General features: G+C 34.2%; 3 protein-coding genes across 7 annotated transcripts; 2 read left to right on the top strand and 1 right to left on the bottom strand.

Moving 5' to 3' along the window:
* Positions 1-14837: 14837 nt before the first annotated feature.
* Positions 14838-22350, top strand: LOC113697061 (peptidyl-prolyl cis-trans isomerase FKBP16-3, chloroplastic-like). Of its 5 annotated transcripts, none has more exons than XM_072055644.1 (9): positions 14838-15104; positions 16445-16526; positions 16786-16859; positions 17566-17846; positions 19619-19702; positions 20080-20129; positions 20551-20599; positions 21266-21340; positions 22014-22350. In XM_072055644.1, exons 3-9 carry the CDS (start codon positions 16829-16831, stop codon positions 22131-22133), a joined length of 690 nt encoding a protein of 229 aa, XP_071911745.1. In that variant the 5' UTR covers positions 14838-15104; positions 16445-16526; positions 16786-16828; the 3' UTR covers positions 22134-22350. The 5 variants fall into 5 exon arrangements, with proteins under 5 accessions (XP_071911745.1, XP_027072296.1, XP_027072299.1 ...); XM_027216495.2 differs by having other exon boundaries at positions 16439-16526; XM_027216496.2 differs by having other exon boundaries at positions 14839-15104; positions 16486-16526.
* Positions 22351-24170: 1820 nt separating this feature from the next.
* LOC113695167 (psbP domain-containing protein 6, chloroplastic) lies at positions 24171-29939 on the top strand. Its single transcript, XM_027214167.2, has 3 exons — positions 24171-24560; positions 28192-28508; positions 29463-29939. Exons 1-3 carry the CDS (start codon positions 24257-24259, stop codon positions 29631-29633), a joined length of 792 nt encoding a protein of 263 aa, XP_027069968.1. The 5' UTR covers positions 24171-24256; the 3' UTR covers positions 29634-29939.
* A 907-nt stretch (positions 29940-30846) lies between these two features.
* Positions 30847-34289, bottom strand: LOC113696051 (bZIP transcription factor 17). The gene is made up of 2 exons (XM_027215375.2): positions 32238-34289; positions 30847-31496 (listed from the first exon to the last, which is right to left on the bottom strand). The coding sequence occupies exons 1-2, from the start codon at positions 34138-34140 to the stop codon at positions 31048-31050; spliced, it is 2352 nt and encodes a 783-aa protein (XP_027071176.1). The 5' UTR covers positions 34141-34289; the 3' UTR covers positions 30847-31047.
* Between the last annotated feature and the right edge of the window lie 37800 nt (positions 34290-72089).

Below are 72089 nucleotides of genomic sequence, written 5' to 3'. Positions count from 1 at the left end.
ACTTAGTCTATGGCGCCACCTGTAGACTGAGTGATACACAATTTGCCACATCATCACATTTTTTCTAAAAGTAGAAATTGCTTACTCGGTCTTCTTCTAACTCATTAGTCGCCAGCTTCTACTCACACATGATTGCCTACCATCGCTAGCATTCCATTGGGACTGGCTTCCCAACCAATTCTCCCATTCTTCTACAGTTAACATTCTTACATTTCTCTACTAGATGAAACCTTGATAGCATTTTAACCACATCTCTCCTCTTCTCCTCCTCCACTACTACCACTATCACCATCATTTTATTCATATGGAAGTGATGATCACCAGACGTCCATCGTGGTCACCACCGCCTTCATTTTCTTCCATGTCTTCCTCCCATTTTTTCCCCTTTTCTCTTACAAAACCCAAAGCTAGGGTTTGAATTTTTTGTAAAGCTATGTAAGTTTTGCAAACCCAAAAGTATTCCCAAATATATAGAAGAAATATAGCTAGAAATTAAAGACAAAGAAAAAAATCAAGGTTTGAAGGAATGCTTGGATATCATTTTTTCTCCCTTTAATTAGTTTTGCAATATTCAAACTTGGCTAACAAAATAAAGTAGAAATTTTAGGCTTTAGGGTTTAGGCTTGAGCATTCAAGGTCAATGGGTAAGGCTTATATTCAACTCACAGAGATATTAGAGTTTTAAGCCTAATCCAGATTTAACCCAAATTCCAATTAATCCATAACTTTATATAATACGCATATAATATCTATTGAATTTTACCCTTAGATATAAATTATAAATCATGCACATTATAATACATACTATTGTTAAATAATATACATCATTATATATAAAAAAAGAATACATACTCATATACTTAGTATCGAGTCAAGTTTTGATCGAGTTGAACTTCATTAAGTCCAAGTTCGACTAACAATTAATCAGCCTCATTTCGAGGGCCAAGCTCAATCCAACCCAATGATGTATGATGCTCGACCCTAATGTTTTTCCTGTTGAGCTTAGGCTGGCTCAACACCATTGATAGTTTTAATGAGAATCAGTTGATTGGAATGATTAACCCATTTAATGAGTTTGTTATTTCCCTATTTTTCGTAACCATAATTAGTAAAAAGATTAATCTTTCCTATACTGATAGTGTATGCATTATCAGCATTGGATGATTGACACAATTATATAAAATTTGAATTTGAAATTTAACTTTTGTACATACGTTATGGATCCAATAGTAATAGTATATATACTGTCAGTAAATATATGATTTACTAGGGGTGTAAACGATCCAAGTATCGAGCACGATTACCTTTTACAATTACAAGTTTTGATTGGCTCTTCCCACTTTGATAATTTTAATACCCTATTATTTATTAGAGTTTGTGTTTTACAAAAGACTTTCTTATATTATTTTTATTTTTCTTGGTAGTTTTTAACTAATTTTCTTGTCTTTTCTTAAAATTTGTTTCCTAAATTACTTGTTGACTAAAGTTCCTCTCCTATGATCTTGGTTAGCTAATTAATGTATTACAATCCAACAAAAAGTAGGGCAATTCCTACCCAAGTAAAGATTTTCTCAATCACTACTTTTGTTAATACTATTATAGCTGAATTATTTCTTAATTCTTTATTGGCATGTTCAAATTTTTAAAGTCTCTTTTTCCCCAATTTATCTCAGGTATAGATACTTTTGGACATAAGATTGACTCAAAGGCCTTTAAGAATTAATTTGTAATTTCAATGTAAAAGTATTTAAACACAAGTAGAAGAAATTTTAGACAAATTTTTGATGTTGCATTATAACAAATTAATGCAACATAAAATTATAGATATCAAGATAAGGTAAAATATTTTATTGACGAAGAAAAATGAAGGAACAAGAAAAAAATTTCTACTTAACTATCCAAAAGTGGTGGATTATTACCTGAAATTTGTTCTTGCAATTGCTGTCTTTAGAGTGGATGCTTGAGTTTGGAGACAGATGTGAGTTTTTCTTTCTCTCCAAAACTGGTTTTTCTTTCGATGAAAGTTCTTTAAAGCTATTGGTGCAACGGCTTGATATGACATCTTATCTTGTAAAACAGGTTACAATCAAACATGCAAAATGGTTCAGGATGACTCAACCCACAACTAAAAATATCGAATACCTATCAAGATGAGTCAGAGAACAATTAGCAGCTTTGATGCCCATCAAGAAAACGCTGTAATAGCAATAATTTAACAAAGGAATAGGAGTCCTAACAACTATAAAAGAAGGAATCTGCAGCAGAGATGAACAATTCTTGGAGAGAAAGAAAACTCACATCTGTTTCTAAACTCAAGCATCCACTCTGAAGACGGCAATTGCAAGGACAAATTTCAGGCAATAATCCAAACCACTTTTGGATTATTAACTAGATAATTATTTTCTTGTTCCTTCTTTTTGTTTTATATTAGAACCATTGATTAGCATTTTAAGGTTTCAACATGTGTACCAGGTGTAAGGCCCAAAGACAACCTAAGAGGGGGGGTGAATTAGGTTGATTAAAATCTTAATCAAATTTATGCAATTTTTTGCTTAATAAAAATTTACTTTCTTTTCTAGTAATGATCAATCAAGTAGATTAGAAGAAGAGAGCAATATTGATTCGAAAAACAAGTATAGATAAGCAATGAGAATTTTATTAAACAAAAAAGAATAAGATAGAATATCAAACCAATTGTCTACCAAGCTTTCCTCAAACTTGAAGACCAATCACTAGGTTGAGCAACTTCTCTTTGATGAAAGATGATCAACTAGATGTACAATGGAGGGAGCACTTCCTCCTTGCCCTAAGCCTCACTTAGACAAGTTAAGAAGTTTTACAATCACTCAGATAACCCTCAACAAAGCTACACTAAAGAAACTTTCAATCACAAAAGAAATGCTCACAAGAAATTCACACCACTTGGAGAACAAATCTAGCTTTGGAGACTATTTTCAAGCTAAAATATCTATTGAGATCTTGTAGACAAAGTGTGCAAAAGTTCTGCTCAGATTCAGAATCGTTTGTATTTAAAGGTAACCAAGAATGGGCTTCATTAATGCTTCCAACGGATAGAAGGCAGATGAAGAGTCAGCTAGCCGTTGGGGCTGTCGGACGTCCGACAGATTAGTCATCGTCCGATCCCATCGTCCGAAAAACAGTCAAGTTGTTGTTCGGACGTCCGATGGGATTTTATCGTCCGAGCTTCTGTGTCCAAACGTCGTCCAGAGAGTTATCAAAGCTTCGTGGAATTTTTAGGACGTCCGATGCGATCGATGTGCGTCCGAGGAGTGCGTCCGATCCATCCGGACGTCCGATGCTTCCTCACGAGCGTCCGACAGAATCTTCTTCTTAATGATCTTCATCCTTTCGGACGTCCGACAGATTCCTTCGGACGTCCGACATGAGTGTCCTGTTTTTGCTTTTTCTTTTGGTTGATTTTCATTTCTTGACATATTTGTACCTGATTCTTTGATAGGCAAAAAATACTTGTATTTTGAAGAGAGTTAGATAAACATTTCAAAGTACTTTGTGATCATCAAAACCAAGAATAACATTCTCCCCCTTTTTGATGATGACAAAACAATGGTTTGAAATGAGATTTGATGATTGCAATATAAGCTCCCCCTTTCTCAATTGACAAAAACTCCCCCTTACTTAGTGAATCATAGAGCAAAAATTTGAAAAACTCCCCCTCACTTGGCTACCTTATCGAATTAATCAATTATCCAAAAAATATTACAATTAAGCAGCCAACATAATACCATCCAACATTTTACCAATTCAATCCAACAATCCATCAAGCCAATTCAATTAAATCATCAATCCAATCCAGTCCTCTCCCCCTTTTTGTCATCACAAAAGGCCAATCAATCACATATATCACAGAGAACCAATAACAAAAACATTCATCACATCCACACATTCATCATTTAAAATATTTAAACATCCATCCAGATATCCATAACCATTACAGCCATAATCATCCATTAAAAAGTACTAAACGAACACAACATTAACAAAAGCATTACATCTACATATTCATTGTTGAACACCACAAACACTAGAAACATATGAAATAGCCAAACAAGATGCAAATGACCCTATGTGATCCTAAATGGTGAACTAGGTGGATCCAGGTGTCCTTCGAGAAAGCTGATATTGGGAGAGGTCTTCCTCTTCAGTTTCTTCATCATCTGCAGCAGCTTCTTCAATAGGTGCCTTGCCTTTTTTCTGATGTGGAAGGGTCATGAGGAGTCACTGGAGTTGACGAGCTCGGGTCTGAAATTGATGAACTTGGATCAGTGGGGCGTGGCTCTTTGCCATGGAAAACTTCCTCAACCACAGGGAGGGAAAAAGAAGGTTCTTTTTGCCTAGGTAGGCTGTTTGTTGCTCAGAGGACATGGTGAGCATTAGACCATGTTCCAGAAGAAGAACATACTGTTTGAGTTCACGAAGGAGCTCAATCACTTCATCATTGGAGGAGGAAGATGCCTTAGTGACAGACTTCCTAGGATGAATGGGAGTGAGTGCAACAGATGAAGGATCATGTGCAGCCTTAGACCTATGTTCACTAGATGATGCCCCCTTATAAGCCCATAGATTATCCTTAAAGACAAGATTTTTCCTTTCAAAATATCCTTTGGTAAAGGTATAAGAAGATGCTTCTTTGGGACAAATACCTAGAATTGGTACTTTGTAAAACTCAAAAATCTTTTGAAGAAATTTTCCATAAGATAATTTTCTGCGAGAATCAGTGGCATAGCGAAGTAAAAACTTGCACATGACAAAACCAAAATCAATGCGAATCTTTTCTCGAAAACAGTAAAAGAGATACAACTCCATTTTGTTTGCATCTGTTCTATGGCCATCAGTAGGCACAAGCAGGTTTGAAATGATTGAAAAGGCAATTAGATTCACAGGGGCAAGATCATTCAGTTTAGCATCAGCAGGGGAAGAAAAGCTTCTTTTAAAATAAGTCAGCATCTTAGCCCCATCAAAATGATTATCAGCAGTAGGGTGCTCTTCATATGAAAAGAAATTTACAAATTTACTCTTGCATCCACGTTCAATAGTGGTATTTAAGATGGCATTCACAGTTTCAGGATCAAGAACTAAGTCTACCCCATTTACCCTGGACATGATTTCAGTGTGATCAGTGCCTTTCCTAAGATTTGCAAAGAATTGATACAGCAATTCAGGGTAATAAACATTGGGCATAGAAATGAGATGTGACCATTTCTGGAAAGAAAACAGACTCAGAATGGATTCTAAACCTATTTGGCGAAATTCAGAAGAATTGACAGTGCGTTGAGGGATGACACCTTTCTGGGATATCCAGGAGTGTTTGTCTTTTGCAGCATCATCAAAGAATGTAGGGACTGTGGTTGATTTTGGAGGTGGTTGAGATGAGGTTCCCTGTCCAGATTCAGGCTGAGGAGTGGGTTGTGGTGTAGGCCGTGACATTTGACCCTTTACAGCTCCCCTCTTGAAGCGTTTGGATGATCGTTTGACCGTAGGAAGATCATCATCCTCATCCCTGAGTGGATGCTTGCGTCCGACAGTGACCTTCCCTCCTCTTAGATTCACCATTGTACGAAATGTGTGGAATGAAGGATGAAAATGATGCACGCAGTAGTATGGAAGTGAATCACACAGAAATTTTGGGACAAAAAGGCTTTGAAGAAGATTTGACAGAGCGGTTATGAGAAAGTAGGGTTTTGAGGGAAATTTGGGAATTTGCGAAATGTTATGCGATTCGGTGAAATGATCAGGAGAAACGAGTCGCAATCGATCAGGAAAAGTTTTGGTTGAGTCAATTTGGGAATGAGAGCTTCAGAATGGTATGAATTTGAGAGTGAGAGACGAGAGAGTTTTCGTCCGAGAAGAAATAGAAGAAGAAGAGTTTGAAGCAAATGAGGAAGAAAGTTATTTTAAAAAGTGTACCGTTGCACTGTCGGATGGCCGAACAAAGTCGTGCGTCCGACATCTTCGTCCGAACAGGTGTTTTCTGGAAAAAATAGCTGAAGAACATTATCGGTCGTCCGTTCATCTTCTTTCGGACGTCCGAAGGCTTTGAAAAATTTTAAGATGATTTTTCGATTATCCCTAATTTTGATCTTAGATGAATGAACTGATCTAATGGCAAAGCTTTTGTAAAAATATCAGCAAATTGATCTTTAGAACAAACATAATTTACACATACTTCACCTTTTTGAACAAGATCGCGAATAAAGTGATGTTTTATATCTATATGCTTTGTCCTAGAATGTTGAATTGGATTTTTGGTCAAATTGATAGCACTTGTATTATCACAGAATATAGGCATGCAGTCATATGATAATCCAAAATCATTCAAGGTATGCTTCATCCATAAAAGTTGAGCACAACATGCACTAGCGGCAATATATTCCGCTTCGGTTGTAGACAGAGATATTGCATTTTGCTTTTTCCTAAACCAAGAAACTAAGCAATTACCAAGAAAGTGACAACTTCCACTAGTACTTTTTCTGTCCACACGACAACCACCAAAATCCGCATCCAAATATCCATATAAAGCAAATTTACAAGATCTAGCATACCAAAGACCATAGTCTAATGTACCTTTCAAATACCTAAAAATTCTTTTAACAGCATTTAAATGTGATTCTTTTGGACAAGATTGAAATCTAGCACACAAGCAAACAGCAAACATAATATCAGGTCTACTTGCGGTTAAATAGAGTAAGCTTCCGATCATACCTCTATAGTGCTTTTCATCCACATGATTACCTTCTTCATCTTTGTCAAGTTTTGTAGAAGTGCACATTGGAGTTCCAACTTGCTTTGAGTCCTCCATGCCAAACTTTTTCAGCAATTCCTTGGTATATTTTGCTTGATTTATAAAAATTCCCTCAAGGGCTTGATGTATTTGAAGTCCAAGGAAGAAATTTAATTCTCCCATCATACTCATTTCAAATTTACTTTGCATAGTGGTGGAAAAATCCTTGCATAGATACTCATTAGTAGCACCAAAAATAATATCATCAACATATATTTGCACAATAAGAAGGTCATTTAACACTTGCTTAGTAAAAAGTGTGGTGTCCACAATACCTCTTTTGAAACCATTTTCAATCAAGAAACCACTTAATCTTTCATACCAAGCTCTTGGAGCCTGTTTTAAACCATATAATGCTTTAGATAGTTTAAACACATGACATGGAAATTTTGTATTTTCAAAACCGGGGGGTTGATCCACATATACTTTTTGATCAATAAAACCATTTAAAAAGGCACTTTTAACATCCATTTGAAACAATTTGAAACCTTTGAAACAAGCAAAAGCAAGAAGCATTCTAATAGATTCTAATCTCGCTACGGGAGCAAATGTTTCATCAAAATCAATTCCTTCTTCTTGTGCATATCCTTTAGCAACTAATCTGGCTTTATTTCTTACAACAACACCTTTATCATCCAATTTATTTCTAAATATCCACTTTGTGCCAATGATAGGTTGATTTTGAGGTCTATCAACAAGTGTCCAAACCTTATTTCTCTCAAATTGATTAAGTTCCTCTTGCATAGCCAAAATCCAGTTATCATCCTTTAAAGCATCATTGATATTTTTGGGTTCAAAAAGAGAAACTAAAGCAAAATTGTCTATCAATTTTCTAGATGAAGAACGAGTCTTTACCTTTTCGGATGGATCACCAATTATAAGCTCTCTTGGATGATTTTGGCTGAATTTCCAAGCATTGGGAAGGTCTTTGACTGAATCATCATTCTCATCTTCATCACCCTTTTCTTGATCATTATGAGCTTTATCCATCATTTCCATTGCTGCTGGTTTAGAAATTCCTTCATCACCAATTTTCAGCTTTTCCATTCCTTCACGAACACCTACATCATCATCCTCACACGACCTTTTGGAATTATCATCATTAGTTTCATCAAATGTTATGTGAATGGCTTCTTCTATCACAAGAGTCCTTCTATTAAAGACTCTATATCCTCTTTTGTTCTCACAATAACCCAAAAATATTCCTTCATCAGATTTTTTCTCAAACTTACCAAGATGTTCCTTTAGATTTAAAATAAAACATTTACAACCAAAGACTTTGAAATATCCGACCGTAGGTTTCTTATAAAAAATCAGTTCATAAGATGTTTTATTCAAAATGGGTCTCAAAAGGATTCTATTCATCACATAACATGCAGTGTTTACAGCTTCAACCCAAAGGTATTTTGGCAAACTACATTCACTTAACATAGTTCTAGCAGCCTCTTGTAGTGTCCTATTTTTCCTTTCTACAACACCATTTTGTTGTGGAGTTCTTGCAATTGAAAACTCATGTGTTATGCCATTATGATCACAGAAATCTGGAAAACCACAATACTTGAATTCCGTTCCATTATCACTTCTAATCCTAACAATTTTTAAGCCAAGCAGATTTTGCATTTTAGCAAACAATGAAGTGAAATTCTTGAAGGCATCATCCTTATGAGCAAGAAATATCACCCAAGTATATCTAGAATAATCATCCACAATCACAAAGCAGTATTTCTTACCTCCCAAGCTAGTGATTTGAGTAGGACCAAATAAGTCAAGATGCAAGAGTTCTAAAGGTTTAGAAGTTGAAACACACTTCTTTGGTTTAAAAAAAACTTTTGTTTGCTTTCCAAATTGACATGCATCACAAATTTTATCCTTTTCAAAACAGATTTTTGGCAAGCCTCTAACCAGCTCCTTTTTCGAAATTTTCTTTAGTAAATCCATGTTAAAATGACAAAGTCTCCTATGCCACAACCAAGGATCTTCATTTGAAGCTTTAAGATATTTGAAGCTAGAAGAATCAATTTTATCAAGAACCACAATATATATGTCGTTAAACCTCTTACCTTTGAACACAACATTATATTTGGAGTCAAGCACAATGCATTCATACTTTTTAAACAATACATTCAAGTCTTTATCACACAATTGACTAACACTAAGCAAGTTATAACCTAAATTATCAACTAAGAGCACATTATGAACAAAAGTTTCACCATCCTTACCAACATCACCTATTCCAATTGTCTTAGCTTTCACATCATCACCAAATGTCACCTTTTCACTTGATTTTGATTTTAGCTTTATGAACAAAGAGGGATCACCGGTCATATGCCTTGAGCAGCCACTATCAATAAACCATTTGGACTTGTTTGAGCCTTTTTCCTGAAAAGAGAAAGTGTTTGGTACCCTTTTTAATTTTTGGGTCCACAATAGTTAGCATTGTGTCTAACTAACCACATGCATCTCATCCCTTTGTTCAGATTTCTTTTCACATAGCAATCTCCTTTCAAATGCCCTTTTTGACAACAAAAAACCACACATAATGGAAGAGTCCTTAACATGTAATGGTTTGACATATCTCAATCCACTTCTTCTATATGTTGTGAAACCATGTGCATTTTTGTTGTGTGCTAATGTTCTTTGATGAGTAATAAGAAAGGTAGATGACATGTTCTTTTTGAGAAAATCTTGCTTTCTTGCTTTCAAAGTCTTATCCAAGTTGTCCATTCTTTTCTTCAAATCACCATGTCTTTCCTTCAGCATTTCACAAATACTTGTCTTTCTATCAAGCTCATTTTGAACATCAAATCCAGCTCTTACAAGACATTCATTGTCAGTCTTTAGTTGTTTATTTTGTTGAAGAAGACTTGCATTTTCATGAATGAGAAAAGCAATTTTCTGTTTTAGCTGCTTGTTTTTATCATAAGATTCCTTCAAGGCATTATGCAGTTTTTCAACAAATGATTCAAGATCATCATCTTCTTCATCATCACTTTCAGATTGAGAGTGTATGGAAGTTACCTCATTATCTCCAATAGCCATGAAGGCCATTTGAGCTGATTCTTCCTCTTCTTCAACTTCCCCTTCGGAGTTGCATTCATTCCAAGTAATCTGGAAGTTGTTGAATCTTGGTTTTCGATCAGCTTTCCCATCTTTCATTTTCTTCATGGGGCATTCGTTTGCATAGTGTCCAGGTTGTCCACATTCATAGCATTTGTCCACTTGCTTCTTGTTGAATTCTTGTTTTCCTTTGTTCCTTGCATTTGATGAATAATTTTGGAATTGATTGCTAGGTCCTCCCCTTCTAAATTTCCTTTTATTCAAGATTCTCTTGAAGCCCCTTGTGATAAGAGCAAGATCATTATCATCACCATCCGAGTCTTCATCATCCAAGTGAGTTGGATCATCTTCACCTTGAGTAGTCTTTAGAGCAATGTTTCTCTTTGCTCTAGCATCCTCTTCCTCCTGCAATTTAGATTTCAACTTCAACTCATAAGAGGTTAGTGAGTTAATGAGAGATTCAATAGGCACAGAATTTAAATCTTTAGCCTCCTCTATTGCAGTCACTTTATTTTCCCATTCTTTGTCCAATGCATTGAGAATTTTCCTGTTCTTCTCTCTCAAGGTGTACTCTTTGCCCAACACCTCGAGATCTTTGATCAAGTCATTGAACCTGCAATACATTTTGTCAATATCCTCAAGAGGTTCAATTTTAAATGATTCATACTTTGTGACCAAGATAGTCTTTTTCTGTTCTCTCACGTTGTCACCACCCTCATGGATCTCTCTTAGCTTATCCCACATTTCTTTGGCCGATTTACAGCCTTTTACTCTAATTGATTCATTTGAATCTAAGGCACTATAAAGAACATTCATGGCTTTGGCATTCAATGTGAGATTAGTCCTATCTTGAGCATTCATTTCAGCTCTTGTTTTTGGCCGAAGCAACCCTGTATCTGCATCAAGAAAGTTAGCTTCATGCGGTCCTTCACTCACAATAAATCATAGCTCAATATCAATAGATTACAAAAAGATAATCATCATTTCTTTCCAGCTAACATAATTGGAACCACTAAACATGGGAGGCCTAGTAACAGATTGCCCCTCAACAAACATAGCATGACTGGTTGTCATCTTTACTCCAAGCCGCTTGAGCTTAATCTCTAGGAGACCAAGCTCTGATACCAATTGTAAGGCCCAAAGACAACCTAAGAGGGGGGTGAATTAGGTTGATTAAAATCTTAATCAAATTTATGCAATTTTTTGCTTAATAAAAATTTACCTTCTTTTCTAGTAATGCTCAATCAAGTAGATTAGAAGAAGAGAGCAATATTGATTCGAAAAATAAGTATAGATAAGCAATGAGAATTTTATTAAACAAAAAAGAATAAGATAGAATATCAAACCGATTGTCTACCAAGCTTTCCTCAAACTTGAAGACCAATCACTAGGTTGAGCAACTTCTCTTTGATGAAAGATGATCAACTAGATGTACAATGGAGGGAGCACTTCCTCCTTGCCCTAAGCCTCACTTAGACAAGCTAAGAAGTTTTACAATCACTCAGATAACCCTCAACAAAGCTACACTAAAGAAACTTTCAATCACAAAAGAAATGCTCACAAGAAATTCACACCACTTGGAGAACAAATCTAGCTTTGGAGACTATTTTCAAGCTAAAATATCTCTTGAGATCTTGTAGACAAAGTGTGCAAAAGTTCTGCTCAGATTCAGAATCGTTTGTATTTAAAGGTAACCAAGAATGGGCTTCATTAATGCTTCCAACGGATAGAAGGCAGATGAAGAGTCAGCTAGCCGTTGGGGCTGTCGGACGTCCGACAGATTAGTCATCGTCCGATCCCATCGTCCGAAAAACAGTCAAGTTGTTGTTCGGACGTCCGATGGGATTTTATCGTCCGAGCTTCTGTGTCCGAACGTCGTCCAGAGAGTTATCAAAGCTTCGTGGAATTTTTAGGACGTCCAATGCGATCGATGTGCGTCCGAGGAGTGCGTCCGATCCATCCGGACGTCCGATGCTTCCTCACGAGCGTCCGACAGAATCTTCTTCTTAATGATCTTCATCCTTTCGGACGTCCGACAGATTCCTTCGGACGTCCGACATGAGTGTCCTGTTTTTGCTTCTTCTTTTGGTTGATTTTCATTTCTTGACATATTCGTACCTGATTCTTTGATAGGCAAAAAACACTTGTATTTTGAAGAGAGTTAGATAAACATTTCAAAGTACTTTGTGATCATCAAAACCAAGAATAACACCAGGCATTCCAACCCAAAGACCTTAAGGTCAAGGGTTCGAATCCTGGGGAGGCCCCCCTCCAAGCACCACCAGGGTTTCAAGGGCTCATCCTTAACCCCAAGACGGTGCCGAGGCGGACAAATACACAATTGGCCTCCACAAAAAGGTTGCGTATTTGTCCGCCTTGGCACAACCATTGTACAAAGTTCATCAATCCAACCATTGTACAAAGTCCATCAACCATGTAAGTATTGTAGTTGATGTAAATTTTCTTCATCAATAAAATATTTTGCCTTATCTTGATATCTATAATTTTATGTTGCGTTAATTTGTTATAACCCAATATCAAAAACTTGTCTAAAGTTTTTTCTACTTGTGCTTAAATACTTTTATACTAAAATTATAAATTAATTCTTAAAGGCCTGTGAGTCAATCTTATATCAAAAAGTACCCATACCTAAGATAAATAGGGGAAAAAGAGACTTTAAAGATTTGAACATGCCAATAAAGAATCAAGAAATAATTTAGGTACAATAGTAGTAACAAAGATACTGACTGAGACAATCTTTACTTGAGTAGGAATTGCTCCTACATTTTGTTGGATTGTAATACATTAAGGATTAATTTTTTCTACACTGACAGTGTATACAGTATCAGCATTGGATGAATGACAACTATGCAAAATTTGAATTTGAAATTCAACTTTTGTACACATGTCATGAATTCAACGATGATAGTATATACACCGTCAGTGTAGGAAAGATTTACTCATACATTAATTAGCTAAACATGGTCTTAGGTGAGGAACTTTATTCAATAGGTAATTTAGGAACAAATTTTAAGAAAAGACAAGAAAACTTGTTAAAAACTAGCAAGAAAAATAAAAATAATATAAGAAAGTAATAAGAAGTCTTTTGTAGAACACAAACTCTAATAAATAATAGAGTATTAAAATTATCAAAGTGGAAAAAAAATCAAAACTTATAATCATGAAAAGTAATCGCGCTTGATATTCAGATTGTTTACAACCCTATGATTTACTCTTAGTAAAATGGGGGATGAGTATCATAGAAGATATTATATGTACGATTAAAAAAGTTTGGGGTTAAAAATACATGTTTAATCTAGGGTAAAATACACAAAACTCCCTTGTGGTTTGGCATTTGGACATGATACTTCCTCATTATTTAAAAACACCCACATAACCCCCTCGTACTTTAGACTAAAGTGAAATTTGACCGGCAACCTGTATGCTACCTACAAGTGATGTATTATTATTTTTTAATATATTTTTTAATTTTATTGTCATTTTTTCTTTCAATTTTGGTGCTTTGACTTAACTATCATAGGTATTTTTACAAATTTTATATTATTGATGCACTTTCAAAATTTTTTTAAAATTATTCATATCCTCTCACTGTTTTCCTCTGCCATCTCTCTCTACTACCGCAAGTCACCACCATCGCCCGCGGCTTTGTCTCCAAAAATTCTTCCAAAACAATGGCCATTTCATGAATTTCATAAGCTTCCATCATAAAATTCTTGAAAAAGTAGACAAATCAGATGAGTGAAAATGGCAAGTTTCGGAAATGGAAAATCTCCAACTGTCCTCTTTCTTCTGCCTTCGTGAGATCATAGCAAAAATTATTCATACCCTCTCCCTCTTTTCCTCTGCCATCTCTCTCTACCACCGCTAGTCGCCACCACCGCCTGCGACTTTGTCTCCAAAGATTCTTCCATAACAATGGCCCCAAAATCCAAATTCACCCAAAAATCCAAGAAAAAATTTCATAAATTTCATAAGCTCCCACCATAAAATTCTTGAAAAAGTAGACAAATCAGATGAGTGAAAATGGCAAGTTTCAGAAATGGAAAATCTCCAACTACAAGTCCTTTTCTTCTTTCTCCCCGAAATCATAGCAAAAATGAGACCCATCTGTAGAATTCCTTTGCCCAATTTTTGGGTCTTTGATGGCTGATGCTGTGGTGCCCATTTTTGCCGTAAGGGACTAGATCTGTAGCAATACATAAAAATACAAACCAACCCACTACCTCTCATATTATGGTACTCCAAATTTGTAGGATTTTAGACCTTGGGTGGAGAGGATGGTGGTGTGAAGTGGTGGAGGGGGATGGGGAGTAGGAGAGAGGAGGAAAAAGAAATAAAAGGTGAAAATGAAGAAAAAAGAAAAGAAAGAAAGAATAAAAAAATAAGCAGATGCCAAGACCCCGGTTGTGGAGAATGTGAAATGGAGGAAACAGGAGAGCAAGAATAGAAAAGAAAAGGAAAAAAAGGAAAGGAAACAAAAATAAAATAAAAAAGAAAAAATTAATAATAGACAGACTACTGATTCAAAGCAGGTCAAAATGCGTAATTCTATTCTAGTCCAAAGCACGAGAGGCTAATGTAGGTGTTTTTAAATACTGAAGAGGTAGTGTATCAAATAGTGAAACCACAAGAAGGTTTTCTATATTTTACCCTTAGTAAAATTATATTATGAATTTTCAATTAAAAAGCCGCATTGAGATTTTGTGTTACTTTGCAGGACCAATATAAAGCCTTTTTTCCCCCTTTTTGGTTTAAGGTACCAAATTGACATGTTCCACCACTTTGGAAGACCAAATTAAGACCTTTTCAGTTTGAGGAACCAAATTGAGATTTTTAACCTCTTTGAAAGGCCAATATGGAATTAACCCATAGGCATTTCACCCAATTGCTGGTTTGGTACCGGTACATCAGAAATTGACATGATAAAAATGGACAGGACGCCTCATCCGTAACGGATAAGGGGGGGATCCCTTCCCGGCCAACACTTGACAACCTCCCTTCAAAATCAAACACACAGCATACGCTACACTAAGCCCCAAGCTCCTCGCCAGTGGCCCCATTTTCCGCCATTTTCTCCACTTTAACTGCGTTAAAAGCTTGTCAATTTGAAAACCCACAAGGTCAATGAAGCTCTCGAGAAGAGACATCCTTCATGGACTTGCCTAGATGCAATCAGTATTAACACTTGCTCCTGCTCTGCCTGCAGGTAACTTTATCATATGAACTCATCCAATGAATCTTTTATCCTATCTGCCTTTGAATATCTGCATTCAATTTCTTCTAAGTTTCTTGCAGGAATGATCTTTTGTACAATGTTGTGGTCTAGTTTGTTTCTTTCCTTAATTTTACCCATAAATGTCTGAACTGGATATGTAGGGGCATATTCTTTGAAGTCTTTGCGCATACCATATCTGCATGTGACTGGAAGTACTGTGCTACATTGTAACAAATCTGCCTTTAAGCTGTAATTGTACCCAAAAATCTTACTTGCTAAACTGCTGAGGTATTTTGGCATGAACGGCTTTGTGCTTTTAGTAATTCAAGTTTCCAACCTTTAAACCCTTTAATTGAAAGTAAAAAGTAAAGAAGAAAATGGATGCTTTCACCTTCGTATTGATTTAGAGTTTAGGATAACATTTCACTTAAAAGTACTTGAGGAAGAAGGTAGGGTGGTTCTTGCTCCTCTATTGTGTTACTGGGACATCATAGGCAGGCGAGTTAAATTTCAACTGGCTCAATTTGCAGTTTTACACTGTCAGTTGAAGTATTCAGATCATTTATAATGACTAATTTGGTATGTAGAAAAGAAATAACGAACCAAAGGAATTTGCTATGTATTATTTATGCTCAATACAAGAAATTCACTTTCATTTATTACCTTTCCACACACAAATCCAGAGTGTGTAAATCAACCTGGCAGCTCCTTATCCAGGTTGAAGGGTTACAGAAGGTTGGGATATGCTGTTGCAGGCACTTGATTTTTGTGTCTGGTGGGAAATGTTAATTCCTGAACCTTTTGTCCTTAAACTTCCATTTTTGTTTGTGGATTTATCAGGGTATTAACTACCTGCATTATGAGAGAACTTTTTAGCCACCAGAGCTTTTGATCTACTATTAACTTCTAATGCAATTGACGTGAACCATTCATGTGTTGAATCAGGTTCTTTTGTTGCATCGGTGAGATCAGTTAAATTCTTTCTTGAACTACTATTCTGGGGCTTATGGACATGTTTTGGTATTTCTGATTCTTGTTTTCCTTTTATTTTGGTTGGTTCTTCTTTCTGTGAATCATCAGTGGATTCTGGTTGCCATCGTGTGTTGAGCAATTTAGCATGGATTCTTCCCTGTTTATCTGTCTCTTTGGTTCTCTGTTGAGTAGTCTCTTTAAAATATCTATGAAAGTTATAGTTGTTCTCTTAGTTTTCCTGTAAATTACTATTTTGAATCACATTATTTTTTAATTTTAGCCTGTACTTTAGCCTATTGATGTTGCATATCATGATTATCATTATACAATTAATACAAGAAAAACATCAATAGTTTCAGTTTAAAAGACAGCACAATCACAACAAAATCCATTGCTCTAGGTGAGGAGGCCATGGGTTCAAGATAACAAGGTTTTGGGTAGGTAAGTGTATAGTTGCTTTACAATATTGAAGATGGTTTGTTAGGTTTCTTATGCAACTGATAGGTCTAGTTCAATGAAGAATAGTTGATCTCTGAGAGGTTAACCTATGCCTAACCTATGCCTTTGATTCACTCTTTCTTGGTTGTTCTATATGAAGTTTATTAAGCATTAACAAAGTCTGCAAGTGACAGGGCACAATATTGCCCTTGGTTGAATGTTCTATCCATCCATCATCCATATTTTTGAACAATGATTGCAGACATATCGCTTTTCCATTTGAAGAAATAGAAGAAAACTGAAAAATGGCATCTACATCGATTCTCCTCCCATCAGGTACTTGCAACTCTAGACTTAAGTATGCCACTTTCTTTAGAGAGAGCTTCATTTCTTCTTCCTTCCAGTACCTGGGGGAATATGTCTTTAATTCATTCTGCATTATCATGATGGTCTGAACCAGTATCTACTTGATTGGTTGCTCTAGTGCTGTATAAAAAATTTGGAATTTCTAGGAGTCATTGAACACTTTTTTTAGCAAGTTTAGACCAAATGGAGGTGATACTTGCCAGGTAGCTTGGATAAAGAATCTGAAAGACACAATATGATTAGCTCATATCAATGTGGTTGCAGTCTGCGTTGCCCTTGTTAGCCAAAGGATGATAGTTATTGCCAAGTTCCCAGCATCTGAACATTTTCGCACTTACAAGAAGAGTATTCTTTGACTATTTTTTTTTTTTTTTGATAGATCACTGTTTAAGTTAGCTCATATAGAAATTTTACTCTTATTATGGTTTTATTCTTGACCTTTCAGCCATCTCTTTTTCTACTTCTCATCTTCTCATCCAGGCGCAAGATATTGTTTGGTTTATCCATCAGAAACTTGCTTCCCTAATGTTGTTTGGTACCTCATGGGGATCATTATTTTTCTGCTGTTTGTTCAAAATGAAAATAATTAAAACCTAAAATTTCTGCTAGTAGCCCAAGCATAAATTTATAAATAATTTGCACTTCCTGTCTTGATGAATCATTCCTGTTGGTGTAGGTCCTGCATGTATTACAAGTTTCAAAACCAAGGAGCAAACAACCACAAAGAGCCAAATGCAAGGTGTTACTATACGTTGCTCAAGTTCAGGGCTCAGAGTACAAGATGCCACTGCTTCACAATGTGGAAAAGTGTGTTCGATCAATCGTAGAGATGTGCTAGGGATGGCTTTTGGTCTCTCAAGTATCCTATTATTTTCATTTTCTTCTGAAGCAGCTGGGTTGCCTCCAGAGCAAAAACCAAGATTGTGTGATGATGATTGCGAGAAAGAGCTTGAAAATGTACGGTGAGATTACAAGCTCTCTAGTACATCTGTTTGCTTTCCTCTTGAAAACATTTTCCTGAACCATGGTCATAATCTGCCGCACAATTTGATCTAAGATATTAAGGAAACTAGTACACTTCTTTTTATTATGTCTTTTAGTTTGCCTTTAAGTCATCATGCATGTTAACATAGAATAAGCTAGTTAAAAATGAACAGCATTAGTTATTGAACAATTTCATTTTAATTTCATGTCATAGGAGAATACCATGCATGCTGTAGTTGAAATGTTTTAGTCAGCCCCATTACCTATAAAGAAATGCTGCAACCCAACCTTTCTGATCCTGAGATTTTGACAACCCTCCTCTTTTTACTTTAGCCCTCAAGTGGCAGATGCACTTTTAATATTCGCTGTCAAATTCTGGTCACTTGTCCTGTTTTGGATACTGATTTGGTTTTGTGGTTGTCAGTCTGCCTATGAATTAATGTCACGTATCATTCACATCTTAGCTCACTATTGTGAAAAGAAAATGGATCGATTTTCATTGAATTCTTTTAACCAACGGTGGAACTGTATCCGCAACTGCTAGCAGTGCAAAGTTAAACAAGCTTCATAATCGCTGTTTTGGCTCATCAGCTAATACCAAAAATGTACCAGTTCTGTGATATAATTGCTGCACCATAATGCCATCACAATTGCTTAGTGGACTATAGCAGTTGCCAACTTTTGGAAATGCATGTGAAATTCCTGCTAAATCTGCAATACTTTGTGAAATCCTAATTTTGCTACATTTGGCATCAATACAAGAAGTAGCCACTTGATGAGAAACTGATTTTAGTAGTTCTCATGCATTCTGACATCTTTAAATAAGCTTCACGTCATGGCCTACATTTGAGAACATCCATCAACTTGCTTTTCAAGAAAATAGTAAGTTATTTGGAGTGTTCTCTGTCTTTCTTTTTAGTTTGCAGCAGTCTGCAAGGTATCATTACTGGAAGTCAATTTGACACCAGTATCTACTATCTCTTGTGTATTGTTGATATGAGCCCAGGGAACAACAGAAGTTGGACAACAGTAACTTGAAACTGTTATCAATTTGATTGGTTTTATATCTAGATCCTTACCATTCAGATGTCAGCCTAACAGATTCGCTAACCAATTGGAGGTATCCATAGTTTCTAGAGGGGAATCTTGTTTAACTTTAAATTTCCAGACTGCTTATAGCAACAAAATTGCTGCAGTAAGGTGCTCAGAAATTTTTAGGCTCCTTTTAGCAATATCTATTTACTATCTTTTTATTCATCTTCCATTCAATTGTTAAAGTTTTCTTGCTCGACAATGGGTAACAGTCACTTTAACTATATTTACCTGAAACTGTATCCGAGTGATAGAGATCCAATCAACTGACTGAGGTATTACACATTTATGATGAATGCTGATCAACAATCTGCTTTGGATATCTTTCACTTGCAATCAAGTCAAAGAACAATATAGAGTTCTATTTCAATCTCCATAGAGAATTTATAAACAGGAAGATTTGAAACTCAAACCATAAAAACAGTTTCTTTATCTAGGAAGTTTGGGCATATTGATGCTTCTCTCTGTGCAATTGGCACAAAATCTTTGTCAAAAAAAATGTATCTTTGGAAATTGTCTTTTATATTGTCCTCTGAACTTTGTAGCTTAAAAAACTTAAATAAAGAATTTTGGATTGCCTAAGGTTCATCTGTACTTTTTTAACATCTGATCACTGTAGTTACACTAAACTGGGAAACTGTCAACTGATAAAGGTACCTATGGTAACTACTGAGTCGGGTCTGCAGTACAAAGATATTAAAGTTGGTGGTGGCCCTAGTCCCCCCGTTGGCTTTCAGGTAAATTACATCTGACAGTAAAAGAACATGCAAAATGCTGAAGTTTTGGAATGTGATCAAGTCCTTCATTTAATCACTTACTCTGTAGAGATGTTCTGCTGGCAATATATAGAGATACCTGTAATCTTTGTTCTCACTTGATTTGATCCTTTATGTCTGTATATCTTATCCAATTTTGGATTAACTCATCACACTAAAATAGTGTAATTGGCCCTTGGATTTTTTTTGTTAATCTCTACCTATTTTTTTAAAATTCAGATCAAACTAAAGACATTAAGCATAACACATTTTTTGTTTTTGGAGATAATCGCATTTTGGTCTTTATTTCCCTTGAGAATGTTTTATGTGCTCTTCTTTTGCCTATACCATTCATACAGGTGGCTGCTAATTATGTTGCCATGGTACCATCTGGGCAGATATTTGACAGGTACACTTGGTGACCTTTTTAACGTCTGTTCCATTATTAAATCACTTATAGAACCATACTGGAATTTTATATAGTTTTTATTTTTCATCTTTGTGTGGAATAAGTATTGCAACTGTCTAGTCGGCCATAAACCAATCTGCTGTAGTTACAGATGTAAAAATTTCAATACTGGACAGATAAATGAACTTCTTGTGCACATTGTGATACAAATACTGTATCAAGATTTTGAGCCATATCCTTTCATCTTTGGCATCTAAAATGGAAATAGGCTTGAAAAAAGAAAACAATTATTGGTACCTTAAATCAGTTAGAATACAAAATGAAATACATAACTTGTTTCTTTTCTTGTTCATTGTTAAGACTAAGCTATTGTGCTCATACTTCTCTTTCTGCTCATCTTCCTTTCTGATTGACATTACAGTTCACTGGAGAAAGGTCAGCCTTATATTTTCCGCGTTGGATCTGGTCAGGTACGTTTATCACAAGTATTTGACAGTGTCTGCAGTCCAGTTATACTACCATCACATAATCCTTAGATAAGGAACAATCCTAGCTCGGTTCATGGTATGGACAAAAGGATCCTTCAACATTAACTCATTATTTTCAGCTAAAACCCTACACTTTGGGCCCACTGTATCTAATGACCAGATCACTAACTCCAATTTTCCCGTGCACTAGGTTACATCAGAGCTTATAAAAAAAACACATTCATAACAACTCAAGCGAATCAGTTCAGATGATCCTCTGATTTTCTTTTTGTAATGGAAATGCTATGCTAAATAATTTGATATCTTTGCTAAAGGTATAATGTGTCAACTTAATCATCAAGAAATAAGATCCAGCTTAATCATCTTTAGATTTCGTTGAATATATTTCCATGCTATCTCATTATCTTCTTGCTGGAGGGGAGCTAGGAAGCCTTCTGAAAACTGGAACTTGGTTTTACTATGGACTTTGATCCCAGATGCTTTTGTATAAGGAGATTTTTCCCCCCCTACTTCTTAGATTGGCTAGTTTAGTCCTTGTATTCAGTAGACTGCTGTCTGTAAAACTATATATCCCCTCTATTCTTGATACCAATGAATATTTTGCTTTTAAGCATCCTTTTTGATTACCAATTCAAGCAACTAGTGTAGGTGATCAAGGGACTCGATGAAGGGATCCTGAGCATGAGAGTTGGGGGCAAACGCCGTCTCTACATTCCAGGATCAGTAAGCTTTGGCCTGTTATCTTTGCTATTATATTCTTATAGGAAATCTTTTAAATACTCTGACCGTATCTATGGATGTATATTTTACAATGCATTCACACCAATCAAAGAAGTAAGAAAAGAAAAAAAAAATGAGAAGGATAACCTCCTAAACTTTCTAGCTCTGAAGGTAGATCTGTTTTAATACGAATATGGTTCGTGGAGAATCTGATACTCAACATTATATAAAACCAAGTTATAATTCATCTGCAACTTCCTAATTCTTTTCTTATTGACTTGCATTCTGCTAGTCTAACTTCCTAGAGCCATCATTCATAACTGTATTGCTGAAAGCTACCATTTAAGCAACCTAAAATTGATGAGTGGAGTTCTGTGGAAATGAAAATAAGTTACAAACTATTCGAGTTTTCAAGTTCTCTAAGATGCCATTTCATGCAAGCTTCTGCTCAATCTAAAAGAAGTGCAGAAAGTACAACATGTTTTCTTGTGTAGCTGTTCTACCATTATGAACATAATCTAAACTACCTTGAACATTTTTTCTCGTGCTACACAGTTTCATGACATTGATGTGTTTTATTTTGATGTGGATATCCTTAACTTCACCAGAGAAGTTTTAAGATCATGACTTTATTTTGTCCATTATATGACTGATTCTTTATCTTGTGTTTGAGTAGCTGGCATTTCCAAAAGGCCTCAATTCTGCTCCAGGAAGGCCAAGAGTAGCTGCTTATAGCGCAGTCATATTTGATGTGAGTTTGGAGTACATACCAGGCCTCGAATTGGAAGAGGAATGAGACCATTGACGGCTGATCAGTCATTTCTTACTGCTTAAATGTTTAGTTAGTCAGAGAACAGAAATGTGGGGAGTTTTCTTAAACTACATGTAAACCTCCATTTATTCATTTTTTTGAGCTATCTATAGCAAGTGTTTCTGTCCAAGGCCGCCTAATCTTTGAAAGGTATAGACAGCCACTACAATGGATAGAAAATCTTAAAGCCCCTTCATTTGCATCTTGAACTTTTCCTTTTATCTGTTAGAAGCTGTTAAAGGAGCATTAAATACTATGGAGAACAGCGTCCTTGGTTTTATCTCTGCTCATGATTCACGAAGAAAAGCTTTCTTTTGCAGCAGTTCTTGTCTGACTACCATAAGTACGTTGAAGCTTCAAAGCCTTCAGAACTGGCTTTAACCTCTTCACCTTTGAGCCACAGAAATTTCATGGAGCTCAACTTTCACTGATAAGAACCAGGATTCACACCCTGGATTTTGATGTATGCATGAGGCATCTAGACACTACGGACTTAAAAGATTTTGGGCCAGAATTGTGACAACATGAAAATTATCAGCGGAATTAATTGGCTTTAACATGTTCACATTCAGCTGCAGACATTTCATGTAATTAAACTTCCACTGGTTTCAGCCAGGGTTCACATCTAATCTTTGAATGTCTGTGAGACATCTAGAATCCACAATTTTGAAATGTTTTGGCCAATTTTGGGACAAAATGAATACGAACAGTTAAATATTGTCAACAGTTAAACCTTTTTATACATTTCTTGATAATTTAAGAAATGGTGAAATTTATGTCAAACTCCAAATATTTCTCTGTCTCATTGTTTAACAACACATCATTTTTAAAGTCTAATTCACTCTGCAGTTTTGGGGTTGTTTTCCCTCTAATGCCAATTCTGTGAGTGAACGAGTGATGCATGAAAGATAGGGCCAATATCTATCAATTTCCTATATATTGATATCAATTTATTTATTTTGAAATGTGACTCGTCACTTTCTTTTTAATCGAAAACAATTAGATACCGAGATAAAGTGGAGCAGTGCGGGCAATTATCCCCAATTGTCCCCACTAACCCCCCACCAAAATCTTTGTATGTACGTAAAAAATTACTTATAAGTTTAACCCACATTGAAAAAAATTTGTTCCCACTGCCATTTAATGAAATCATTTTAATACAATTTTACACTTGTTTATTTGTTGATGCATCCAAAAAAAGTCAACAACCTTAAAAATAAAAATTAATATCTTGTCTAAACAGAGAAAGAGCTAGACTTAGTTTTGAGCAAATGACAATAATAATCCCTCAACTAGTTTACTAAAGTTGAATTGGTCTATCATCCCTATTTTGGCCAATTAAATCTTTCGACTATTTTCTATAGCCAATTTAATCCTTATGTGATGGAACCATCAAAATTAAGTTTTATGCTAAAAACACTAAAAACACACTTACAATAGTTTTTTATGCTTTTAGTTGGCAAAAAAAAAGTATATGTTTAGACTAAAAGCAAGCTTTAAAGGATCAAATCTACTATTGCGTCTAGTGTGTTTAATTGGGTTGAAAATTTAGTTTCAATTTCCCTCCTCGAAATTTTATTAAACTATGTATCGAAACTTACAAAAATTGTTCCTTTTTTATTTCATCCTAATAAAAAAAATGTAGAGAAAATTTGCTAGGTTGTTAGAGAAGGGTGGAAAAAGCCTATATTAGGAATTAGAGATTTTAGAGTTACTTCTTTTTTTTTCCCACTCAACTTTAAACTGATTATGTACATAACTCTTGATATCTATTGGCTATATTATTTGCTTAACATATTTCTTTTTCATAACACAATTAGTAAAATTTCACATGTTAGGCTTTGACTTTCTGGTTATTTTTCTTCCACTCAAGAATGCTTCGAATTATAATTAGCCCTCATACCACAATTAAAAAAAAAAAGAAACAAAAAGCAAAAAAAAAAAAAAAACAAAGAAAAAGATGGAACACAAAATGTATTTTGGGAACTTGAAGAGTTAAAAGGCAACTGGAAGAATGATCCCATACCTCATCCATAACGGATAAAAGCGGGATCCCATCCAACCCTTCACAACCTTCCCACAAAATCGCACACAGTCACACACTACATATGGCAACTACTTCAGTGACAACGTTAATGTCCTCTATTTTCTCAACCTCAGTTGCATCAAATCCGAAAATCCCAGCACCCCTTTTGCAGTCATCTTCTTGCATGCAATCCCATCAAGAATTTCCCCAGCTAAGTCTCTCAAGAAGAAACCTGTTCAATGGACTTGCTATAGTGCCATTATTACTAACATCACCAGCTAAAGCTCGTGAAGTTGAAGTGGGATCTTACCTCCCTCCTTCCCCAGCTGACCCTTCTTTTGTTGTCTTTGAAGCTACTCCCAAGGACACTCCTGCTCTTCGTGCAGGTAATTTTATTCCTTGTGTACTTGGTGAAATTTAGTGTATTAATTGTATGGCATTTTGTATAAATTTTTCTCTATTTTGTGTGTGTGTGTGTGTGTGTTTTTTCACAATGCTGCATTGGATGTTGAAACACAAGTTAGCTTCCGAAACTAGGAATTCCCAAATGCTAATGTAGAGAATTAGAATATTTGTAGTTGCTAAAGTTCATTTACTGTCGATTTCTAATGTTTTATTCTCCATTATATAGTAATTTTGTTGGATTGGGGTGCTGGTTTGAACCTATCCTTGTTGAATTATGGAAATATCTTGCCAAAAAGTGAGAAAAACAGTGCTACTTGTACATTGGCAATTTACCAATAGCTGTTTAATTGAGAAAAGAAATTTATTGTAATGCTAACAATGAAAGCTAAGGAAAATTCATATGTGGCAAAAGGTCTTCAGTGTCCCAGCCTGGTCATTCGGAGGGGAAGGATGAGGAAGAGAGGGAGTGTAGAGGATCCATAACGATGTCTGTCACTGAATTGTTCTCTTTGTTCTTTGAGGAGTTCTCATATTAGGGATATATGCTTGAACTCCAAGAATTTGAAACAACTGAAATATTATAGTCTAATACTTCTAAAGTTTGTTCTTGGCAAGTTGCTTATGCATTGATTTGGATTCAACAGGGAACGAAGAATTGAAATAGAATTGCTCGATGAACCTTAAATGATGAGCATTTTCAAAAACTAGTAATGAGATAAAATATCAATACCATGAACTCAAAGTGAGACTGATAGCTTAGAATCTAATTGAGCAGTAGCCTAAGTTCTTTCAGAACTTTATTCAACCTCTGGGGACTCTGTGCCTGTTGGCTAGGTAATATAAGCACTGCCTTGCAGAGAAATAGTCCAAAGAGTGATGAATAATTCTTGATGTTAAATAGTATCAAGATGCTGTATACATGGAACCTAAACCCGCACCAAGATTTGACTTCTCACTGGAGCTCTTTGGCGTTTGGAAACTGAGAAGGCGCTCTAAGATGCATTCATGTTGCAACAATGAGTTCATGACTCTTGACATGACTAGACTTTTTGGGTTGAGATGTCACATTGAACATTCAGACAACACTTTGACATGCTTTTCTATTGCAATGATGAGTTCATGACTCTTGATATGATTAGAATAAGAATTGTTCAATTGAGATGTCATTATGTTGAGCAACCTTGAGAAAATACTAAAGCAATGACAAAAGGATGTTTAGGGTATTTGGAGTCACTATCATCAAATCTACCATCTTAAAAGTCTATTACTCTTTCTATTTCACGCATACTTTCACATTATATGTTACACATAAAATGTTAAGTTTCTACTGGCTACCATGGATTATCCCTGCTGACTTTTGCCCATTGTTCTGATGTGCAATAGACTTTTGCACGTCAAGCTACTTCCATATTATGCTTCACATATGTTACTTATATCTCTACCATGAATATTGCCCTTTTGTCCTGCTCCGATCATTTTAATGTGTATACCTCTTGTGAAATATATGTAAATGTCATTTTAGAGCATGGAACAAAACGAACATTAGTTACCAACTTTGCAAGACAAATATTAAGTAGTACCAAAATCCATCAGAATTCTGAGCATAAATTAATGCCATAAAAGAATTTATAAAATTTCTCAGTGGAACCATATATAGGAAAATTTTATCAAATTGTGGTATAAATTCAGTTCCAAATCAGAGACACATCCATTAGATAGTTGCCCTTATAGGCCTTCTAGCCTGCATGGTTCAAGTTGTTGCCCTTAGCAAGAATAGAATGAAAATCCTAATATGTTTATCAAATGCGTGGATGGTTTTTAAAACATGTCAACATTAGCTGGCTTCGGAAGATTACACTTCGTAGATTCATTAGCATGCATTATGTCTTCAGAAGGGACTTTTTTTTTTGTTTCTATAGCAGCTTTCTGAATTATTCAAATGAATTACACAACTAACTAATACAAGTTTCTCTGGATGATTATGTAGTTCTATAGTACTAACACTTCATGAGTAGGAAAAGCACTGAGAGAAGATCATATATTTATAATCATTTGTTTGTGATCTGTTAATTCTTCTATATACTAGTGGTGACAATCTTCTTAATTCTATGCCTCAAAATGCTCTTTCTTGCAAATTTATATTTACATTAACGATGTACTGTATCCTTTTAGCGTTCGACTTGAGAATTGGTGTTTCAATTGTGATCCTTCTTATCTTCTGCTTCACTTTTCTAGCTTTGCCAACACTCTTTTACCAAGGTCATAAAAGCTAAACTCGACAATATACAAATACTATTGTTGATGGAACTTAAGTAATTCAAGAAGTTCCAGTTTTCAGCTAAAGTACTTTTCAGGCTCTTCTGTCCGGTCTTGTGACTATGTCAATACAGTTAGTTTGTAGGATATATTATCCTCCACATTCCTTCTAGAAACTAGTGGTAGAACTGCAAATTGTAAGTGCAGTATATCAGAGAAGTGTTAAAAGAAGCTTGTAGTTTGTATGAGAAGTGTTCAGTAGATCTAGTATTTTGCTGTTGCTCAAAAAATTGATATGTGCTGAACATTGTGTCATACATTTTGCAGGTTTAGAATCAGAGAACTTAAACAGAAAAAAGTTATCGGTCAAAGTTTTAGAAATGTACAATAAACATGACGTTCGCTAGAATTGTTAGATAGTTTGACAAATGTCATCAACACTTTCAACAGGTCCTCTGCCATATAGTCAAGATTGTAAACTGTAGTGGTGGAAACTTTCTGTAGAGGCACATTTGTCATCCTTGACTGGAGTAATTGGGTTTTATCCACTAGCCATGGCATAAGCCAGACTGACATTTATGCTTTCAGAGAAAAATAGGTAGGATTTTGTCAATTTTTGATGCAGAATAGGATAAGGAGGTTATGCATACAATAAACCATCTAGTCAATAGGGATCATTCTAGGCAAGCAATTTTTAAGATAAAAAAAATCCCTTAATGGCATTTGTATCACCACAACCACTACCAAATTCATGTCACCTATAATCTGTACATTAAGATCATCTCATTTGTCAGATTACATACTAGTGGCATGAAATGTTTGATTCAGTTTAATGACTTTTGCCATCATAGCCTCTTTCATGATCTTGGACATTTATTCTGTTCTTTAATCAGCTGTAGTAAGATTTCACCAGATCTTCTGCTAGATAATGCCACTTTAAAACATCAAGCTTTAAATGATAAGATTTTTTTGGGTGGAATTAGGCTAAAGAAATCCTAGCTGCATTATATTGGCATTGTCTGCAACTTATCTATTGTAATTGGTATTGTCAGCCTCCTAAAGATGTACTTTCCATGTGTTTACATTTCATTCTTGGCATACATGCATTCTCGAATCTTGTTTAATCAAATCTTGCCCTTTTCTTCATATATCTCTCCTTTGGCTGCTCATTCAAATGTTAAGATAAGAGCTTCTTCTGGTGTTCTACTTATGCATGATGATCAAAATCAAACAGATAAAGAACTAAACATTAGGTTTACAAGAATTGGCCTTTTCTGATATTCTTTCTGTCTGGGTAATTCGTTCTTTCTCCTTTCTCTATAAGCTTATGGAACTCTCAATTTTAGTTGGTTGCAGGAAATGTGCAGCCATACAAGTTCATTCTTCCACCAACTTGGAAACAGCTCCGCGTAGCAAACATTTTGTCAGGCAATTACTGCCAACCAAAGTGCGCAGAACCCTGGGTAGAGGTGAAGTTTGAAGATGAAAAACAAGGAAAGATTCAGGTGGTGGCTTCTCCTTTAATACGCCTGACCAACAAACCTAATGCAACAATTGAAGACATTGGAAGTCCAGAAAAGGTCATTGCTTCTCTGGGCCCTTTTGTTACTGGAAACACCTTTGATCCAGATGAACTCCTTGAAACTTCTGTTGAGAAGCGTGGTGATCAAATGGTACTTAAGTTTCTACTCTTAACACTCTTCATTTTCTTAAACTAACTTCTTTTTCTGCTACCTTTTTTGGTTTAACTTCGTTTCATATAATCCCTCTATTTATCTAGTGAGGCTTGGGAAAAAAAACGGTTATTGTTCTGATGTTGCATGGAATGAAAGACGGCTTCTTATCGTCTTCACGTGGAATGAGTAAATTGTTGTAAAACTCGATGAGTCTTTGATGTTTCATCATTAATCTAAACAGGAACTGCATTTATAGGGCTGAGCTAAATACAGAATGAAACAGGCAAAAGAGAACATCGGGAAGTCTTTTATATTCTCTTCTGAAGAGGAACTGCGCCATAAGGCTGAGCCAAATACAAAATAAAACAAGCAGAAGAGAAGTCAGCAACAAAAAACATTAAGTATAAACTGTACATGAAGAGAACCATTTGGTTCTGAATTTGCAATCAGCGAAGGTATATGTCCTCTGTTCATCTGGTTTCAAGTGACTGTTCAAAGAGTGTCAATTAAATTACACAAGATGGTTGAGTTAGGCATGAAAACAAAAGATTTAAGCACTTGCACTTGGAATCTGCAATTAATAGTAATGAGAAAAAGAAACGGATTATAACTTAAGAGCAGGTTTGCTTGGTTTATCTGCAACTCCCTGATTATTTCACTGCCATCAAGTTCAGTGTCAGATTTTTGTTTTTCACAACAATCTTCCAGAGTTGTTTTGGTGATTTTATTTTATTTCTTTACATGTATCTAAGAAGACACAGAACTATGTGTCTCAAATCCTCAAAAAACTTTGGAATGCAGCATGAAAGAACTATACATATCAAATTCGCTAGAAAATTTTGTGAAGCTGACTAGTCCGTGGAATCATTTGTTATATATGTTGATTCTAGTAAAAAACTACTTTCAAGCAAACACGTCTGATGATCAGGATCTCTCCTTTTTCTTGCGCAGTACTATAAGTATGTTCTCGAGACTCCATACGCTCTGACAGGATCGCATAATCTTGCAAAGGCAACAGCCAAAGGTAACACTGTGGTCCTCTTCGTCGCCAGTGCCGATGACAAGCAATGGCCGTCATCCAGGACAACATTGCAAGCGATCCTGGATTCCTTCGAAGTGTAATTTCTTACAGAATTCTTAGTCAAGTTCTCTTTTACTCTTTTGACCTGATATGGAGTTAAAATGTGCGCCTGTTGAACCAAAATGTTCTGGTTTACATGTCCTATACCTCCCTATGTTCTTTGCCTGCATTAACACAACGCAGGAAAGCCATGTCGAAGTTTGAAAAGCGTTTCTGATGTAATGAGCCCTGAAGGATCAATAATGTTCCTTTTGTACTTCACGACCAACCCCAAGAAGTGGAAGGCGGAGCAATTACAAACGTCTGGAAATTAAGTGATAATTGTCATTACAAACCGTTCACACTAATGAGTTGTTTCGTTTGCTTTATGGAGGATTAAATGAGTGTAAAATCATCTACCCAGAAACTGATAACGAAAAGGTTAGAGCAATGGGCTTAAATTGTATATGCTGACCCTCTTCCTCAGGCTCTAACTGAAAAGTTCGTATACAAGTAAATGCATTATCAGGGCATGTCCTATGATCATTAGTTTTCTTTTTCTGTTAAGATGGGCTATGGTAACATTGGCATGCGTTACCAGGATAGAGTGACTAAGTAGACGCAAAACAGAAATGAGTTCTTGCCTGCTTCTAAATATAGCCTTTCTTGTTGACTTCAACTTGGTACTATGGGTAAAGCTGGATTGACAACTACATCCAGCAAAGGAAATTTATTATACTGTACGACAAGAAAAACTTGATGACAACCACCACCCACTGAAGAAAAACTGTTAGAAGTATACGTCAAGCCACCAAAGACTTCCGCAACTGGAGGTACCACTCAGCAAATGAGCTAGCATGTTGAAAACATTTATGATGTTCTGCGTGTGAACTTCCATGCTTCCATCCCCTGAGCTGCCTGATGATTCTTCACCCTCGGAATGAAAAATTTTCGAGTCCCATTCGGAGTGACTCAGCCAATTCCAACCAAAGAAGCAATTTACTAATTTTCTTTGGAAATACCAATTCCAGAATGAATGGCTGCAAAGACTTAAAGACCACCTATTATACCCTCCAAAAAGATGGGAAAAAAAAAAGAAGACCACCTATTATTTTCTCATGGTTCATTCCAACTCTTTTAACAATTTCCTAATTATTTGTAAATTTGGATGCAGCAACTTGGCCACAAGATCTCCTAAAGATAAAACATTTGTCAGATGAAAACTTCACAGCACTTTAAATTTTCAAATTAGCATAGTACATTAATATAAAAGGATCACTGAAATTGTAAGTACTGCATGTATCATCCTAATAGTAGAAAATTACACTGTCCAGTCTCATAAAGAGGTTAGCTTATTCAAAAGTTCAAGCTATAGCTATCTTACCTGCCACAATTACATAGCTTTAGCTATCTACAAAACTGATTAATATGATGTCTATAGTCTATTACTATCACCATGGAGCTCTACTTCCATCTTCAGGTAGTAACCAGATGAGGACCGGCTCCCTTGAATGGGAGCATGCATGAATAAGTGACATATTTGACACTGTCTATCAGCACAACAACAAAAATCCGAGAGAGGGATTTTGCTCCCATCACACCATCAACATCTGCATCACCTACCTCCCTAGGATCCACGAGCACAGAAACAACCATTGGTGAAAGCAAGTTATTTCCGCTAAAGTTCTCTTTCTTTGAGGTCCTTCCTACATCTTCAGATATGTTGTGAGACGACCCAGGAAGGGGAATAGGAACACCACGGAGAATCCTTCTATTCCTTCCTTTGTTGAGATCTGTAGAATTCCGGCTTTGCTTCTCAGTGACATTCCTTGCAGAAGTAGCTGGAACAATGGCTCCTGGGCCCGAAGCTGAAGACACATCAAACTGGAACACTTCAGTGCACATTCCTGAACTTAACATTGGACCTGCGAAAAGGGGAACAAACAAAGGTCATGAATACCAAGAAAAAAAATCGTAACCAATAAGAATAATCTAAGGGAACTGAAATTCCTCATGCGGCACAAAATGAATATCAGAACTTGACTCTGAAAGCCTAAATCTATGTCAACATGACTCGGATACAGAGTCCAGCCGACACTGCTAGTCTAGTGGAAAATGAAGAGTCAGAACACAGCTACAGTAGGGCCCAGTGAAGAGTCCGGGCAACATAGGTCTAAAGCTTATGACAGGTGTGGTAAACTAAGCTCCTCCCCCCCCCCCCCCCAAAAAAAACACAAAAAAAGGGGGAAATCTGTGGAGCAGTACGATCATAAAGTCGTCTTCCACCAAAATCACAGGATTCTCAACTGGATAGCAATCCTTTGGAGGAGCATGAGAAAATCAAATGATTAGTCCAAAGGAGGGCAATAACAAGAAAGTAACATAAAATCTTCACTGTGCAAGAGATACCCACACATCAATCCATCGGACTCCAGAATCAACAATAGAATTGCTGATACTACAAGAGGCTGGCCAAAGAAGCAACATATCGTATGAAAACCAAAATGCAAAGAAGATGTTACTTAATCACAGAAACCAAATTTCATATAGCAGCGCGAACACAACTTTAAGAGCACAAACAGTTGATATGATGCAAAACACACTACTCAAAAGTAAACGCAGAAATAATGAATTGGCAGAAGAAGAAAGCATTTAAAGTAACTTACCAGCAAGGCCCTCACGGAACCACTGCTGCAATCTGCCATCAGCTGCTGGTGATTTCAAATTGTCACTCCCAACAGAACCAGAACCAAGAGCCCTCTGTCGATCAGTTGAACTTCTATAGAGGTGAGCAGGTCTTCCACCCGAAACTGGTACAAGCCGAGTCTCACCACCCACTTCACTTGCAGCATCTTTACGAGACGCCATGGCTTTCTCACTAGCCAAAACAGAATGAATTATCAAGTTTCCATCTATCTTCACAAGTTTGTCATTCCTTGGAACAAACAGCGAGGCCACAAGAGGCTCAGTACCATTGAGCTTATTCCCTTTTTCATTATAATCTTTTCCACCACCAAATTTTCCACCATAATCACTATCAGTCAAATTCCCACTTGCGGTCAACACTCTGCCATGATGTTTCTCATAAAACTGATTCTCAATGTAATCCGTTCCACCAGAAAAAGCCTCCCTCACACCCCCATACCTCACATTCACCATGGGAGCCAATCCACCAAATAGTAGTACAAAACACAACAATCCCAAGAAACTAACACTTGCAACCTTCTTAGTCTTCCCTTCAGTCTTCTTACTGTCCGCCTTCTTATTTCCTTTCGGGGCAGGAGCAGGTTGCTGGGATTTCAACCTTGGAATCGGAACCAATGGCACCTGCGATCCCTGTGGCTTCATCATGTAGGGTGGAACGCCACATGGCATCCACGGGTACATCATTGGTGGGTACACGCCAGGTGGTGGAGGCGCCATTGGAGGTGGAGCCACCCCGCCACCACCCAATTGCTGCCTCAAGGTGGCATTTTCAGCCATAAAATATGTAATTTTTGCATTCAGATCTTGAATTGTAGAATGCATATTTTTCACCTTATCTTCCAATTCCTCAACATAATGCTTCTTCCTTTGCCGTGACAACTGAGCACTCTCTCTATTCCTGATTAACCTAGCTCTTCTCCTCTCATCTTCTTCACTCAAAATATTGTTATTGCTATTACTATTCTCAGCATTACTAGCCAAATTAACACTGGATTTTTGAAATTTATTCGTCCTCGATTCAACGTTATTGACATCTTCGCCTTCTTTTTTCCTTTTCAACAATGATTTATTGTTAACTTTACAATTAAATTCTTCGAACTTTATTTTTTGATCAACAACTCCATTTTTCACTGAATTATTTCCAAAATTAGAAGAAGAACTCACCGATCTATTGGAGTCCTCGGAAACATTGGAGCGGCAATTATTGCCGGAACCCTGAGACTCGGGCGAGGGACAATCCCTCGAATCATTCGACCCCTTTGACCCATTTGACTCCGGCGACGGCACATTCAAATACCCGGAGACATCATGTCCCCGATCACCTGATGAACTAAGATTCATCCCGGAGCTCCGATCACCAGAAACTTGATCGCTCGACACCTGACAAACCTCCGGTTCCAGCGACAAAGACCGATTAGAAATCAGCCCTTCACCAGATACACAATTCTCGCCGGAAACATGAGCAAACTCCGCCGACGTCGTTTTGAAGGCCCTAGCAACATTCTTCAAACTCCGATCAGGGGGAATTTGACTCAAATTCGGGTCGGACCCATGCAACACGAAACAATCAGAATCAAACTGATCCGGGTCCGGAAGGGGAGCCCCAGCCCCAGCCGGCAAGAGATCGTCGAAGGAGAAATCCAAGTCGAAATCGAAGTCATCAAATACGACGTCGTCGTTGCCGTTTTGATCAAAGGGATCAAAGCTTTGCCCGTTAGCATCCCCTAAGGTAATATCCTGGGACAAAAAGGTATGATCCAGGGGTGGAATTGCTAGGCCGTTGAAATCATGCCCCCCCGAAACGCCGCCGTTGGGAAGCCTTTCCGGTGGTGGCGGTGGATCCACCACCACTGTTTCGGCCATTTTGTAAAAACAAAAATAAATTAAAAAAATAAAATAAATGTTTTGGTGAAACGGTTTCAGGGAGAAAAGGTGGTATGGAAAATTTCAAGCATTTGGATAAGGGGGAAAAAGGGGAATAAATATCGAAAAAAGGGAGTTATGGGCGTCAAGCGGCGAAAGGGGGTTTAAGCCTTAAGGGGATTTTGGGCGAAGACAACGGGAATGGTTTACCTGTGTCGGTGGGCCCGAACTGGGTTTGGACACGTGAGGGGAGATGAGGGCGTTGATACCACGCTCTGGTCAAGTTGTCAATGTGAATGGCACTTGTGCTAGTATTACATAGGATTGGTATGTAAGTATATTCAAATTGTTTTTTGGATTTTAGATAATTATGTGACTTTTCAAACAAAATATATGAACATGTTTGAATTTCTTTTAAAGATAATACACATTAATACGAATTATTCAAAAAATTTTAGTATTATATTTTTGTAAATTATGTTTTGATTTTTTTTAAAAAAAAGTTTTAAAATATGTTTAAGAATGATGACATATCATCAATTATACTTTGATTTTGAAAAAATTTTAAATTTGTGTTCAAGTTATATACAAAACGCTAAAAATGTGTTTTTTTTTTTACATATTTTAATAATAAGGTGATAAAATGTTACCATGTTTAATATCTCATACGCAAAAATAAGAGTTCAAATTGGTATTAACACCGTATAATCTTAAAAACTTATAATAATTTTGCTTGTATTTTAATTTTGTAACTTTTGAATATATTTACACTATTCCAGTATGTTTATATACTTAACTTTGCTACACTTGAGCTTTTCACGTTAAACTGTTAATCTTAATTTTAAAAAAAAATTGTATGTGAGAAATTATGAGTATTGGAAAAAGAATGGATAATTTAGTTAAACTAAAATAAAGTATCAATACATAAAATTCTTTTAATTTTATTTTTTAATAAAATTAAAAGTGTCTTTTGCTAGAGTTTAATTTTATCCCTATTTTGATTCCCAAAATAGAAAAATTCTAATGATATCTTGATCTATGTATTTGATTTATTGAAATTATAAACTATCTAATTTTGAGATACCTGAGTAATCTAAACAAACAAAAAAAAGCAAGAAAAATTGTGATGCATTGTATGACAGTATCTTGTCAAATTATTATTTTCAAAATTGGCAATGGAAATTTTGGTAATACTATTTATAAACTTTTGTCATCGGCAAGTTGCTTTTTTTTGTTATATTGATTTTATTTAAATAATAAGCTATCATACATTTTTAAGTATTAAAAAGAAATCTAGCATAACAGAGACATCGTCTTATCCCATATTGGCTGCAAAAATAAATCATGAATATTTCAAGGCTTTACCTATTCCTTCACGTACTAGCCCTAAATCATATGAATTCATCAATTTCAGCTCTGAAACTTTTTCTCTTGGTCGGCTAAAAGCCTTTTAAATAAGCGCGTGATGATCTCACAATATGCAAGTGAGAGTGGTTAGTTTTCCTTAGGGATGCCTAAATATTCCTACCCTAAAACTGTAGTAGTAAATTAGCGGAAACGAAAGCCTCGGGTGTTTGGAAACTTCTCTTTTCCTTTTTTATTCTTTTTCTTTTTCTTTTTATTAAAGTTAGCCTTTAACGTTACGACTAAGTCAGTCCACTCCCACTCAGACCAGATAGTTGAATTCTTTATTGTTTTTTTTTTTGGATAAAGGTGAATTCTTTATTATTGTTTAACGTCTATCTTGTTATGTATTTTAATTACAATAGAATTATATCTAATCTATCTACCTTGTATATAAAAAGAACTAGGAAACCATGCTGTGCAAGGCACAGCTTGGGTCCACCTGAAATATTGTTTAAAAGTATATAGAAAAATAGCAGCAATATAAGAATTAAATATATGGCAAATATAGTTTCAACATGATAGCGTTTTTGTTTAGCATTGCTAATTCGAAACATTAGCCCAAAAATAAGATAGTCCTAAGTTAAAAATTAACTAAAAAAATAAAGCATGAATTTTTTTTTTTGTAAAATTAATTCTAACAAATACATATACCTTCACATGTCCTTATTTGAAAATATAATAATAGCATGAAAAACTGTGTCGATATCGTTAGAAAAAAAATAACTCATTCAACTCGCAACTTAAAGTCTAAAAGTGTCATTTAACATATAATGTCCCACTGAAAAGTATAAATGGGAATACATTGACCGCATTTAGAAAGAAAATTAACAATATGAGTTATGTTAGCAAATTCGTCTCGTTTAGAAAAAGAAAAATGAAAGAGAAAGGTTTAAAGCATGGAACAGTTAGAGAGATAAAAGGTGGAAAGGAATGAAAGACGAAACAATGGTACATTAAGATTTGTGTAGGTTTTTGTCATGATCAAAAAGGAAAGAGAAAATAAGGAAAAAATAAAAAAGAAATTAAATTAAATCACCTTCCTCAAAAAGAGTATGCCACTTGTCAAAAAGAAGAGGAGCCATGTGGCAACCATTGGGCTGCTACAGTAACTTCCCTTCTCTTTTTGTTATACTTGAGGGAAGAGAGTTTACTATAGCAATCTCTTTTTTTGTCAAGTGTATAGTCCCTTATTTTGACAAGTGTTAGTTTCTATTTATAGTTAAATTTTTACTCCACTATTTTTTTTGATTAGTCAAAAGTTATAAATATCTCTCCTCCAAATTCTTCTTTTCTTCTCTTTCTTCCTCTGCTTTTAATCTTCATCTCCCTTTTTTTTTTTCTTCATCTTTCTTTTTTCCCCCTTCAAATTTTTTCTTTATAATTAATTATACTAAAATTATTTTCTTACTATTTTTTATATGATTATTGTTGACCATGGAGAGGTGTTGCAACAATCAACTAATTTATACTGTCACTTCCTATTCCATCAATTTTAACTCTTTAATCCAGTATTATGCTTTTTCTTTTCTTTTTCTCCTTTATCCTAATTTTTCTCTGCCTTTCCTCATTCCGCTCAATTAATGAATTTTTTCCTTTTTCCTCTATAATTAATTGAATGTATGTTTTTCTTGCATGGGAATGGATATTTCTTTTATTCCATTGTTCAAAAATCTTGATTCATGAATCATGATCATCTTTTTTTGTTTTTTAGAAGAAACATAGACAATAGACCTTTTACTCCACTACTCCTACTGTCTGATATATATAATTTTCTTTTTATTTCCTATTCTTCCCCCGTTTCACGCTGTCAAGTATGGATTTAACTTTTTTTTATTAACTGTATTTATTAACTGTATTTTATTTAGCCTTTATCATTTTTTTTTGTATCTTTATTCTGTTACCTTGGTGTATTTATTTATTTTGGCTTGATCTCCTTGATATTCTTCAGCATGTCAGTGTGCGGTTTGTCTTAAATCTAAATGCAAAATTTATTTTTTGCAATTCTGATGTTTTAGTTCCTTTTTAATGCATAATTGAATCTTGCACTTCCTTTACTAATTCTTTGGTACTGGATTTTTGTACCCTTTTTATGCATTGAAAAAGCCTTCCATTCAACTTTCTTGCAAGTTTTATTGTGAATTTGTAGGATAGAATTTTTTGCATGATGGTGTCTTGTTTGAAAAAGAAATAGTGGTGAAATTTTATGCATTTGTAATTTAGCATGATACTTGAGTTTTATGAAGCATATATCATTTATGTTAATATTGAACTGGTTTTGCATTTCTCATGTACTTGGTTTTTGAATTCTTTGTTGTTGCTTGTCCATACAATACAGTATATATCTCTATTGCATCACAATAAGTAAATTAGAGCAAACTTTTGAAACATTCCACTAAAGATAAACTTTTTTTGGCTCATTTTTTGATAATTATAATTTCTTTTTATTTGAAAGCAAATTATAGTGAAATGAATTTTAACCATTATTTTATAGATGGGCCTAAACTGTGCTTGCACAATCTTGTTCACTCTAGTCTATTATACAAGAAGAAAGTGGAGTTACCGTAACAACTCCAATGATTGCCAAGTGGCTTTTATTCATTTTGACATGTGGCACATCTCTCTTTTGAAGAAGCTATCTTCATTTTTTCTTTTCTTCTTTTTGCTTTCTTTTTTTTATTACCTTATTTCCTTTCTCCTTTCTGACTAAAAACAATTAAACAAATTCTTATCTACACTGCAACTTCTTCATTTAGTTTCCGTTTTGTACTCCTTTATTTTTTTCCCCTTTATCCTAGTCATTTATTTTGCTTTTTTCTCTACTGGATCAGTTGATGAATTTTCTTTCAATTTTGTCCATATATAACTAAATAAATGGTTTCGTTGTAGGAACTAAAGGAAGAGTTTGACATTTTCTTTCTTACTTAGTCCAATAATTATGATTCATGATTTTCTGCTCTTACCATCTCTCTTTGGTAAGTACTATTTAATATTTTTTGTTACCTTTTGCCTCCTGATCAGAAACCTTTGCTTATTCCTTTTCTTACTGTTTCATCCTTCATTTGACTTTTTTTCCCCCTAAAAGAGACAAGTTGAAGTTTGCATGTGATGTTGTGAATACTTTTTCCCCCTATATCTAAAGAAACGTGTTTTTTTAGTTTTTTAAATTTTATTTATTCTGAAATTACTTTTTGGTCTTTTTATTTTTGGAAAAAAATTCCTAAAAAAAATTTCCTAACGCTAAAAAGAGGACTGGTAGTGAATACATGAAGAATCTTCAGGCTGACAATGAAAGAATTGTAACTACTTTTTTTCTATAAAATAATAAATGCCATTATATATATTCATTCCAATTTTATTTTTTTATTTATTAAAATTGTTATTTGATAATAGGACAATAGTGCTAGAGTGGAGGAGGAAGAATCTGACAAGTGAAGGTCTAAGATAAATGATGATCAAAAAGGAAATGGTGAGGCCTGTTGAATTAAAAATTAATCAAAATCCGTTAATTTATGGATAGATAATTATATTTTGATATTTTGATTTATATAAAGTTTCTTAATAATGAAAAGTGCTTATTTACTGGATAAAGTGGATGATGTGTAAAATAATTATTGGGGTCAATAATTTAGGATGTGAAGAAAATATTTCGTATCTCTTCATTTTGAATTACTAGCCTGTATCCATGATAGGTAGTTTATTTTCATAGTTTTTAATTCTAACAAATACTATCCCGAGAATAAAAGAAGTGTAAAATTAGATTTCAGAATCTTTTGTTTAAATTGGTTCTATTTGACTTTATACTCTTATTCTTTTTTATTGTCCCTAATGATAGATAATGTAATTAGAGTTTGAGATAATTGCCAGGCATGGAACTAGACATATCATTATTAGCTGAAAGAGTTGATAATATTTTGTTGATTTAACTAACTGAAATGATTGCAATTTGTCAAAGGATTGGAGTTAGTGGTGGAAGTTAGCATTGAGGCTTTCAATATAGAGTGTCACTCGATAAAATATTATTAGAAAATTTAATTTTAATTAAGAAGACATTTTTGCTATCAAACTAATTGTTGTTTCGAATTTGTATATGTAAATCCGAAAATATGGCAGTTCATATTTTTATCTAAAATTACTATTTGTATTCTAGAGCTATTTGGTGAGATAATGTTCTCACCTATTTGTAATGCTACTAGGCAGGATTTAAATGAGTGGATTAACTCGCTTTTTCTCTCAAAAAGATAAGTTTGTATGTTTTTATTGATGTTGAAAACTGTGATGTGTTTTGGTGACTTTCTATACATTTTCTAATTATTAAAGTGCTGGAAATAATATGAACTTTTTGTTTAGTTATAACTAAAACTATGCTATTATTAAATAGACAATGCACTCATAATGGATTTGTTTTCTCTTCTTTTTTGGTACCATTATGTACACATAATGCTAGTTAAAAAATCTTTGTCCAAATCACAAAAAATAGGGGGCTCACTTCATAGATGGAATTTTTCTTCACAACAAATTTTTAATTGTTTTGATGGTCAATTTTTCTCTTATATCTCTATTCATTATGTACCAAAAAAATTTGTTGCAATGTATTCAATTAAGTTTCTAGGGGCAACTCCATGCACCGCTGCGTGGCACAATGAGTGAGTTGAGAAGTTCCCTTTGCTTCCTGCTCTTGCTTTCAATATCTTTTGGTGTTGCATGGTGGATAAATTAGGCTTAAGTCGCGATTGATATGTAAGGTTTTTTCAACTTTCGTTCATTTTTCTTTTTGGGCTGTAAGTATTAGACAGTACAAAACTAAGTAGTTGATGTTAAACTTAAATAAAAGGTCTATCAATATCAAATGCAATTACTTAACAAGTAAATATGAATATATTAATATTTCTTTTTAAAATTTTTTTTTCCAATAGAAGATGGGTGGGAATGCATCAACATTTCTATTACCATTCGAATTTGTATTTGTTATCGTTTGTATTAGCATCTTGAATTATAATTTCTAGCTATATTATAAGAACAAATTGGTTTTTGCTGTAGTTGCTTGTTGTGTTGTCACGTGGCAGCTGGAAGGAGAAGCTGGTGTCTTACATTTATTGTGTTGTGTTGACTTTTGTGATGGTATTACAAGAAGCTAAATGGGCTGCAAATTTTGGCCGATGAAATAATGATATGATATGTGGTATGATTTGGAAAAGGGCATTGCACCTGCTTGTTTGGGATTTACCACAGTGATCCTACATTGAATATAATTTTCTGTTATCATATGTAAAGGTTTTTTTGGCTACCTTAAAAAATTTAACACCAACAGTAAATGTCAAATAAATTAATGATTATCCTAATATTATAATTTATAATGAATAACATTTTTCTTTATTGTTTATTATTTCTTTGCTCAAGAATAAACAATTAATTGCGAAGTATTTGAAACCAATAAATATTATGCGAGTAATAAATTTATGAATTGTTACTTCAATACCTGTAGTAACGGAATTAGGATCTATATTTAGCATGGGCATCATTATACACCTAAAATGATGTTGTTATTATGTAAAGAAAATTTTGATTAAAAATAAAATTTTGATTATGAGTTTTCTACATTTCGAAAGGAATGAGGTTACTCCTTATTTAAGTAATAATTAGTTTTGTGTTTTAATAGCTTTAAAAAATTTGCACGTAGGAGAGATGTCCAAAAAAATTGATTATTTAAGGAGGTAATATAAAAAGAATGGAAATTTCTCATAATATAGGGGGCAATATAAAGGGAAAAAAATATTTTCTAAATTTGAGGGGTGCAATTATAATAAAAACACAAAAATGTTTAAAAGTTTCAAGACTATTCTTTCAATTTTACAAAGTTAAGAGGGTGCAATTGCCCATCTTCTACACAATGTGGCTCTGCTACTAAATATGTGTAAATTCACTCGCACTATTACTTTGTATGAGTTTTTTTTTAGGTCAAAATAGATGTCATTAAATTATATTATGAAAAGCATTGCAAATTAGATGTCACTAAATATATCTAAGTAAAGTTTTGATATGAATGTGCAAATTTATATGGTGTGTGATAATATTATCATCGAATAAGCATGACAACTGACTTGTTAATTTTTTTTGGGTGTATTTATTGATTGCTAACTTGTGTATTTTTTCAGTAAAATACTATTGAACCATACAATGATTTAATTATACCATGATTTAAATATTTGTATCATATTATACTATGGATAAAATCAAGATATTTTAATAGGCACGGGCTGTGCATAGCATAGCCAACCCCTACTAGTCTACCTATTATATAAGAAGAAAGTGAAGTTACTATAATAACCCCAATGATTGCCAAGTGGATCCCCTCATTTTGACATGTGGCGCATTCCATTTCTTTTCTTCATTTTGTTTTTTTTCTTTGTTCACTTTATTTCCTTTCTCCTTTTTGGCTGAAAACAATTAAACAAGCCCTCATATACACTGCAGGATTCTTATTTAGTTTCCACTCTATACTTCTTTTCTTTTTTTCCTTTTTTTCTCTATTGGATTAGTTGATGAATTTTCTTTCATTTTTATCCATAATTAATTAAATGAATGGTTTCATTATCGGAGATCAAGAATGGATTTGATATTTCCTTTCTTCCATAGTTCAATAATCATGATTCATGATCTTCTACTTTTACTATCTCTCTTTAGTATGTACCATTTAATTTTTTTTGTCATTTTTTGCATTATGATCAGAAACTTTTGCTTATTGCTTTTCTCCCCGCTTCCTTCTTCATCTGACTTTCTTTTCCACCTAAAAGAGATATGTGATGCTGTGAATATTTTTCCCCCAAATCTAAAGAAACCCTTTTTTTCAGTTTTTTAAATTTTATTTATTCTGAAACTATTTTTTAGCCTTTTTTATTTTTGGTCTACCTATTATATAAGAAGAAAGTGGAGTTACTATAGCAACCCCAGTGATTGCCAAGTGGACTCCCCTCATTTTGACATGTGATGCATTCCTTTTCTTTTCTTCATTTTGTTTTTTTTTCCATTGTTCACCTTATTTCTTTTTCCTTTTTGGCTAAAAACAATTAGACAAACCCTCATATACACTACAAGTTATTTAGTTTCCACTCTGTACTTCTTTTCTTTTTTTTCCCTCATCCTAGTCATTTATTCTGTGTTTTTCTCTATTGGATTCGTTAATGCATTTTCTTTCATTTTTGTCCATAATTAACTAAATGAATGGTTTCATTATCGGAGATAGAATGGGTTTGATATTTCCTTTCTTCCATATTCCACTAATCATGATTCATGATCTTCTACTTTTACTGTCTATCTTTGGCTTTCTTTTTCATCTGACTTTCTTTTCCACCTAAAAGAGATATGTGATGCTGTGAATATATTTCCCCCAAATCTAAAGAAACCTTTTTTTTTTAGTTTTTAAAATTTTATTTATTCTAAAACTACTTTTTGGCTTTTTTTTTTGGTCTACCTATTATATAAGAAGAAAGTGGAGTTAGTATAGCAACCCCAATGATTGCCAAGTGGATCCCCCTCATTTTGACATGTGGCGCATTCCTTTTCTTTTCTTCATTTTGTTTTTTTTCCTTTGTTCACCTTATTTCCTCTCTCCTTTTTCGCTAAAAGCAATTAAACAAATCCTCATATACACTGCAGGTTTCTTATTTAGTTTTCACTCTGTACTCCTTTTCTTTTTTTTCCCGTCATCCTAATCATTTATTCTATTTTTTTCTCTATTGGATTAGTTGATTCATTTTCTTTCATTTTTGTCCACAATTAACTAAATGAATGGTTTAATTATCGAAGATCAAGAATGGGTTTGTTATTTCCTTTCTTCCATAGTCCAATAATCATGATTCATGATCTTCTACTTTTACTATCTCTCTTTGGTTTGTACTATTTAATATTTTTTGTCATTTTTGCATTATGATCAGAAACCTTTGCTTATTACTTTTCTCGCTGCTTCTTTCTTCATCTAACTTTCTTTTCCGCCTAAAAGAGATATGTGATGCTGTGAATATTTTTTCCCCAAATCTAAAGAAACCTTTTTTTTTCAGTTTTTAAATTTTATTTATTCTGAAACTACTTTTTGGCCTTTTTTATTTTTGGAAAAAAAATTCCCTAAGGCTGACAAGAAAACAGGTGGTGATTACATGAAGAATTTTTAGACTAACAATGAAAGAATCATAACTACTTTCCCCCCATAAAATAAATAATAAAATTATACATATTCATTCTAATTTTAAATTTTTATTTATTTAAATTGTTATTTGATAATGGGGTGATAGTGCTAGAGTAGAGGAGAAAGAATCTGACAAATGAAGTCCAAGGTAAACAATGATTAGGAAGAAAATAATGAGGCCTATTGAATTAAAAATTAATCAGAGTCTCTTAATTTATGGATACATAGTTATATTTTGATATTTTGATTTATATAAAGTTTATTAATGGTGAAAAGTGCTTATTTACTAGATAAGGTGGATGACGCGCAAAATAATTGTTGGGGCTAGCAATTTAGAATATGAAGATAATATTTTGTATCTCTTCATTCAACATTTTGAATTACTAACTTTTATCCATGATAGGTAGTTTATTTTCATGGTTTTAATTTTAGCAAGTGATAGCTTGAGAATAAAAGAAGTGTAAAGTTAGATTTCAGAATCTTTTACTTAAACTGATTCTATATGACTTTGTACTCTTATCCTTTTTTATTGTCCATAATGAAAGATAATGTAATTAGAGTTTGAGGTGATTGTTAGGCGTGGAACTGGGCATATCATTACTGTTTGATTGAAGGAGTTGGTAATATTTTGTCGATTTGACTAGCTAAAATGATTGCAGTTCAAAGGAATGCATTTGGTAGTGGAAGTTAGCATTGAGGCTTTTAGCTTAGAGTGTCACTTGACAAAATATTATTAGAAAATTCTATTTTGATTAAGATAACATTTTTGCAATCAAACAAATTGCTGGATTCCAATTTGCATTGAGACATTTTTGTATGTTTTTATTGATGTTAAAGATTGTGATAGGTTTTGGTGGCTTTCTATACTTTTGATAATTATTAAAGTGTTAGAAACATTATGACTACTTTTTGTTTAGTTACAACTAAAACTATGCTACTATTAAACACACAATGCACTCATAATGGATTTGCTTTCTTTTCTTTTTTGGTATCATTATGTACACATAATATTGGTTAAAAAATCTTTGTCCAAATCACAATAAATTGGGGCTAACTTCATAGATGGAATTTCTTTTCACAACAAATTTTAATTGTTTTGATACGCAAATTTTTTCCTATGTTTCTATTCATTATGTACCAAAAACATTTGTTACTATGTATTCAACTAATGTTCTAGGAAGCCTAGCTGTATCTTGCACAGCTAAGATACCTTTAGTCTTATCTTATCTACCAACTAGATAAGAGAACAACTGAAGTTCTCCACTGAATGCCAAGTGTCAATGTGTTATTGGAGGAAGCAGTTTATTTTTTGAATTTTGGGGTTTAAGGAGTGAGAAATGTCTATTTTAGACTTGGTATCCAAATTCAAAGGCTTAATAGTTCCTTACTATTTAGGGGCTAATGTAACAATGGTTTAATTATTTTCATTTGTTCCTTTTGTTTGGTTTTTAATTGGTGGGAAAGGTCAATTGAATCCTTCTATGAAAACTAACTCTTTAAATAGTTGCTACCTATTTAGGGTTATTTTTGTACATTTGAAATTATTTTTTTTATAACTTTCTGGTCAAATGCAAATAGTTGTAGACTATTTGTGGGCTCCTTTTATCACATGGGCTGCTTTTGGATTAATTAAGATAAGATAATGGAGTCATGCCCGTTAGAACTGATATTGATGTGTCATGCCCATTAGTTAGTATAACTCTAAGTTAGTGAAGATCACCTTAATGGTCTTATTAGTTAGTGAAGTTCCTTCCCCTTCGTAAGTCAATCTTATTAGTATAACCAGAACTTCCTTCCCCTTTCTTTCCGTGGGATAGGCACCTATGAGCCTGCAAAATCTTCACTTTTCTATGAATTCCTCCAACAACTAATTGTCCTTCCTTTTGATTGCAACCCAGAAAATCCTCCACATGTACGTGAAGTTTTCTTTTGCCCCAAAAATCAGCTCAGTGAAATTTCTTTTCCCCCAAAATCTATGAGCCTGCAAAATCTTCAATTTTCTACCAATTCCTCCAACAACTAATTGTACTTCCTTTTGATTACAATCCAAAAAATCGTCCACATGCACGTGAAGTTTGCTTTTGCCCCAAAAATCAGCTCAGTGAAATTTCTTTTCCCCCAAAATTAGCTCACTTTAGGGATGACTGCTGTACCAATTTATCATGTATGGTACAACTTTCAAAACCTACTATTTAGACAAAAGAGATACAACAAGCCTTATATATACTTCTGTTTCCGACTTTTGCCAGCGTTCAGACGAGCAAAGAAAATATAGGTATGTTTCTATTTTCTCTCCTTCTATTCTGAACTGCAATTTTTTAGTTTGAATGTTGTTGCCTTCTGTTTATTGCCTTCCGTTAATTAAAGACTGCCATGTGTTTGATGTTATGCATAAAAGAATAATTATGATGGTAATTTTTCGGATTATCTTATGTTTACTTTTTCCTCTGTTTTTAATTTCAAATGTTGCATGATGATGTTAGCTGTTTGTTTATTCAATAATTACATAATTTAGTATGATTGTAGTTTGGGTTATTAAGGTAGTCATTTTATATATATTAGTTAGTTTTAGCTATTCTAGGATGCTTTCATGTTGTCATTGTTGTGTGCCTTTCGCTTAGTATCTTAGTTTCTTTATAGTAAAATTAGATTTTGATCTTTTGTGTTTCAAAATGAAGAAAAAAAGAAAATTTAGTACAAGTTTTAGATTGATAGATGAGTTGTTTGATGATGCTTTTGATCTAAAAATGTTAGAAAGAAACAAAAGACAAACTTAAATATGCTCACAAAGCATATGAAGTTTTTTGTCAATTCTTCTGTTTCTCAGGGATATTCTCCTTTTGTAATTAACACTGAGAATGACATTCATGAAAACCACTTTGTTGAAACATGTGTTTCACAAAGTCACATTGATAGGAATCTAATTCTGCCAAATGACTGCAGAGGTAAAAATGTTTGCTTTACTCCAGAAAATGTTGGAGAAGTTCATTATACTTCTGATTCTATTGACAATCATTGTTTGCCCACAATGACTTCATGTTTAATCAATCTCTCTAATGTTGAACCTGCTGGTTTATCACAAGTGAACTTCAGTAAGCAATAAATAAAGCACAAGACCAAACATTAGATTTTGTTGGTATTTATTTGAAAGAGCCAGTGTTTTCACATGGCTAATTATAAGGTAAAATACATGGAACCCCCTTATGGTTTCGCGAAAAGACACATTACCCCCTATCGTTTAGAAACCTACACATAAACACTTTAAATTTCATAACTAAAGTGGAAATTGACCTATAACCTGCTGAGCAACCTACTGATGATGGGTATGCGAGGTTCTTTTGAAAAGATCTTGAGTTTCATTCCCAAGCTACCCTTCAGTTGCTATAATGAAATGACATATCAGGGGAGAAGAGATTTGAAGCTATCAAAGAGTGAAAGGAAAAAGGGAAAAAAGGAGAAGATCTAAGCTATATTGAAGTCGCCATGTCCACTTCTGCAAATTTTGGAGGAGGTTTGACAGATCTAAGGTATGAATGGTCTCGGTGCTTCTGCAAGAAAAGAGCAAAAATCAAGATCGTGGAATTGAACAAACCCTCAAAGATTCATCCTTCAGACCCCACTCACTGTATATTAAACCGTAGTTCAAAGATTCATCATCATATTCCATCTACTCATTTCCACCTCGACTCCCGGAGGAAATTTGTGCTATTGTTTTATCTTTGATCAGAAAGCGTGAAAGATAGAATCAACACAAGTAAATACATCAATGGGGTTCTTTGGTACCACTTTTAGGCTCATGCTCAGAGGTGTTTTTGGTGTCTATGTCGCCCAAAAATACGATGCTCCCAACCTGAGGGAACTGGCCCGTTCTGGGTTGACCATGGCCAAGCAAGTGGAGGAGACCCACCGCAAGCGCTGCCCTCTGGACAAGATCAATGATTTCGGTCAGGACTCGTCCCAGAAGAAGATCTAAGATGCTGTTTTGGAATTAAAATTTTCCATTTTTTCTGGTTCGGAGGCAGTACCTTTGATTAATTTTGTTGTTTGTCGAACTAGTTTCTCCAAACTTCGTAATTGTTCCAAGTGTTTTTCTGGTATTTATTTTATGTGATCTGAATAAATTGATTGGTGTTGTTGAATATCTAATTGGAAATGAGGTGTTTTGCTTGTTCCTTTCGGTTGGGGGGATCAAACTTCTTGAAAACCATATGTTGCACAACTCTAACTAAATTCAGCTAAAAAATTGGCTATTTGATAAGAGTAAAACAGAGTAACTAAGGGATCTTATTCTTCAAGGGAAACTTGAACATCATTTCAATTATAGCAGATTCCAAGACAACAAATCTATAGTTCAATGCAGGGTACCTGTTTCACTATAGCGAACATTCCAACTTTTAGGAGTACGTTCCAGTTTAGAAATTAATTAATCTCCCAGCGGTAGTGGTGATCGTGAGGTTTCTGGTTCACCTTTTTCCTTAAAAGAGTCTCAGAAAAAAGTTGAAATTTTACAAATTGTTGTACGGTGATTTTTTTTCAAATAAATTGTGTTGTGTCATACTATCGATGAATTTTCCTGACCTCTCAACGTCCGACCCCCGGGGCCATTTGTACTTTTTTGCAGGCAAGGTTACTTAACCAGGAGCCATAGGACAGAGCTTAGCAATTCTGTAGAGAATAAAGCATCTTGACGTCCTGTAGGGTTTTAGGGTGTTTTTTTCTTACACATGATGAACGAGAGAGAGTCAATTCTTGATTCTCTCTCCCTCTCTATTATAAATGAGGGTATTTTGGGTATTCGACCTGTAGCCGGTAATTCAGCCGGTTAAGAAGTCAATTTCCACTTTAGTTATGAAGTTTAGGGTGTTTATGTGTAGGTTTCTAAACGATAGGTGGATAATGTGTCTTTTTGCGAAACCATAAGGAGGTTCCGTGTATTTTACCCCTAATTAAATGTTGCACTTTCAAGGGCCAAAACAGCTTCAGCTGTAAAAGTGCTTATCAAACCAACTTATTTTGATGAATCATGCACTGATCATACTAAAAATATAGTATATAAAGAAGTTCTTGAAGCTTCCCAGATTACATTACCAGGTTTCAATATTCATGGCCTTTTTTGTTTTGAATTTTATTATTTTGTTTAATTGACTATCTAATTTCTCTACGAATATAGGTCATCATGCCTAGACATATATCTTCAGTGCTAGACATTCAGAAAGGAGCAGAAAAATAGATTGTTCTAGCACAAGTTATTCACAGAGGCCACAATCAACTGACTCGTGAAGTTCCGCCTAGGCGAATTATGCGCTTTCTGCTCACAGTTAATGAGGTTAACAAATACTTTCCTATTTGTCTGCTCATTACATTCATATATGAGAACATTTCACAATCTGTATAAAGAACATTTCATGATTTGCCTGCTCATTACATTTGCTTAAGAAAAAAATCCTTAGTATTCATGTAAGTTTACACATACTATGATAGCACAACTATAGTTTCATTGTGAATGAATAGTCACCTAACTATTAAAGTGTTCATACCTATAATTTTAATTTCTGTGTGATAAATATGATGTTAGCCATAAACATGACACTTATGGTTTTAACTCATGACATATATAAAACTAATCTGCGATCCTAATCAGGGAACAAAAGTTTCTGTTGTGACCTATGAACAACACATTAAGGTCTTCAGCAAATTTCTCCAACCTTATCAAAGATATTATGTTTCTAATACAACTGTCATTCCTGCTGACACCCAACATACAGAGTTGGGACCTATGAATGCTCCTGGATTTTGAACTACAAGACTTTGGTTGAAAATTATACTGAACCTGTGCCGCCTATGTTGCCTTGCATATTTGAGCTGACAAAGTTCTCTGATGTGTACAAATATGCTGATTCATATAATCTTTGCAGTAATTTTTCTTACATTATTTTTTAATTTGCTTGACAATCATTTGATATTTTATTGATGACGTACCTTCATATCAATATTTTTATTTCAGATATTAGAGTTTTTGTGATTCAGGCATTACCAGTGAAACAAGCAGATCCAGATTGTACTTCTAGAGAGTGAATGAAGAGTAAATCAAAACTGAATACTACTTTTTTATTAAGTCATTTTAGATTAATGATAGCAGTTACAATTTTTTGTTATACCTGACAGGAAAAGACTCATGCTTATGACTCTTTGGAATGAATTTGAACATGATGAAGGGAGCAAAATAGCAAACATGATTAGCACTGCCCCTCTAATCATAGCTCTCCGTGACAAAGTGACCACATTCAATAGTAAAATTTTCATTATGCATTATGATTGCTTTACTGTTTGACTTCTAAATACTTGATATGTTATATTACTAAAAATTTTCATCATTTTTACAGCTCTGTCATTCACTACAAGGTATTCATTTGGCATTCTGATAAATCCTCCACTCCCAGATGACCTCTCTTTCAGGCAATGGTAAATATAATCTTCTTTTCATTTTTTACCATAAAATATCAATTTATTTCACTGGTAAATTTTTTATTTGTACTCTAAACATAACCATTCAGGTATAGTTTGAACAAGGAAGAAATCAGAAATTTGCTTGATGCTAAAACATATAATGATCCAAACTGTTTACTTTCTCCTTCAAATGAAGAAGATATCAAAGCAATCAGCAATTTTCAAGCATCATTTCCAATTGTAAGTGTTATTTGTTATTTAAAAATTTCGCTTAAATATAACTATTTTGTCTCTAACTTACATTCAAATACCATTCATGCTTGCTTCACTCAGCAAAAGACAGCTTGGGTGCAAGGAACTATCAAACTTGCATATGGATTCACCAAATATTGGAGTACTGCTTGTGTGAATTGTCACAAAATTGTAAATGCTGACATTGACTGGATCATCCATTGTCCTTCGTGCAAACAACAAAGTGAAGTTGAACTCAGGTTAGACCATTAACTTATACTTCTAAATTAAACATTATTCTGATTTATCACCATATATTAATCTTAATTCCTTCACTCAATTAAAGGGCTCGCATTCCAATTATTATAACTGATGCTTCGAGCTCAATACATTGCATTATATCTGGAGAAGATGCTGAAAAAATGATTGAGTTCACTCCACTGCAACTTAAGCAAGCACAAGAAGATGTAAGTAAAAATTTTCCATCTTATATTCAACCATAAATACAAATATACATACAAAACAATTCACTAAACCTAACCAAAAAAATTTTCTGGTGCAGGGCTTTGGAATAGACACTGAACTTAATGATACCTTAAAAAAGTACACAGTGGTCTATTTTCTAAAATCCTATGAGTCTTCCTTTCAAGGTCAACTCTAAAGAAAGAATACTGCCATTAAGGCTTACACTGCAGCTGAACTATCGCATAATCCACTTCCACTAGCACTTCCAGAAAACACTGAAGTTTCTTCTGCACTTGGCAGTTTATCAGCAAAGCATGCAGAAAAATCATCAAAGGATCAAATGTTCACACAAACCACAAAGTTGGTACTTGAAAAAATTGCTGCAGCCAGTTCTTGCAAAGAAAACCGCACATCTACAACCAGTGGAGTAAAAAGAAGTCTTGAGTTTCCAGAAGGCCCATCTCAAAATCAAGCTTTACCAGCAGACACACCTGCTAAACATACAACAAAGGCTCCTGAACAGTTTGCCAAAGAAGCTGCAAAACAGTATAGTCCACCTGGCAATATCAAAGACAGTTCAGCAAAGAAAGCTAAAGTTAAGCAAGTCTAATATGGCCTAATTTTGTACTTTCGTTAAATCTTTTGTTAATTACCTTAGTGCCTGCCTTCATTGCTTAGACAATATGTTTTGAATTATATTATGATCCATTATTCTTTTGACTTAAAAAGTAATGGATCCTAATATAACTATTAATAGTTTAACCAACAATGTTGTAATTCAATAGGCAATGAAGCTTATTTAAGCCTCCTAATATGTAACTGTGGCTAGCACTCAAGTATGTATTCTACTAAGACATGAATGACTTAGTTTATGTAATGTATGATTGTGATTTGTATATTATTTACCTCTTGAACCTATATATACATTATGATCTTTTAGCAAGTTATCCTCATTGTTACAGTAAATCCAAAAAATAAAAAAATGCAATAAATAGCAATTTTTTAATCCATAATTTAGTTGGTCATATCAGTGGGTAGGCTGGTGCGTCGCACGGTCAGACCCATGCTAGTATATATAGAAAAACACAAGATTTCTACTTCCATATTGAGCCACGTGGCTGTATTTGGGGAAGGGTGCTACTGTAGTAGTTATCTTTTGTCAAAAACACCCTCTAAAATTTGAACCTTTGTTCGGATAGAAGACCACTCTCGAGGGCATTGTGGTCTACTGAGGCACCTGATCGCTTAACAGCCCTGTTGGATATGCGCCAAATCCCATTAAAATGGCCTGGGATCCTGTCCCTTGGACTTAAAATAAACAATAGGCTCGTAAAACAGTTCGTCACTGTTGAGGCTTACTTCTAACTTTTGTGTTCCACTGTTTTCCTCTTCCTCTCTCTCTTTGGTTCCCGTTCCTTTGTTTGCCCTTCCTTTTCTTTCTGGTTCAGACCAAGAAAAGTACCAGTTGAACTTCTCCAGCACTTGGTCAACAATTTGATGATTTTTTTCCCTAAATTATAGATGCCCATCTGATTTTTTATTTCTGTACTTTTTATCACATTCCAATCGTGGAATTGTTGCACAAAGAGTCAAGTTTGAAGTATAATTTCTATCCTATTGTGTTTGTTTCCCGTTCCTTTTCTTTCTGGTTTAGACGAGGAAAAGTACCAGTTGAACTCCTCCAGCACTTGGTCAACAATATGATGATTTTCTTTCCTAAATTATGGCTGCCCATCCAATTTTTTACTTCTATACTTTTTATCATATCCCAACCGTGAGATTGTTGCACAAAGAGTCAAGTTTGAAGTATAATTTCTATCAATTTTTTCTGTTTCCCGTTCCTTTGTTTCTCGTTCCTTTTCTTTCTGGTTCAGATGAAGAAAAGTACCAGTTGAACTTCTCCAACAATTGGTCAACAATTTGACGATTTTCTTCCCTAAATTATGGCTGCCCATCCGATTTTTTACTTCTGTACTTTTTATCATATCCTAACCGTGGGATTGTTGCACAAAGAGTCAAGTTTGAAGTATAATTTCTATCTTATCCTATTGTATTCATGATGGCTAATACTATTTGCTAGGGATATAGGTTTGTCCTTTTGTATTCCTTTTCATTCCCCAGTTGGGAAATTATCAAGAGTGAAAGAAAAATCTCTAACAACTCATCAATTTTGCATCTTTATCTATTGTGTTCATGATGGCTAATATCATTGTTAGGGATATAGGTTTGTCCTTTCGTTTTCCTTATCGTTGACCAGTTGGTAAATCATCAAGAGTGAAAGAAAGTTTGTATCTTTATACATTAGGAACACAAATACTGCTCACAAAAAACTTCACGGTTCTTCCACCTTTTCCTTTGCAACCTTTCTTGCTAAAGACAACTACTCCTTTTCTTTGTATACTTTTTATTTTGATTGCCAAATTTCTTCAGGGGTTTAATTGCACTTTGAAAGAATTGGTGCAGAAGAACTTCTAATTTAGCATTCACAGATTGCCAATAAGCAATTGCTTCAATTTTAGGTCACTCTCTTCAGTCCTTCAGTAAACACTGCAATTTTTGTGCTCAAGTTTTGTTGTGTTTTATGTGTTATTCATAGTTTTTTAGTTGTAAGTTCGTTTGGTTTCACTTATCACTTATCAACTGAATTTTTTTTTCCTTTTAAGTTCTGCAACAGTGAGTTCCCTTATGAGTATTAAGTTCATAGGTTCTATGTTCTGGTATTTAACCGTCAAAGTCTACTGGGTTCTTGTTACATGTTATGACAAGTTGATTGCATAAAGTTCACATCTTTGTTGAGGGAAAGTTTTTGTGATAGTCTGGTACTAAATTGAATCTAGGTCTACTATTATAGTTTTAATACATGCTGTTGCTTTTATATTTGGTGTCTTCATTTAGTGTTTCCAGTTGGTTGAATTTTGCCATGGAAGTTTGTGGATGAAACTATTGATATGTCCATTCTGATATTTCTTAATATTTTAACTACTTTTGTCCTTGGCAGATTGACATTCATTTAAAGTTTGGCTAATTACACCTTTCTCTTTTTCTCATTTTTCCCGTGTGAGTATAGTTTAAACATATTGGATAATTTGTATAGTTTTACATTGATTGATAGTTTTCTTCTGCATTTTATTTTGGTTACCAACTTTGTTTAGGGGTTTAGTTACGATTTAAAAGAGTTGGTGCTAAAGAGGCTTTTGTTTGGGGTTAACATATTCATATTAAGGAATTGCTTTAATTCAAGGTAATTTCTTCTGCTCCTTCGCTACAACCTGCAATTTTCGTGCTTAAATTTTGCTCTGCTTGACTACACCCTGGAGAATATCATAACTGAATGTATGCTTATACCACTTTTCGTTTTCACATTTTGCCTTTTACTATTTAATCATTTTGATTCGTTGAATACGATAATTTCAAACAATTAGTCTCACTTTTGTACCTCTTGCTCAGCTGCTTGTATCTAGCATTTGGATTATATATATATATATATATATACCTTAGCTTTGCTCTCTTCATTAGCTATAATTACTCACATTTGATTACTGCTACTTTCATTAAGATGAAAAGAAAAAGGCATGCAAGTAAAAGATTTAGATTAGTAGATGAGTGGTTTGATGAATGTTACAATGTTGAGGCTTCATTAAAAAGGAACCCAAATAGCTCTCATACAATAGAACAATGTGAAGAGCTATCAAGAAATCTGCCATTTTCTCAAGCTCTTCCTGCTAATGCAATGCATATGCATTCTAATGCTGCGTATGCAGATATTCAGACCTTAGGAAATAACGCTCACCTAATTCGTCTCACCCTCCACTCTATGACAGACCCAAATAGTAACATGATTAGGAAGGATCAAGAAAATTATAGTAGTGGAGTTGTGCCTGTTTCTAAGAATTTATCCTCTCCCATCTATGCGTGGATCAGATGGTTCTTATCTGAGGACCTTAGATCAATCAAATCATGGCCAGCTTCTATTAACCTTTAATATTGATGAGGTTTGTACTCACTCTTAGGGTTTGCCTTCTATCAATTTTACATATGTCCCTGAAATCCATACTTCTCATATCCGGAGCTATCCTCAACCTAACGATGTTGATCTTAGATCAACCTCAAATAGAACATCTTCTTGTGAAAACAAGTTCAATGAAAACTATAATCTCACAGTCACTCAACTTCATGATATAAGTGAAACAGAAAACGTTTCCACTTATCAGTCACCTTCCTCCTTACTACCTTTTTCTGCTATTCCTTCTTATCCTCCTCCATATTATGTTCAAGAAAAATGCTTGGAGAGAAAGAATTATAGAAGACAAGCATACATAAATTGGAAATCTAAGAAATTACGTAAACATGTTTGCGCTAAAATCCAACATGTACCAGCTATCAAATTAAAAAGGGTTGAGAATTGCATAGCTGCTACCAACTTTGCATTGCAATCTATTGTACAATCACTAATACAAAAAGGTAATCAATTCTCTATCTAAGATATGTTTATTTTCACTTTCTTCTATAAATCTGTTTATACAAAAAAAAGGTTTAAAAAAAATCTCCAATATACTGGTACTAACATATTAATTTTTTTCTCCTATTTATTTTAGCTTCAGATATTCTAAACATCCCAACATTTGCAAAAGTACTATCTTGCTACTACAACATTCTGTTTATTTTCAACGCCTATTTGTAATCAAAATATATATACGTGCTTTTTCTTCATTGATTTTTCATTAGAACTTAGTTTTCTCTTTCAGTTCACTATAATTATTTTCTTAACCATAAAACATTATGAGTATTTTCCAAAAATTTTTGAATCGTCTTTTTTAAATTTGTATCACTCTTATCTAATTTTTAGACTATCTTTTCTAAAAACTTTTCAGATTATCATTCTAAATTCATAAAAATTTTCAAACCATTTTTAATACTGTCAATATGAAATAAAGACTATCAATAATTCTCCACAAAAATCATGGATTCAAACATGGAAACAATCCTTCAATAATAACCATTCAGCTTTGTACGCACTTCTTTTAAATTTTTAGTATACAGGAATTTGCAAGATTTAAGTAATACTAATCAATGAATGCAAATCACATGATAGGTAAGACACATCCAACTGGAAGAGATTTGCCAAGCTTGATACCTGATTACCCTGATAAGTTACCATTGGAGCCGCAGTGTCAGTATTGCGGAGCATAGAAATTCTATTCTGAAACAATGAATTTCTGTTGTTCCAACGGTGAAGTAGTTCTCTCTCAGAATAAATTCCCTGATATGCTGAAAAAGCTCCTGACTTCATCCTCGGAAGAAACAAAAACATTTAGAGCTATGATTAGACCTTACAAACCATTTTGGCTTCACCTCTTTTGGTGTTAAATATGATAAGAAACTCTGCAGAAGAATTAAAGGAATCTATACATTTAGAATTCAAGGGCAAGTTTATCATTTTTTAAATGACTTAAATTCAGCCAATGATCATAGTGAAAACCTTCAATTATATTTCCATGATCTTGAAATTGAGTTAGTCAATCGAATAGCATCTTGGCCGAGATTATCAAAAACTTTAGTTATGAAACTCATGTGCGTATTGGAAAACAATCCATACGCTAAATTTTTTAGAACTCTAAGTGGCGTGCCTAATCTTGATAATTATCATATTGTCTTAAAGACCATTCCTAGTCTAGACCAAAGAGTTTATAATAAACCTACAAGCTCACAAGTAGCAGCTTTGTGGATTGAAGGTGAAGATAATGATCAGACAGGAAAACGAGACATTAGAGTGCATACTTATAGTGGAACCTCAAAAAATATTTAATATTATTATGGATGTTATGATCCACTTCAATACCCACTAATGTTTCTTTTTGGTGATCTAGAATGGCACCATGGCATTCCCAAAAAAGGAATAAAAGCACAAACTAAGAGACTGAGCAAAAAAAAACTTGCGACTAAATCTATTTGTCCAATAAATGTCTCTAACATAGACAAATTTCTTAAGAATGAAGAGGCTGGTAAGTAAAATACAAGTTTATTAATCAACACTCTTTGATGTAAAATATTACAAAAATATCAACTAATAAAAAATTTTCTTCTCATTTCACATAGTAATGAGTAGCCTTCAGGAAGATCCAGATTTTGTTTCCCTATGAGAGTATTATGCTTACAAGCTCCAAATAAGGGATAACGATGAATCATTCCTCCTTCCCTTTGCAAGGCTACTACAACAATACGTAGTAGATCAATATGTCAAATTAGAAAGTCAAAGAGTTGACTTCTTTAGGAATCAACAAGAGGAAATACGAAAGGAATTTTTACAAGGAATCATTGATGGTGTGACTACAGGTGAGACACAAGTATCAAAAGTCAGTCAGCGAATCCTATTACCACCCTCCTTCATTGGAGGACTAAGGAATATGAGATGCAAATATATGAACGCAATGACTTTGGTCCAAAAATTTGGAAAGCCAGATATCCTTCTGACTATGACATGTAATTCTAATTGGCCAAATATAAAAGAACATCTAATTCATGGAAAAAAAGCACAGAATAGACCAGATTTGCTTGCTAGAGTATTCCACTCAAAACTAGAAGTTTTAAAAGACGAATTACTCAAAAAATATGTTTTTGGTGAGGTGGCTGCCTATACCTATGTAATTGAATACCAAAAACGAGGAATGCCACATGCTCATTTTTTTTTATTAATATTAAAGTCTAAATGCAAATTGTATAGTCCAAAAGAATAGGATAGAGTTGTGTATGCACAAATTCCATGTAAAAAAACTTATTCTCAGCTATATGAGATGGTAGTCAAACACATGCTCCATGGCCCTTGTGGACCTGCCAATCCATCAAATGCTTACATGATAAAGAATGGTGTCTGTCAAAATAATTATCCAAAAGATTTTTGTGAAGAGACCATTCAAACAATAGATGCATATTCTTAAAATAAAAGAACAAACAACAGTGTGCAAGTACCAATTAGAGGTGCTGTTTCAGACAATAGATAGGTTGTCCCATATAACCCATATCTATTGGCCAAATTTGACCGCCATATGAATGTTGAAATATGTTCAACAATCAAAACAGTCAAATATATATACAAATATAAATGTAAAGGTCATGATAAGACAAGTGTTTGTCTTTCAATGTCTACTTTTGATGATGCGGTGGATGAAATCGAACAATATGTATCAGCAAGATGGATTTCTCCACCTGAAGCTGTATGAAGAATATTCAGATTTTTCACAAGTGAAATCAAAACCTCCAATTATCCATTTACAGCTGCATCTTGAAAACTATCAACCGGTAGTTTTCAAGAAGCGAGCTAATCTTCAAAATGTCACAGAAAATCCTCATTTTAAGAAAACGATGTTAACAGAATTTTTTCATATGAATAAGACAAATGAGGATGCATAGAGATTAAATTGTACATACTCAGAATTTTTAGACTACTTTGTTTGGAAACCAAGCCAAAATTATTGAAAATTCAGAGAAAGAGGAGACTATGTTGGACGGATAATGACTGCACATCCAACAGAAGGTGAGAGATACTACTTTAGATTCCTCCTCTCAAAAGTTCGACGTCCCACTTCATTCAAAGACTTACGAACTTACAATGGTGTTACAGTAGATACTTTTAGGGAAGCAACATTAATTCGAGGTTTATTGCAAGATGATAATAGTCAAGAAATTTGTTTGCAAGAAGCCTCACATTTTAAGATGCCTTATGAAATGAGAAGGTTTTTCGCTACACTCTTGGTTTACTCTTGCCCAAATAATCTAAAACAACTATGGAAAAAATTCAAAGTGTCAATCTTAGAGAATCTTATCAGATGCTCAACATTAACATTTAAAGAAATTGGACATAAAGCTCTACAACAAATAGATGATTTTCTACAAACAATAGAAAAGAGCATACGTTCTTACAACTTAGTCCCACCTGATTTGTTACATAACAATGTAAAGGACCAAACTAGAGAATTGCGAGTAGAAAAAAACATTCTTGTTAACCTCATGATTTGAGTGGAATTGACATGCTTAATGAAAAACAAAAACAAGCATTCAAAGTTATTACTGAGAGAATTTATTCAGGATAAAACGGTGTTTTCTTCATATATGGTCTTGGAGGAACAGGGAAAACATTTCTCTATATGACTTTATTGGCAGACGTAAGGGGCAAAGGCTTTCTTGCACTCGCAACTGCCAATTCAAGAATTGCAGCTTGTATTTTACCTGGTGGTAGGACTGCGCATTCCCAATTTAAGATCCCAATTGATATTTCTGAGAGTACAACATGTAGAATTAGCAAACAAACTTCTCTAGCAACAATGATTAGAGAAGCAAAGTTAATAACTGGGGATGAAACACCAATGTCCAAAAAAAAAATAGTAATTGAAGCATTAGATGACTTGTTAAAAGACCTCATGGATTCAACTGAGATATTTGGGGGAAAATTGTTTTCATTGGAGGAGATTTTAGACAGACACTTCCAGTACTTTGAAAGGGAGCGAAAATTCCAATGATAAGTGCTTGTCTAATCAAATCCCCAATATGGGACAAACTCAAGAAACTAAACTTAAGCAAAAATATGAGAGTAAGATTAGACCCCACATTTATGGAATTCTTATTAAAGACTAGAGATAGGACGATTAACACAGAAACTAATGATTTAGTGAAAATCCCACCTTCTATCTTAGTTTCTCACACTAATGAATCTGATGCACTTCAAAAATTGATCCAAATGGTGTATCCTAAAATCACCAATGGATTGCAAATCTCACATTCTTTCTTAAATAGAGCAACACTAACTTCAAAAAATCTATTTGTTGATGAGATAAATGATACTCTTATAGATAGATATCCAGAATAAGTAGTCGAATACTTGAGTTATGTCGAGACATTAAATGAGAATCACTAAGCCGAATCACTGGGAGTCAATGTAGATTCTCATTTAGTTTTGAAACTAAACGCACCAATAATGCTCTTGAGAAATCTTGATCCAACTGAGGGATTATGCAATGGCACAAGGCTTACAGTCAAATCCCTCAATAAAAACATCATTCATACTACCATATCATTTGGTGAATTCTTTGAAAAAGATGTCTTTATTCATAGAATTCCAATGCAACCACTAGCCGAGGTCCAATATCCAGTCCCATACAAAATGAGCCAATTTCCAGTTCGCTTGTGCTTTGTAATGACTATTAACAAAGCACAAGGACAAACCTTAGACTTTGTGGGTATATACTTGAAAGAACCTGTGTTTTCCTATGATTAATCATGTGTTGCTCTTTGAAGAGTAAAAACAGCCTCAACAGTTAGAATACTAATAAAACCAGCCTATTTTTTCCCTCATTAGATGGACAAAACAAAAAAACATAGTGTATAAAGAAGTATTTCAACATATAGAACCGCTACAAATAAGTGCATTCATGACTCATGCTTCTTACTATTTTTATAGTGTTTTCCTATGTATGCAGCCCTTTACATGTTATAATTATTGTTTTCCATTCAAAGTAATAGAATTCTCACTATACTTTATCATAATGCAATTGAAAATGCCTAGACATATCTCGGCTATTCTGGACATCGACAAAGAATCAGACAAATGGACAGTTCCTATTCAAGTAGTTGAGAGGAATCACAGGAAAGCACCACCTAGAAGGATCCAATGATTCGTGCTCATTGATGCTCAGATATTTCACTAACTACTATGTACATTCATCACCCAATATAAACAACTATAGATTAATTCCATTCTTACATCAACTCCTTAAATGTTTTTTCTCCTAAATTATCCGAGAAAAAAAGTGATTGCATAGGTATATTGACACTTTACTAGAAAATAACGTTTGATTTTTAATTCACTCATACCCTATCCTTTAGAAATTGTTGCACTTCAAAATTTGAATTTTCTATATATTCTCAGATCTGCCTGCATAGTATTACTTAGTAAAAATAGGTTAGATATGATAGATCTGAATTCCAGTTTCTTTGCAAGTTCACTTTTATGTGGCTAATTAATTCACACAAGAAATTCTAGATGAATACATAAATATACAATCAGCGCTAACCATTAAGGGCCACCTATATTAATAAAGACTTAATAAATTTATATTTGTAACTTCTAAAAATTAGTATGTCTTCAAACAAATGCAAATGGATCCAAATCAATGTTCTACACCTTGTGAAAATTTAGTCTCAATAGCAGTAATACGAAAATAAAATATAAACAATAGCTTTCCCTTTTCCCTTGGAACCTGAGATTCCAGAAAACATAGAAATTTAGCATTCAAAGTTCAATATGCAATGCTATTCTTATAAACTAGACTTTCCTATGGTACTCTCACTATGTAGCAGAACATTTGTACAAATTGCTTCCTCTTGCTGCCTTTTTTGATTTACAAGAATACTGAACACATTTAATAATATTACCTTATAGAAGATACACAATAATATTACCTTATAGTATACTAACTCAATTAGGAACACTAAAAACAGGGAACTAAAGTCTTTGCTGTAGCTTATGAAAATTGCATCTGACTATTCAGAAATCTGTTGGTTCCATACCTGTGATACTACATCTCTGGTGCAACTATTATCAATGTTGTTCCTACATACAGAGTCAGCAAATATCTCTGCTCTTGGGGTCCTTCATTACTCAACTTTGATTGAGCGCTATCTCGAACCAATTCCTCCAATGCTTCCATGTCCTTTCACCTTTGACAATTTTTCTGATGCACATAAACATGCAAAATCTAACATTACTCTGATAAGTAAGTGTTATATAAAAAACATACCTCTTCACAATTTTATCTAGTGTTACATTCCTAGATACTTTCACCTCACACTAGCTACTTCAAACTATAGGTGTCAAGGCATTGGTCATATATGCCTTTCCTCAAAAAGAAACAACTCCAAATTCAGTCACAAGAGATTTTGTGATTGTAAATGAAGAGTAAGAAATCTCATTTCCCTCTATTACTTAACATATAAATTATGATTTAACATCATCTTTTTTATTGAGTCCTTTCTGTTCAAAGGAAAAAATTGATGCTTCTCACTCTATAGAATGAGTTCCAAGAGTATCAAGGCAACATCCTTGCGAACACCATTGTGACTGTTCCTATGATCTTTGCTATGAGAGTGAAAGTCTCTACTTTCAACAGTAAGTCCCTTACTCTAAAAATTCATTATACATTCATTCCATATCACTCATATTTCTCACACATAAAAGTCTTAATTCTCTGTTTAAACAGGTCTGTCATTAACAACAATAGGACTGTCATGCATTCTCATCAATCCACTAGTCCATGATGAATTGCTACTTCGTGAATGGTATAGCATCCATAAAAATGAAGTTAAGACTCTATTGGAAGTAAAAGAATATAAGGATCCAGAATCGCTACTCCCACCCCCAAACCAAGAGGACATCAAGACCATTCATGATACATTGATCTCATTCGGAATAGTAAGAACACTATAGTTTTTTTCTAACCAATAAGCATTATCATTTTACACTTCAACTTTGCATAAAATGAAATAGTAATACTCTAGAGTTTCACTTCATTTGCAGCAAAAAACACCATGGATAGGCGGTACAGTGCAATTATTATTTTGCCAAACTCGCTTTTGGTACACTGCATGCTCAAATTGCTTGAAGACTGTTGAAATAGACACAGATTGGATCATAAAATGTTCATCATGCAGACAAGAAGCTGAAGTGGAACTAAGGTATCGTTTCCTATTTTACCTGTTTAAAAATAACTCTTTCACACTCTACATTCTACAATAAACTAAAACTTTCACACATTTCACCTAAGGTGTCGCATTGGAATAACACTGACTGACTCAACTGTAGGCATTCAATGCTTAATATCTGGAAAAGAAGCTAAAAGACTGATACAATTGACTACTGCAGAGCTTAAGGATGTAGAGACACATGTATAGCAGCACACTTAACTTTCAAGTTTTCCTTCAACATTTATATACAAAAATATTAATATATAAACACTCACATCAATGAACCAAGAACTTTCTACCATCATAAAAAAGTACAAGCTGATCTGTTTCGTCAAAACATATGAGACAACTTTTCAAGAACAACTTCAAAGAAGAAATGCAATCATCAAAGCCTACCCAACAGCTCAAGTCCCCAACATACAACTGGCTCTACTAGATCCACCAATAACTCTCCAAGCTTTAGAAACTGCAACACCATCAAACACCAAGCAAAAATAGGTTGCAGAAGAACAAATGTTCACACCAACAGCCAAGTTGCTCTTTCAGGAAATAGCCGAATCCACTGCTACTAAAAGAAGCTTTATAACTGAATCAACAACTTAAAAAAAAAGCCCTGACATTCACTCAAGGAGAGGGTCACCAAATAGCTGTACCAACTGCTGCAACAGAGAGCCACAGAACACTTGAAGACACTACTACCTCAGCTTCACCAAATGCCACTTCAATTGACAAAACTACTGCCAGCCCAGCAAAGAAACCAAAATAGCAAGAAGAAGGAAATTGACCTTTTTGCAGCTCTTATTAAAACCTTTGATAGTGCTAGAGAAGTGTGCAGGTCTATCATGGCTAAATTGTAGTTTTAGAATCCATTACTCCAATATTTTTTGATAGAGCAATGCATACTAATACTTAAACTTACTAGGACCTCCCTCACGAGCTAATGGCTACTATTGCCAGAACCATAAAGCTGTAAAACCTAGTTTCATGACTTTGTCAAGCTGAAAATGCAGTATTAGAGGCTACTGCTGCAATATCTTTTGATAGAGTAGTGCATTCTAATACTCATATATTATATAAGTTTCTCTAAAAATCAATGACATGTGCAGTATTTCTTTAGGTTCCAAATGAGAGGTTTACTTTTCATATAAGTTAAAAATTTACATATGCTTCTCAATGCATCTACACATGAAAACCAAACACCTCTCCCCCACATTTAACCCAACACATTGGGCATTGGCATAGTCCAAAGAGTTTCTAGTATTAATGATAGGTTTTCTAGATAATGCGATCATTAATTGTTTTCCTTATAAATCAAGTATTAATGTGACAGTTCCACTTGGCTATATCTTCTAGCAATAAATATCTTAAAGAAGATTCTAATAAAATTTAAGTTTGAAATTAAAATTTGAAGTCTGAATTCATTAAATTATTAAGTATTAAATTTGATATATCTGAGTATGTATCACATTAAGTGATAAGTGAATAATTTACTACTTATTATTGGGAGTAAGCTTGGGTTAAAAAATTCTGTGTCACTTAATTAATTTAGATGTTCTATTTTTAGTTACCAAACGCATATGAAAATATTAAAATTTGAATCCATTAAATTTAAATATTGAACTGAGTTATCAAATAAGACCTAAGTTACATAAAGATTAAAAGGTGGAAATATTTAAGAATCAAATTAGAAATCTCATAGTTATGGTTAATGTCCTACTTATGAGCTAATACCCCAATTTTGAGCTAAAAAATAGTATTAGTACTTTCTTTTTGGGGATAATTGCAGAAACCTCCTCTAAAATTTCTGACACTAGCACTTACCTCTCATGTGATTTAAGAAATAGTACTAACTTCCCCTAGAAGGAAATTGGAACCTATTGCTGACAAAAGATTGTGTAAATTTACCTTTATACCCTAATTATTCGGAGAAACCTAATGAACGGATTTTACAGAAGAAAAAATGTTCCTTGTGAACAAATTGAGAAACTAATTAATTACTAATTAAACTAATTGAGTAACTAATTAAACTACCTATGAATTCTAGCATTTTTAACCATTATATGCATAGTTAAGCAATGAGGCCAATTGACGAAAAAGATCGCACCATGAATTGGTGCCAATTTCAGACTGACAGCACTTGAGATGACAAGGCTATAGTCTACTACCTCCATAAATAGTGGTGGAGAAAAAGGAACCATCGAGGGAAGGATACATAAGGGAAGAAGTTGTTGGTTTTGCTTAGTTGATGAGAGCCAAAGCATCCATAAGAGAAGAAACACAATAGGTGGTAGAACGCAAGCAAAATTTAAGCATCTTGTTGATAAAATTTGCAAGAATCATAGCTGCACAGGTAAATAATCCTTGATGTTGTTACTTTAACACACAAAATTTTCATGTTAGTTGTTGTATGATAAAATGCCAAATCTGACTTTAGTGAATAGATGATGTACCATCTTTGAAAATGTTATTGATGATCAATGGCATATGAATGGATGATATATCATCACTTTAAAACTTGCTGCTCTATGCGTAGGAATAAGTTTTTTTATCTTGACTTTGCTTGTATAAACATGTTGTATTGGTCATTGCATGTAGAAGAGTTTTATGTGTCAAGTTTTCCTTTATAAGTTGTTGCAAGAACCTGCATATATAGCTATTTAAATAGCCGTTACTTTCAACTGATGCTTCAAGTGTTGTTGGTGAACTAAAATGGTTTGCACTTACACCTCTTGAAGTTTATTAATTCTTAATAGTTTTGTGGTGTTTTGTCCTTCCTTTGCTGATACTACTTGGCAAGCAGCACGAAGGGCAAATCTGATGCAAATTTCTTATTTCACTCCTTAAAAGAAGTTTTTAATGGCACTTTTTCTAGCCTCGACTGAATATGCAATAGAATCCTTAATTTTAAGGGTGATCAGTGTTATTTCTTAAATCATAGAGGAGGTGAGTGCTAGTGTTAGAAATATCAGAGGAGGTTTCTGCAATTTTTCCTTCTTTTTATGCATCAACCATTTTACTCTATCAATTTGATTTGACAGAAAAGGGAGGAAATTTGGAGTTCCTAAATATCTGGTATATTACTTTGGAAAGATTGGGTTATTGAGGAATACTAGCTTACCTACTTGGTACTTGGTGAAGTATAACCAATGAGAAGACCTGGAGGGTTAAACATGGATGCAATTACAATTTAGTAAATCTGTCTATTTGCGCCATTGGGACTTGTCTTTTCTATTTCTATTTCATTGCCTTTTTTTTTTCTTTTAGTAGGAAAAAGTTTGGATTGGTTCAGTTTTGGTCATCACCACAGGTCAAAACATGCTTTCAAGGCTAGAACTATAAGTTGCTTATAGGGATTCTTATAGATCACCTACCAACACAACCCTCACATCGATAGTGAACACTCGGTCTTTTGTGAGGAAATGACTTATTTCATTTCCTTTCTTCTTATTTTCCCACCTCTAAACACTATTTGAATTTTATTGCAAGTGTAGATATTTACACTCCTAACTTGCAGCTACAATGACATCTTATGCTTTGCAACTGGGCCTGTATCTTGTACTTTGTCTAATAACTTAAGTTTTATTTATTGACAATATGTTTGAATATTTGTCTTACAATTATACCAAAAAATATAAAATGATCATTCTGCTAGAAACATGTAGCGGATATTGGAATTCAATAAAGATATCATTATGTGACGGAAAAATGAATATGTAAACAATGCCGAAATATGAAGTATGAAAAGAATGACTCTAGTATTCTTTAGGGGCAAGGTGAATTTAACATAAAAATGGAAAAAACCAGGACGTTTGCATAAGGGTAAGGTAGATCCAAAATTAATAACTCCAATATTTTAGGTTCTAAAAGTATGAACCAATTTCAATTTCAACTTCATCAATACTAAATTGATTTTCGTTCTAAGTTGAACAGTTTCACTACTAAAATTGGCATGTACCAATACAAACATTGGACCTAATATGTGCTAGACCTTTTCTCCTCTTAAGTTATGCAATAATCATTATGATTATAAGTTGATATATTTGTATGCATAATAGTCTTTTTAATCGATACAAATAACAGTCAGTGATTGAAGCACTTTCAATGCATGTACACCACATAAAAAATATATTTATATAATTTTATGAAATTCATTTTGTATTTCGGTAGTAGATATCTATAAACTATAGTGAATTATATTATTGTTATTGAATACTTTTTATTTTTTAAGTGTATGTAGGAGGGGTTGAACTGAGGATGTCTCAATTACACTCTCTCACCCCACACCACCCACCCCATACAGTTCATTTCTTTTACTTTTTTTTAGTAGAGTGATTTCTATTTGATTTTTTTTCACAAAATCATGTAATTCCATTAACGATGAAGCATTAAAACTGTAAAGGGATAAACCCATTATAAACATAACAAATGAATGAAACTGAAAAACAAGGATTAATTACATTTATCTCCCTTGAGATTTGTCTATATTACCAAACAAACCTGGTGGTTTGACCAAACAACAATTATTCCTTATTAGTAATAGTTTATTAACTTTGTTAATGGATGTTTTGAGATGACCAATAAAGCCCAGTTTAGGATATTTAGAAAAAAAATACAAAACAAGGCTCGATTGAAGAGCATTTATGAGAGGGAAAAAGGTAAATGTAAGAGAGAAATGAACTATCAGTCAAAATACAAAAAATATAAAGAGAAATGGAGTAAGAAAAATTAACATGAAGAACAAAAAAGCAAATTTTGAAGAAAGAAACATTTTGGAAAATACAATTTTTATTAGGAAGAGAAAAGGATAAAGTCAAAATATTGTTAGTCTCAAAGACAACCTAACAAGGGGGTGAATTAGGTTGATTAAAAATCTAATCAAGTTAAAGGCACTTTTTGCTCAATATGAAATTTACTTTCTTTTCTAAATGATCACACAATGAATTAATCAATAAAGAAGTAATATCACTTGAGAGAAGAAAAGATAAGCAATTGAGATTCACAAAATGATAAGTAAATAGGGAAGAGTTGCAAACCAATTGAGTACCAAACTCCTCTTGAGTTTGAAACCAATTCACTGGACAAGTTTCTTCAAATTGATGAAATACAACCAATCTTGTGTACAAAAGAAGGCTCACTTCCTCCTTACCCCAAGTTACACTCGGTCAATCTAGAAAATTTTACAATCACTCAAGATAACCCTCACAAAACTACACTATTGAAGTATTTTCTCACAAATGAAAAATTTATACGAATCTTACACCACAAAGAGTACAAATGTTTCTTGGAGAGTATTTTTTTACTAAAACTATTCTTGATTTCTTATATTCTCAGTGTGCAAAAGTTTTTTTTAAATTTCTGATTATGCACTATTTATATGAGACCAAAAAGTGCTTTATTAATACTTCCAACAGATAAAAGATAGTTGAAGAGTCAACTAGTCGTTGGAAATATCGGACGTTCGGTACTTCCGATGCTTGAGTCCGAAAACGGGCAGAGAGTTTGAAAAATCTTTTTCAATTTTTTTGGACGTCCGGTACTTCTGATGCTTGCGTCCAAAAGCAGATAGAGACTTTGAAGGAATATCTTAATTCTTTCTGACGTCTGGTGATGGAGTTTTTCGTGCTTTCGAAAGCAGGCAGAGAGTTTGAAAGATTATTTCAACTCTTTCAGACGTCGGGTGAAAATGTTTTGCGTCCGATATGATCTGCATTGTTTATCGTACGTCCGGTATTGTCTTTGCGAGCGTCCGACAGCTTTCATCTTCCTTTATCTCTTTCGATTGCTCTTATTCTTTGAATCAAGTGCTTCATAGCTGGAAAGATTTCTTATTGAAAAGATATTAGTATCATCCAATTGTTTTGTAAACATCAAAAGACAGGGATCGAGATCAACAAATATATTGTTTACTTTCTTTTCCAAAGTTGACTTATCAAACCACTATCCTCAGTAGCTGGAGTCTTGCCTTTGTCTGAGATTGGGGGATCATGAGGAGTAGGTTGAGAGCTCGAGGCATTGACTTCAGCAGTGGGAGGAGTGGATTCAGTCTCCTGTTGATGTGTATGTTCTTTCTCTTGTGGGACAGGAGTGGACTCAGTGCGTGGTTCCTTTTGATATATATGTTCTTTCTTTTGTGGACAGGAGGCATAAGCAGATTTCTTTTATCCAGGAATGTAGCTTGTTGTTCGGGTGTCATGGTCATCATTAGACCATCTTCGAGGAGAAGGACATGTTATTTGAATTCCTCATGTAGGCAAATGACTTCATGATTGGATGAAATGGGTTGAGTAGAGGATCTTCGAGGATGAAAGGAAAGGGTGAAATGACACGAGACTATTTGGAAGGTCTAGGAGTGACTGAAGTTTCATGACGACTTTGGTTCTAGACTCCAAAACAGATTCCTTATAACACCAGTGACCATCAAAAAATCTGATACTTTTTCTCTCAAAATATGCTTTGGTGAAAACAGAGGATGAACTTTCTTTTGGAGATACTCAAGTGAAAGGAATTTTGAAATGAGCAAAGATTGGAGTTAAAAATTTTTCATGGGAGAGTTTCCTAGGGCTGTTAGTGCTCAGTTTTAGCAGAAATTTGCACATGATAAAACCAAAGTCAATTCTAATTTTTTCAACAAAACAATAAAATAGATAAAGTTTCATTTTGTTGGCATCAGTCCTATGACCATCAGTAGGAACCAGCAGATTTGAAATAATTATAAAAATAATTAGATTTTGAGGACTAAGATCCTCCAATTTGGCCTCAATAGATATATTAAAGTGAGCGTGAAAGTAGGCCATCAGTTTTTCAACATGAAAATGGTGATAAGTAGTTGGAAATTCCTCATATGAGAAAAATTTTACAATTTTACTACGATAGCCATCTTCAATTTTGGTTTTCAGGACTAGATTGACAACATCAGGAGTAAAAAGAATGTTAATGCCATTAACACGTGAGACAATTTTAGTATAAGAACTACCCTTTCTAAGATTAGCAAAGAACTGGTATAGCATTTCAGGGTAATATGTGTTAGGTAGAGACAGAATATGAGACCATTTTTGGAATTCGATAAGCTTAAGAACATAGTCTAAATCAAGCTTAAGGAATTCAGAGGGAATGATGGTTCTTTGAGTGATGAAACCTTTCTGTGAAATCCATTCAAACTTGTCTCTGGCATCATCATCGATGAACTTGGGCAATGTGGTGGGCTGTTCCACAGTTTGATCAGTACGTTTTCTTTTCCCACTGTTTTTCTCAGACCCACGAGTCGATTTTCTAGCGGACGGCACCACAATTTCTTCGTCTCTGAGTCTAGTTGTGCGTCCGGTGCCAGAAGAACCACCTCTCAATCGTATCATGGTGAAATGTAGGATAATTTTCTTGTAGAATGTGATGAGAATGTGGATGAGATAGACTAAATTTGCTATCTAGGTTAAAATGAATGCTCGAATCTGCCAAAAGTTGGTGAATTTTTGAAGTTAGGGTTTCTGATGAAATTTGGGATCAGGTGAATTCTTGACAGTTGGAAAAGGATTTTGATGCAAATCAGTTTGCAAAGAGGCAGTGAGACGGTTTGTAGAATCAATTTTAAAACGTTTGTCTTGAAGGGACATGAATTTGAATTTTTGCAATAGGAGTGAAGAGAAAGGGTGCGTCCCAGACACGGTTAGTTCTGAGTCAAATGAAGAGAAAAGTTTCTTTATAACACCCTATTGTTGAGTATCGGACTGCCGAACGAAGAGAATCGTCCAACACAACCGTCCGATGTAAAACTTTGTAGAAAAATAACTTAGAACACTGTCGGACATCCGTCAGTCTACTATCGGAGGTCCGATAAAGCTTGACCAGAAAAACTTTTAGAAAGGCTCTTCCAAAACGCCCAATTTTGTCCTCAGAAATGCAAACTGATCCAAAGGTAAGACTTTTGTAAGAATGTCAGTAATTTGGTTTTTTGAACATACATAGTTTACACAAATTTCACCATTTTGGACAAGATCACGAATGAAATAATGCTTTATGTCTATGTGCTTTGTCCTAAAATATTGAATGGGATTCTTTGTTAAATTTATGGCACTAGTGTTATCACAATACATAGACACACAGTTATATATTAGTCCAAAGTCATTCAAGATATTTTTCATCCATAACAATTGAGCACAACATGCATCGGCGGCTACATATTCCGTTTCCGTCGTAGACAAAAAGATAGCATTTTGTTTCTTGCTAAACCATGATACCAAATAATTATCAAGAAAATGACATGTACCTCTAGTACTTTTTCTATCTATCCTACACCCACCAAAATCAGCATCTGAAAAATCACAAAGACAAATTCATGACATTTTGGATACCAAAGATCATAATTTAAAGTTCCCTTTAAATATCTAAAGGTTCTTTTAACAGTCATTAAGTGAGATTCTTTAGAGCAAAATTGGAAACGAGCACACAAGCAAATAGTAAACATAACATCGAGTTTACTTGTGGTTAAATAAAATAGACTACCAATCATACCTCTATATTTCTTCTCATTAATCTTCATACTTTCTTCATCTTTGTCAAATTTGGTAGATGTACACATAGGCATTCCAACTTGCTTTAAATCTTCCATTCCAAATCTTTTGAGAAGTTCCTTTGTATACTTAGGTTGATTGATGAATGTACCCTTTTGAATTTGAACCACTTGGAGCCCAAAAAAGAAATTCAACTTTCTTATCATACTCATCTCAAATTCATTTTGCTTAATAGTTGAAAAATTCTTGCATAAACACTCATTAGTAGCACCAAAAATAATATCATCCACATATATTTGCACAATTAGAAAATCATTGGAACTTTGTTTAGTAAAAAGAGTGGTATCCAAAATACCCTTTTTAAAACCATTCTCAACCAAAAAATCATTTAAGCGTTCATACCAAGTTCTTGGAACTTGTTTTAACCTATACAAAACCTTTGAAAGTTTAAACACATGATTTGGATATTCCTTATTTTCAAAACAAGGAGGTTGGTCAACATAAATCTCTTGATCAATAAATCCATTCAAGAAAGCACTTTTAAAATCTATTTGAAATAATTTAAAGTTTTTGAAACATGCAAAAGCAAGAAACATTCTAATTGATTCTAGTCTAACTACGGGAGCAAATGTTTCATCAAAATTTATTTCTTTTTTTTGAGCATACCCCTTAGCCACTAATCTAACCTTATTTTTCACAATTTCACTTTTATCATTCATTTTATTTCTAAAACCCCATTTTGTACCAATAATAGGATGATTTTGAGGCCTTTCTACTAGTGTCCAAATCTTATTTTTTTCAAATTGATTTAGTTCCTCTTACATGGTTAAAATCCAGTTTTTATCTTTTAAAACATCAACAACATTTTTAGACTCAAAATGCGAGACTAAAGAAAAATTATCCATTAATTGTTTAGATGAGCAGCAAGTTCGTACCTTTTTGGATGGATCACTAATAATAAGTTCCTTGGGATAATTTTGAAC

The sequence above is a fragment of the Coffea arabica genome, chromosome 6e (genome assembly GCF_036785885.1).
Source record: "Coffea arabica cultivar ET-39 chromosome 6e, Coffea Arabica ET-39 HiFi, whole genome shotgun sequence".
Taxonomy (NCBI): domain Eukaryota; kingdom Viridiplantae; phylum Streptophyta; class Magnoliopsida; order Gentianales; family Rubiaceae; genus Coffea; species Coffea arabica.
This window is presented reverse-complemented; position numbering and strand designations above follow the sequence as displayed.

Excerpts from the sequence above, each read along its gene's own strand:
- LOC113697061 (XM_072055644.1), top strand. The coding sequence starts at position 16,829 with ATGGCATCTACATCGATTCTCCTCCCATCAG. Across the intron at positions 16,860-17,565 it reads ATCGATTCTCCTCCCATCAG|GTCCTGCATGTATTACAAGT; the intron begins GTACTTGCAACT and ends CTGTTGGTGTAG. Across the intron at positions 17,847-19,618 it reads GCGAGAAAGAGCTTGAAAAT|GTACCTATGGTAACTACTGA; the intron begins GTACGGTGAGAT and ends CAACTGATAAAG.
- LOC113695167 (XM_027214167.2), top strand. The coding sequence starts at position 24,257 with ATGGCAACTACTTCAGTGACAACGTTAATGTCCTCTATTTTCTCAACC. Across the intron at positions 24,561-28,191 it reads CACTCCTGCTCTTCGTGCAG|GAAATGTGCAGCCATACAAG; the intron begins GTAATTTTATTC and ends AGTTGGTTGCAG. Across the intron at positions 28,509-29,462 it reads AGAAGCGTGGTGATCAAATG|TACTATAAGTATGTTCTCGA; the intron begins GTACTTAAGTTT and ends TTTCTTGCGCAG.
- LOC113696051 (XM_027215375.2), bottom strand. The coding sequence starts at position 34,140 with ATGGCCGAAACAGTGGTGGTGGATCCACCGCCACCACCGGAAAGGCTT. Across the intron at positions 31,497-32,237 it reads GTTCCGTGAGGGCCTTGCTG|GTCCAATGTTAAGTTCAGGA; the intron begins GTAAGTTACTTT and ends CCCTTTTCGCAG.